We start from the raw sequence: 65,429 nt of genomic DNA, 5'->3' as shown, positions 1-65,429 counted from the left end.
AATCTCACACAGTAAGGGGAGGGCTTATTTTTGGGATAGGTCTTATTATCGGGGAAACACGGTATCTGAGGCCAGAACCAATCCCAGGTCTCCTGACTTTGGGGCCTGTGCTCTTACTCACTGTGCCATGTGGCTGCCCCAGAATGTAAGCTTCTTGAAGACAGTTATCATAATTTTTTCCTTCTATCCCCAGCACAGTCTGACCTACATATGGAGCTATCCTCAGAGTCAGAAACATCTGGTTCAAATTCTGCCTCTGTCTGACCCTGGGCAAGTCACAAAGTATATGTTGATATGCAAGGGTAGAAGTGAACAAAAAAAACAATGAAAATTTTAAAATAATCTCTAGCATTTAGCATAGTACTGACAGGCTCTTGATAAATACTTGGTGATAGATTCTTTAGCTCTCAAATACCTGATGGGATTCTAAGTTAATGCAGCCTAGTCAACATCTTCCTCATAAAATATCTTTAAATACCCAAATGCAATTTCTAGCTTAAATATTTACTTTGCTAATCAATTTAACTGTAATTTTCCCTTATTAGTTTTATTTTTGAAAACTTTAACCAATTTTACAGCTTTTCTCTGGAACTCCTATGATTTTTCCACATTTTGCCTTAAAATGTAAAGTCCTGGACTACATAACGTTTATCTGCTTTAGAACCCCAAGTCTACTATTTTGTACATCTCTGTATTTGGGTTGATAACAAAAGAATATTTCATACTCTGGTTGAATTACTTCCTGTGTCTAACACGTCATTCTTATTAATCTGTCCCTGTTGTACTATACTATTGATGCATATTTTACTAGGGGTCCACCTTGTAATATTTTCCTGGAACATGAACATATACTTTATTTTCACTCCTCAGGTTTACTTCTTTGTAATTCTTGCTAAAGGATATCATCCTATTCAGTATAAGTTTTTCTACTTATTGATCAGGGTCACCTTGAATTCTATTGATCTTCTGAGACATTAACAACCTCACTATGCAATCACACAGCCCACATGTCCTCAATGTCACCATCAGTTACACTTTGAGAGCTAATCAAAAGAAAAGTGAAAAGAAGGCTTAGCATGGTTACTTACTTGTATTCCAAGAGAAGCAGCAAAGCAGGGAGGTGAGCAAGATGTGGACCAGGCACTGTTTGAGTTGACTATTGGGCTTGTTTAAATATCTTGCCTCAAAGGTGACTGACTGTCCAATCATTATTACTTATGATATCTGACTTTAGCCCAAACCAACCACTTTGGGATACTATATTCCACATAGGTGGTTATGATATGAATACTCCAATTAGACATTGTGGTCAGGGTTCACCTATATTCCTAGGCATTCTGGGAAAAGTCACAGTAAATGGTCTTTTAATGTGCTCTGATCCTATTTTCCATGCTGGGAACTGCTCCCCGTATCGGTCCCATTAGGATTTTGATTAATGTGTTTACATTTGATAGTACTGACTACACCTACATGTAGGAATGAAGTTACTATTGGTTAGGATTTGTGAGGCTGTGTGTGTGTGTGAAAGAGAGACAGAGGGATATATAAGTAAACTCAAATGAATTTAAACAACAAATATATTTAGAAGATGATTTAAGAAATGCCAGATGCCAGAAACTGAGTATTTAGGCTAAAGAGTTGCCTTGGTGATGATCCATTAGACTTTGGATTTCTTGAGAGGAAAAACTTTTTGCTTTTTTTTTTTTTTTTGTATCCCCAGAGCTTAGCACAATGCCTAGCAGACAGTAAATACTTAACAAATGCTTGTTGACTTTACTTTTAGTTAAGTTGATGGATTTTTTATGTAAATATTCAACAGCTCCAACATTTCTCATTTGAGTTTATTTAGAAACAGTCCTTAGGGAAGACCTGTGCATGTCAAGGCCAAGTCATATTGTTGGCCAAAATCATATACATTTTTGATGGGAGTGAGGCAGAGATTCTCTAGGTCCCAAGTTATTTCCTTTCTGTAAGTAAGCTGTTTCAACTGGCATAATAATGATTAACACAAGATTACCAGGGAGTGAACTTGACCCAATGTACTTTTCAGTTTTGATCTCCTTTACATTTCCTTCACAATAAAAGATAAGCAAGACATATTTTCTCTTGCATCATTAACATTGTGAAACTCTGAAGGGATGATGATCGATGATGTGAAAATTGAAAAAAATCTTTCCTTTTCTATGATATTGTCATTAACTTTTTGATTAGACATGTGATTTCATTGGTATAGGGAACTCATAATGACTAAACTTCCTCTACCAAAAGAAATTAACACTTACTCTGCATAAATTTAGTCTTAGAGAATTGCCTGCGTCTCTCAAATGTTAAGATGGTACTCAGAATCACATTGCCAATATGTGTCCCAGTTCTTCCTGGCTCCAAGGTCCAATTGATCTATTATGCTATGCTGCCTCTTATATTATTATAGGTAACATATTTTTGTTTCCATAAAATAAAGCACCTTGGTCTTTTAAGATTTTTTTAAATATAAAAGACTAGAAAGGCACAGTCCAATTATTAACTACAAGAACATTATCTGTATTCCTATTGCTTGTGTAGATACATTTGGGATATATTCAATCCAGAAAGGGAAGCTAAGCACATGTTTGTACAGGTTATAAAGGATCAGATAAAGATATTTGTAGAGCAGGAAGTATTTGGTGTGAATGTGTAGGTGGAACATGATAAAAATACCTTTGTTGAGTGATTAGCTTTTTACATAAGATAACTTGACTGATTACTGTTCACTTTGATTGTCACATGTACGATGTCCTAAATCAGTATATTAGTAGTAACCTCTTTAAGATGGTTGTAAGGGAAAATAATAGATATGTGCTTAGGAATAGGGCCATACTAATGACCTTAACTGATTTTTTTCTTTGTTTTTCTTTTTTCTAAAATTTTTTTGCTCTTTATTAATTTGTTCGTTTACTTTTAGTTTACAAGATTCAGTTCCACAGTTCTTTGCGTTTCAAATTTTCTTCCTCTCCCCTCCTCCCCCCATGTCGGCATACAATTAAGTATAGGATCTGCAGATACTTTCACATTAGACATTAGTCAGGTTATAAAGAAGGATTGTATCAGATGGAATGAACAATCAGATGGAAAGAGGAAACAAAACCAAACAAGGAAAAGAAAGAGAGCAGGTAATTTGCTTCAATCTGCATTCAAACTCTGTTCTTTCTAGTTCTTTCTCTGGATGTAGACATCTCTCACTCTCCATCATGAGTTTTTGGGGTTGACTTATAGCCCTGCATTGCTGAGAAGAGTCCAGTCTATCCAAGTTGGTCATCACGCATATGTTGTGTCTGTAATTGTGTACAAATTTCTCCTGGTCCTGCTCTTCTCACTCAGCATCAGTTTGTAAAAGCCTCTCTAGGTAAATATGAAGTCTATCTGCTCTTTGTTTCTTATGGTGCAATAGTATTCCATTACATTCATATACCATAACTTGTTTTTCCCCAATTGATGGGCATCCCCTTAATTTCCAATTCTTTGCCACCCCAAAAAGAGCTGCTATAAATATTTTTGTACATATAGTTCTTCCTCTCACTTCTATGATTTCTTGTTTGACCCACTCATTCGTTAGGATTAAATTGTTTAGTTTCCAATTAGTTTTTAGTCTATCTTTCCAGGGCCCTTTATTGCATATGATTTTTATTGCATCATGATCTGAGAATGATGCATTTAATATTTCTGCCTTTCCACACTGAATTGTGATGTTTTTATGTCCTAGTACATGGTCAATATTTGTGTAATATGCCATGTACCACTGAGAAGGTATATTTCTTTTCATCTCCATTCGGTTTTCTCCAGAGATCTATCATACCTAATCTCTCTAAAATTTTGTTCACCTCCTTAACTTCTTTCTAGTTTATTTTGAGGTTGGATTATCAAGTTCAGAGAAGGGGAGATTAAGGTCCCCCACTAGTATAGTTTTGCTATCTATTTCTTCCTCTAATTCCCTCACCTTTTCCTCTAGGGATCTGGATGCTATACCACTAGGTACATATATATTAAGTAATGATATTGCTTCATTCTTGATGGTGCCTTTTAGCAGGATATAGTTTCCTTCCTTATCTCTTTTAATTAGGTCAATTTTTGCTTTCACTTTATCTGAGATAAAGATTGCTACCCCTGCTTTTTGTACTTTAGCTGAGGCATGATATATTTTACTGCAGCCTTTTACCTTCACCCTGTGTATCCGCCCCCACTTCAGATGTGTTTCTTGTAAACAGCATAATGTAGGATTATGGTTGTTAAACCATTCTGCTATCCACCTCCATTTTATGGGAGAGTTCATTCCATTCACGTTCACAGTTATGATTACTTTATGTCTCTTGCCTTCTATCCTATTACCTCCCCTGTTTATGCTTTTATTTTTCTCCCCTTCTCTTTCCCCTCCTTAAGAGTTTTCCTTTTGAACACCACCTCCCTCAGTGTTCCCTTCTTGTCAGCCGCCCTTCCTTTTCCTCTCCTTCCTCCTTCCTTCTTCCCTTCCTTCTTGCCACCCTCCCGTTTCATAGCTCTTCCCCCTCCTACTGCTCGTAGTATATGATAGATTTTTATACTTAATGTAGTATGTCATTTCTTCTTCAAACCAAGATTGACAAGAACAGATCTCATGCAAAGCTCCTCTCCCTCCCCTCTTTCCCTCTATTATGATAAGTTTTGTGTCTCTTCTTGATAGAGTCCTATACTTAATTGGTTGGTTATTCCCTCCTTGTTCCAGAACCAATGAGGGAAAAGCTCAAGTAATGCTCATCTCCCTTCATTCTTTCCCTCTATTATATTGTTTTTATGCCTCTTTGTGTGGTATAATTTACCCTTTTCCACTTCATTCTTTTCTTTTCTTCCATTGTAATCCCTTTGTAGACCTTAATAAGGGTTTTTAAAAAAATTGTCATTCTGTGTAATTTATACCCATACCATCTATTGTTTATAAACAATTTGCTCTTATTAAATAACAGTGTGTGTGTGTGTGTGTGTGTGTGTGTATGTGTTTTCCTTGTTTACCTTTCTATGACTCTCTTGTGTCTCTTAATTGGAGGTTGAATTTTCCATTGAGCTCTGGCTTTTTCATCAGTAAGTTCTGGAAATCCATTATATCGTTGAGTGACCATCTCCTTGCCTGGAAGAATATGTTCATTTTCACTGGGTAGGTGATCTTTGGTTGTAATCCAAGCTCTTTTGCCTTGCGTAAAATTTTGTTCCAGTTCCTCTGATCTTTCAGTGTAGAGGCTGCCAGATCCTGTGCAATCCTCACTGTGGTTCTTCAATATTTGAATTATTTCTTTCTGGCTGCCTGTAGTATTTTCTCCTTTGCCTGGTAGTTCCGGAGTTTGGCCATAACATTTCATCGACTTTTCAATTTGGGATCTCTTTCAGGAAGTGACGGGTAGATTCTCTCGATTTCTATTTTACCCTCTGGTTCTAGTATCTCAGGATAGTTTTCCTTGATGAGCTCTTGGAACATGTTGTCCAGGCTCATTTTTTCATCATGATTTTCTGATAGGCCTATGATTCTCAGATTATCACTCCTGGATCTGTTTTCCAGGTCAGTTATTTTTCCATTGAGATATTTTACCTCTTTTTCTAATTTTTCATTCTTGCTGTTTTGTTTGACTGATTCTTGGTTCCTCATAGAGTTATTCACTTCAATTTGGTTGATTCTAATTTTTAGCAAATTATTTTCCTCAGTTTTTGGAGGCCCTTTTCCATATTCCATAATTCTGTATTCCATTTTTCTTTTTTTTTTCTTTTTTAGTTTGCATAATTCATTTCCACAAGATTTTGAGTTACAAATTTTCTCCCCAATTTTTCATACATACCACCCCAAAACAGCATTTCCACTGAATATCCATTTCCCCAATATGCTCTCTTCCATATCTTCCCCCATACTCCCTTTGAATTTCCAGTAGGGCCTGGTGGATATCTATGCCCCAGTGCCTGTATATCTCATTTTCCAGTTACATGTAAAATATTATTAATAATATGTATATATATTTAAACATTTGATTTTAAAACATTAGATTCCAGATTCTTTCCCTTCCTCCCTTGTCACCCACCTTCACTGGGAAGATAAGCAATTCAATATAGTTTGTACCTGAGTAGCTACACAAAACATTTACATAGTGAATATATTGTGGAAGACTTACTATATTTCCCTCTATCCTATCCTGCTCCTTCTTGTTCTATTCTCTACTTGGATCCTTTCCCTTTTCAAAAGTGGGTGCTTCCAACTTCGCTCCCCCAAGCCTGCCCTCCCTTCCATCATCCCCCCTCTCTTTCCCTTCACCTCTACTCTCCTATAGAGTGAGATACCCTATTTAGTGTGTATGTCATTCCCTCCCTGAGTCAAATTCAATGAGAATAAGGTTGACCCATTCCCTTTTGCCTTCCTGTTCTTTCCCTCCATTGTAACCATTTCCCTTGCCTCTTCTATATGAGATAATTTACCCCATTCTGTCTCTCCCCATCTCCTCTCATATTCCTCTCTCACCTCTTAATTTCACCTTTTAAGTATCATCCCTTCCTATTCAATTGGTCCTGTGCTCTGTCTATGTATACTTGTACACATATATACACACACTCACATATGTATTCATGCACCCATATACCCACCTATATAAACATATATATGTATGTATACATATACACACATATGTATATATACATACACACATATATACATTTCTATTCCCTTCAACTATTCTCATACTGAGAAAAGTTTCATCAGTTACAATTATCATTTTTTCCATGTAGGAATATGAGCAGTTCAACTTTGATAAGTTCCTTATTATTTCTTTTCCCTGTTTACCTTCTCAAGCTTCTCTTGCTTCTTGTATCTGAATGTCAAATTTTCTATTCAACTCAGGTTTTTTCAGCAAGAATGCTTGAAAGTCCTCTATTCTACTGAATAACCATATTTTCCCCTGAAACATGATACTCAGTTTTGCTGGGCAGGTGATTCTTGGTTTTAGTCCCAGCTCCTTTGACCTCCAGAATATCATATTCCAATCCCTTCGATCCTTCAGTGTAGAAGCTGCCAGGTCCTGAGTTATCCTGATTGTGTTTCCATAATATTCAAATTGTTTCTTCCTGGCTGCTTGTAAAATTTTCTCCTTGATCTGGGAACTCTGGAACCTGGCTATAATATTCCTCTGAGTTTTCTTTTTGGGATCTTTTTCAGGAGGTGATTGGTGGACTTTTTCAACCTCTATTTTGCCCTCTGGTTCTAAAACATCAGGGCAGTTTTCCTAGATAATTTCTTGAAGGATGATTTCTAGGTTCTTCTTTTGATCATGGCTTTCAGGTAGCCCAATAATTTTTAAGTTATGTCTCCTGGATCTATTTTCCAAGTCAGTGGTTTTCCCAATGAGATATTTCACATTGCCTTCTATTGTTTCATTTGTTTGGATCTGTTTAATAGTATCTCAATTTCTCATAAAGTCACTAGCTTCCATTTGCTCCAATGTAATTCTGAAGGAATGATTCTCTTCGGTGATTTTTTGAGATTCTTTTTCCATCTCGCAAATTTGGCTTTTTAAGGCATTCTTCTCCTCATTGCCTTTTTGAGCCTCCTTTGCCATTTGAGTTAGTCTATTTTTTAAGGTGTTATTTCCTTCAATCAGGTTGTTGACTCTCATTTCATAATTTTCTTGCATTATTCTCATTTCTCTTCCCAATTTTTCTTCCACTTCTCTCATTTGAATTTCAAAATCCTTCTTAAGATCCTCTATGGCCTGTAACCAGCTCATATTTTTTTGAAAGCTTTTGGTGAAGGAGTTCTGACTTCATTGCCTTCCTCCTGTTTCATGCTTTGATCCTTTTTGTCCTCAAAATAGGAGTGTAAAGTTGGGTTGCTGTGCTTGTTTTGCTTCCTTTGCCTGCTCATGTTGCCACTCAATTACTTGACTTTTGGGCTTTTTGCCACAGTAGAACTCTGCTACCAGAAATGGGAGCTTTATCCTAAACACTGGAGTTTTCACAGCTGCTGAAGGTATTAGTTGGGTGCCCTCTCTAAAGCCTCCACATGCTCTGGCAAAGTGGTCACACACCCCAGGACCTCTACCCTAGACCGCAATCCAGATCCAAGCAGGTTAAAGCAAGAGTGATGACCCCTGAGACTGGTCATTTGGTCCCCCTATACTCTGCAGACCAGGAGCTAAAGCTGCCACATGGCGGCAGCTGCATGGCTGCAGGGCCTCAGTTGCTTCTTGCCCCAGGGCAAAGGTCAGATCGCAATCTGAATTTCCAGGTTTGAAAGTCCATACTGCACTGACCTCTCACTTTGTCCTTGGCATCTATGGGTTGATAATTCTGGAAACCACCACAGTTGCTGGTGATCTGAAGTCCCTTCAGCCAATGGCTGGTCAGGCTGCCCTGGGGTAAAACATCCGGCTCACACTGAGCTGGGGTCAACTCCCTGAGCATTGTGCTGGCCACTTCCTGCCAGCCTGCTGGGCTGTCCTTAGTGTGAAGTTAGCTTCTCCGTGTCATTTTGTGGGTTCTGTAGCTCCAAAGTGTGTGTAGAGTAATTTTTTTCATGAATTGGGGGTGTGGGAGCCAGAGCTGTGAGGAAGTCCTGTTTCTACTTTGACATCTTTACTCTGCCCCCTCACACATTTTTCTTTTTAAGGAGCTGTTTTCTTCACTGTAATATTTTTCTCATTTTGCAATTTTTATTTTAAAAGAATTATTCATTTTATCTTCTATCTCTCTAATTTGGTTTTCAAAGTTCTTTTTGAGTTCATCTAAGAATATTTTCTGTGCTTGAGACCAGTTCCCTCTTGAGGCTTCAGCTGTGGGTGTGGAGTCAACACTGTCTGCCTCTGAATTTGGTTCCTCTTTGTCTTTGCAGTCTGATTTTTACCCATTTTGAGGCAGGGCCCTAGCCATGCCCTTCTTTTAGGGTTTCCAAGCCTTTACTGTTTAAAGTTTTGCCTGGGGCAATAATTACTATGTTTTCAGGGTCAGAAGGGGGGTTTGGAGCAGCTGGAGTTCACTCTGCCATCCTGGTACCTGGAAATCCAGATAGGGGCTTTTTAAATTTCTAGGCTTTGGATTGGTAGTCCCAGGACCAGCTGCTGCCCCTGCCAAGGGCCCTGCATTTGACTCTTACCCTGCTCTGTCCAGTCCCAGCCCTGCAGTGATAGGCCTGGCAGTGGCCTTGTGGTTGGTGGGTGAGCTTGTCACCACGTTGATCAGGCCTCGTCCGGGCCTCTGCCCCTAACTGATTTTTATGATAGCCAGTGGCGTAGGTATCATCTTAGAAATACAGTTTCAGGGGTTCTCATGACATCTTTCCTTCCTCTTGGATCATGTCTAAAATCCTGCAGTTGGACATTTTTCTTTCCTATTAAGATGTTACCCAGAGAAAGGTAACACTTAAAGCTTTTGTCAGTTGTTTATGCCTTTAGCATAAATGGATTTCTAATTTTTCCCCAAGTATAATTTTTGAAAAAGAGGGATGAGAGAGGCATCACGATAGCATTGACACCCTTGAAGATGTAAAGGGGGTTATGAACAAGGGATAGTGGAGGAGAAGAAGAGAGCTGGTGGCAAGGAAGACAATTTTGTTTTCAGAAGTATTCCTAGAAATGGTCTCATTTACAATCATAATTTTTTTTGTTTAGAAATGTGATATTTCACTTTTTTTTAAAAAATAGCATTTTATTTTTCCTCAATTATGTGTCTTTGAGCCAATTCTTATGCAAGTAAGGTTCAAGGCATGCCCACTGTCTACCTCCCATATTATCCTCCAGTGTAATAGGTCTTTCATGCCTCTTCATGTGAAATAATTTACCCTGTTCTACCGCTCCCTTCCTTCTGCACCTAGTGTACACCTGTTTCTCACCCCTTAATTAATTTTTTTATGTCATTACCTCAAATTCACCCATACCTTCTGTCTATGTATATTCCATCTAGCTGTACTATTAGTGGTAAAAATTCTTAAGAATTGTAAGTATCTTCTTCCCATGCAGGGATATAAATAATTTATTTCTATTGAATCCCTTATATTTTATTTTTCATTTTTATCTTTTTAGGCTTCTCTTGATATTGAAGATAAAAGTTTTGATCAGTTCTGGTCTCCTTATGAAAGTTTGAGATTCTTCACTAAAGGCAATCTTTTTTTCTTTTTCTTTTTTTTTGGAGGGCAATTGTGGTTAAGTGACTTGCCCAAAGTCACATGGCTAGTAATTGTGTCAAGTGTCTGACGCTGGATTTGAACTCAGGTCCTCCTGACTCCAGGGCCGGTGCTCTATTCACTGTGCCACCTAGCTGCCCCTAGTTTGAGATTTTTCTATTTCATTCAATGACACTTTTTTCCCTTGAAGTAGTAGCTCAATTTCGTCGGATAGTTATTCTTGACTGTAGTCCTAGCTCCTTTGTCTTCCAGAATATTGTGTTCCAAGAACTCTGGTCTTTCAATGTTGCAGCTACTGAATCATGTGTAATCCTGATTGTGGCTCCCTGATATTTGAGTTGTTTCTTTCTGAACATTTGCAATATTTTTCCTTGACCTGATAATTTTGAAATTTGACTACAATGTTCCTTGGAGTTTCTATTTTGAGATATCTTTCCTGGAGTGATCAGTGGATTCTTTCAAAGCCTATTTTCCCCTCTGGTTGCAGGACATCAGGGCAGTTTTCCTTGATAACTTTAAAAAGATGTTGTCCAGGTCCTTCTTTTGATTATGTCTTTAAGGTAGTCCAGTGATTCTGTATCTATTTTCCCGGTCAGTTGTTTTTCCAATGAGGTATTTTATATTTTCTTCTACTTTTTTATTCTTTTGATTTTGTGTGATTGATTCTTGGTGTTTCATAGAGTCATTAGCTTCCACTTGCCCAATTCTAACTTTTAGGACATTGTTTTCCCCAGTCAGCTTTTGTTCCTCCTTTTCCATTTGACCAGTTCTACTTTTTAAGGAGTTATTTTCCCCAGTGTGTTTGTGTACCTCCTTTTCCATTTGGTCAAATCCACTTTTTAAGAAGTTTCCTTTTTTCCAAGTTGCTGACTTTTTTTTTTTTCATAACTCTCTTGCATAACTCTCATTTCTTTTCCCAGTTTCTCTTATTGGATTTTAAAGCTCCTTTTTGAGTTCTTCCATGAGTTTTTTTTTCTGGGCACGAGACCATTTTCCTTTGGGGCTCTTCCCATAGTTGTTTTGACATTATTATCCTTTTCTGAGTTTGTTTCTTGATCTTCCCTGTCACTATAATAACTTTCTATGGTCAGATTCTTTTTTTGCTCATCTTTTCTGGCCTTTCCCCTTCCTTTTAAATTTAAGCTCTGTTCCTGTGGTAGAAGGGGCACCACTCTAAGCTTTTTGTGCCAGATGCTGCAGGTGCTGCACAGATGTTGCCCTGAGGCCCACAGGGGACCCTTCTGTCTGGTACTGTGCTGTAAGTGGGGGGTGGTGGTGTGAATGATGCTGCTGGAGCAGCCATAGGGGTCTGTCAGGTTACCTGGTGCTGAACTGGGGTCCCGGGGCTGGTGGGTGTCATGTGCTGAGGCCCATGGAGTGCCCTGGGCTACACTGAAACACGTGGTGGTCCCAGGGCTGTTGGTTGCCTGTTTCCCTAGCTATGCTGGGTTATGTGTGTGTGTCTCCTAGAGCTGATGTCTGTCCATTTACTTAGGTACCTGTGGGGTCCCAGCATTGGCATCTGCCTGTTTGCCAGGGGTAGCTTGAGGCATGTGGCAATTCTTGGAGCTGGCATCTGCCTGTTCCACTGGCTATGCTGAGACATGAGGAATCCTGGTGCTGGCATTTGCCTACTCCACCACATTGGGCTCAGGACCCCCTGCTGGTTTGCTGTGGGATTTTCCAAGTTTATGAAAATATTGTCTGCAAAAACAGAGAGTTTTATTACCTCATTTCCTGTTCTGATTCCTTCTATTTTTTCTTTTCTTTTTGCTATAGCTAGGATTTCCAATACAATATCGAATAATATTGGTAATAGTAGGCCCCTTGCTTCATACCTGATCTTACTGAGAAAGCTTCTAGTTTATCCCCATTATAAATAATGCTTGCTGATGGTCTTATATAAATGCTTTTTAAAGTTAATTTAAGGAAAATCCATTTATACTAGTACTTTTAAGTTTTTTTTAAAATAAAAATGAGTGTTGAACTTTATGAAACGCTTTTTCTGCATCTATTGATATAATGATTTTTAGAAAACTTTCATTATTGGTGTAGTTAATTATGTTAATAGTTCTCTTCATGCTAACCCATCTCTGCATTCCTGGCATAAACTTCTCTTGATTATAATGCATAATCTTTGTAATATATTGTTGTAATCTTTTAGTTAGTATTTTATTTAGCATTTTTTTCCTTCCATGTTCATTAACAAAACTGGCTTGTGATTTTCTTTTTCTGTTCTTTCTTTTTAGGTATGAGTTTCATAAAAGGAATTTGGCAGGAACCCTTAATTTATGACCTGCTCAAGTCTAAAATAGATCATTTTCTAAAATAGATCTATTTAGATATTCTGCTTCCTCTTTTGCCAATCTAAGCAATTTATATTTTTGCACGTATACTTCCATATTACTTAAATTGTTAAATTTGTTAGCATATAATTGCAGTTAAATAACTCCTTATAATTGCATTAATTTTATCTTCATTAGCAGTATATTCACCCTTTTTATTCTTTTTTGAAATCAAATTTATCAATAATTTATCAATTTTATTTTTCATAAAATCAACTCCTAGTTTAATTTACTAATTCAATAGTTCTTTTACTCTCAATTTTAATTGACTTATTTCTGAAATTAATTTATTTTGTTTTCAACATTTACTTCCATAAGATTTTGAGTTTTACATTTTCTCCCTCTTTCTTCCCTGCTCCCTCCACAAGATGGCATGCAATATGTTATAGGCTCTACATTTACATTAATATCAAACATATTTTCACATTACATATGTGGTAAAGAAAATTGGAGCCAATGGGAGGAACCATAAGACAGAAGAAACAAAACAAGCAAAACAACAGCAATAAAGAGAGCAAATAGTCCATTTGCCTTCAGAGTCCAAAGTTCTCTCTCTGTATGTGGATAACATTTTTCATCATGAGCCTTTTGGAGTTTTCTTACATCCTTTTACTGATGAGAAGAATTAAGTCTATCAAAGTTATTCATCGCACAGCGTGGCTGTTCTGTGTACAATGTTCTCCTGGTTCTCCTCACTTCACTCAGCATCAGTTCACAAAAGTGTTTCCAGGTTTTTTGGGGGAATGGCTTGTATTCTTACAAAATTGACTTCGTTCTCTATATATTTTAGAAATGAGGTTTTTTTTTAAATTTTTCAAATGCTTTGTTAACTTCTGATTTACAGCATTCATTTCTGCCAGATTTTGAGTGACAAATTTTCTCCCCGTTTTTCCCCTACCCACCGCCCCAAAATAGCAGTCCCACAGGATATCCCCTCCTCCAATCTGCTCTCTCCCATATCTTCTCCCATACCCCCTTTGACTTTTCCAGTAGGGCATGGTGGATCTCTATGCCCCAGTGCCTGTATATCTTATTTCCCAATTACATGTAAAATAGTATTAATAATAGTATATATATATATATATATATATATATGTATATATATATTTAAACATTTGATTTTAAAACTTTGAATTCCAGATTTATTCCCTTCCTCCCTTGTCACCCACCCTTACTGGGAAGATAAGCAATTGAGTATAGGTTGTATATGTGTAGCTAATGCAAAACATTACCATAGTAGATATATTGTAAAAGACTGACTATATTTCCCCCCCTCCTATCCCACCTCCCACTTGTTCCATTCTCTACTTTGATCCCATCCATTTTTTTTTTTAAGCAATTGGGGTTAAGTAACTTGCTCAAGGTTACACGGCCAGTCATTTCTGGGTGTGGTGCTGAGTGTCTGAGCCCGGGATTCGATCTCCAAGTCGTCCCAACACTGGAGCCGGTACTCTTACTCGCTGAGCCACCTGGCCGCCCGATCCCATCCCTTTTCAAAAGTGGGTGCTTCCAACTTCCCTCCCCCCCAGCCTGCCCTCCCTTCCATCATCCCCCCTCTCATCCCCTTCCCCCTACTCTCCTGTAGAGTGAGATACCCTATTTAGTGTGTATGTCATTCCCTTCCCAAGCCAAATTCAATGAGAATAAGGTTGACCCATTCCCTTTTGCCTTCCTATTCTTCCCCTCCATTTTAAACATTTTCCCTTGCCTCTTCTCTGTGAGATAGTTTACCCCATTCTGTCTCTCCCCATTTCTTCTCATTATATTCCTCTCTCACCTCTTAATTTCACCTTTTAAGTATCATCCCTTCCTATTAAATTGGTCCTGTGCCCTCTATCTATGCATACCTGTAAACATATATACACACATTCACATATGTATTCATATGCCCACATACCCTCCGATATAGACATATATATGTATATACATATATATATATTTCTATTCTCTTCAACTATTTTCATACTGAGAAAAGTTTCATCAGTTACAATTATCATTTTTCCATGTAGGCATGTTAATAGTTCAACTTTGATAAGTTTCTCATGATTTCTTTTCCTTGTTTAGCTTCTCATGCTCCTCTTGCTTCTTGTATCAGAAAGACAAATTTTCTATTCAACTCTGGTTTTTTCAGCAAGAATGCTTGAAAGTCCTCTATTCCACTGAATGACCATATTTTCCCCTGAAACATGATACTCAGTTTTGCTGGGTAAGTGATTCTTGGTTTTAATCCCAGCTCCTTTTCCCTCAGGAATATCATATTTCAAGCCCTTCGATTCCTCAGCGTAGAAGCTGGCAGATCCTGAGTTATCCTGATTGTGTTTGTACAATATTCAAATGGTTTCTTCCTGGTTGCTTATAATATTCTCTCCTTGATCTGGGAATTTTGGAACCTGGCTATAATGTTCCTAGGAGTTTTCTTTTTGGGATCTTTTTCAGGAGGTGATCAGTGGATTCTTTCAATGTCTATTTTGCCCTCTGGTTCTAAAGCATCAGGGCAGTTTTCCTTGAGAATTTCTTGGAGGATGATTTCTAGGTTCTTTTTTTTGATTATGGCTTTCAGGTAGTCCAATAATTTTAAAATTACCTCTCCTGGATCTATTTTCCAGGTCAGTGGTTTTTCCAAAGAGGTATTTCACATTGCCTTCTCTTCTTTCATTTGTTTGTATCTGTTTAACAGCATCTTGATTTCTTATAAAGTCATTAGCTTCCATTTGCTCCAATCTAATTCTGAAGGAACGATTCTCCTCAGTGAGCTTTTGAGATTCTTTTTCCATCTGGCAAATGTGGCTTTTTAAGCCATTCTTCTCATTGCCTTTTTGAGCCTCTTTTGCCATTTGAGTTAGTCTATTTTTAAGGTGTTATTTTCCTCAGTCAGGCTGTTGACTTTCATTTCATAATTTTCTTGCATTGTTCTCATTTCTCTTCCCAATTTTTCCTCCACTTCTCTTATCTGCTTCTTAAGGTCCTCTATGGCCTGTAACTAGCTCGTATTTTTCTTGGAAGCTTTTGGTGCAGGAGTTCTGAATTCACTATCTTCCTCCTGTTCTATGCTTTCATCCTTTTTTGTCCCCAAAAAGGAGTCTAATGTTGGGTTGTTTTGCTTGGTTTGCTTCCTTTGCCTGCTCATTTTGTCACTCAATTACTTGACTTTTGGGCTTTTTGCCACAGTAGGACTCTGCCACAAGATGGGGGAGCTTTCATCCCAAATGCTGGGGTTTTTTCAGCTGCCAGAGGTATTAGTTGGGTGCCCTCTCTGAGGCCTCCATGCTCTGGCAAGCTGGTCACACACCCCAGGTCCTCCACCCTAGACTGCAATCCAGATCCAAGCAGTTTAAAGCAAAGGGCAATTATCCCTCAGACTGGTCACTTGGTCACCCTACACTCTGCAGGCCAGGAGCTGAAGCTGCCACGTGTGGGTGGCTGTGCTGTCCAGGGGCAAAAGCCTATGCACTCCCAACTACTGGGTCCCAAAGTCCAAACTGCATTGACCTCTCACTTTGTCCTTAGCATCTATGTGTTGAAAATTCTGGACCGCCACAGCTGCTGGTGATCTGGAGTCCTTCCATCCTGTGGCTGGTCAGGCCCGACCTGGGGCTAAAACCTCAGCGTGGGGCTGGGCTCAGCTCCCAGAGCTCTGTGCTGGCCACTTCGTGCCAGCCTGCCATGCTTTCCTAAGTGGGAGGTTAGCTTCTCTGTGTCATTTTGTGGATTCTGTAGCTCCAAAGTTTTTTAGAGTTCCCTTTTACATGAATTGGAGGTGGTAGGAGCCGGAGCCATGCAGAGGTCCTGTTTCTACTTCCAGAAATGAGGTTTTTATCAGAGTCACTGGCTGTAAAAATTGTTCCCCAGCTTTCTGCTTCCCTTCTAATCTTTGTTGCATTGGCTTTTTTTGGTGCAAAAACTTTTCAATTTAATGTAATCAAAATAATCTATTTTGCATTTCATAATGTTCTTTCTCTCTTGTTTGGTCATAAATTCTTCCGTTCTCCATAAATCTGACAGGTAAACTATTCCTTGCTCTCCCAATTTGCTTATAGTATCAAACTTTATATCTCAATCATGAACCATTTTGACTTTATCTTGATAGAGGGTATAAGATATTGGTCTATGCCTAGCTTCTGACATACTGTTTTTCAGTTTTCCTAGCAGTATTTGTTAATTAGCAAGTTCTTGGCCAAGAAACTGGTATCTTTGGGTTAATCAAACAGTAGATTACTATAGTCATTGATTATTGTGTCTTGTATACCTAAGGTACACTTATACAAGGTACACTGATCCACCACTGTATTTCTTACAAGTGGTTTTAATGATTGCTGTTTTATAATACAAGATAATACAATTTAGGATCTTGTATGATATTCTGAAACTTTTGTTCTTCCAGATGAATTTTGTTATTATTTTTTCTATTTCTATAAAATAATTTTTGGTAGTTTGATTGGTATGGCAATGAATAAATTAATTAATTTAGGGAAACTTGGTCATTTTTATTATATGAGTTGGCTTATCCCTGAGCAACTGGTATTTTCTCAAGTATTTAGATCTGACCTTATTTGTGTGAATTGTGTTTTGTAGTTGTGTTCATATAGTTCCTGGATTTGTTTTGGTAGACTCCCAAATATTTTATAATGTTTATTTATAATATTTACTTTTAAATGGAATTTCTCTTTTTATCTCTTGCTGTTGGGCTTTATTAGTAATATATAGTCATGTTGATGATTTATGTGAGTTTATTTTATATCCTGCAACTTTGCTAAAGTTATTTATTATTTCAAGTTGTTTTTTACTTGATTCTCTAGGATTCTCTCTCTCTCTCTCTCTTTTTTTTTTTTACTTTTTGGAGGTGGGAAGTTAGGGCAATTGGGGTTAAGTGATTTGCCCAAGATCACATGGCTAGTTTTGTGTTGTGTCTGAGGCTGGATTTGAACTAAGGTCCTCCTGACTCCAGGGTACTCTTTCACTGTGCCACCCAACTGCCCCTAGTATTCTCTAAGTATACCATCATATCATCTGCAAAGAGTTATAGCTTTGTTTTTTCTTTGCCTATTCTAATTCCTTCAAATTCTTTTTCTTCTCTTATTTCTAAAGCTAGCATTTTCTGGTACAATATTGAATAACAGTGGTGATAATGGACATCCTTGTTTCACCCTGATCTTATTGGAAATGCTTCTAGCTTATCCCCATTACATATAATGCTTCCTGATGGTTTTAGGTAGATGCTATTTATCATTTTAAGGAAGACTCCATTTCTTCCTATGCTCTGTAGTGTTTTAAAGATGCCATAGCTGTTGTGTTTTGTCAAAAGCTTTTTCTGCATCTATTGAGATAATCATATAGTTTCTGTTAGTTTTGTTGTTAATATGGTCAATTATGCTGATAGTTTTCCTAATATTGAACTAGCCATACATTCCTGGTATAAATCCTACTTGATCATGGTTTATTATTCTCATGATAAGTTGCTATAATCTTTTTGCTAATAATTTATTTAAACTTTTGCATGTGCATTCATTAGGGAAATTGGTCTTTAATTTTCTTTCTCTGTTTTGGGTCTTTCTGGTTTTAGTATCAATACCATATTTGTATCATAAAAATTTTTTGGTAGGGCTCTTTCTTTGCCTATTTTTCCAAATAGTTTAATTGTTCTTTAAATGTTTGATAGAATTCACTTGTAAATTCACCTGGCCCTGGAAAAAGCGCTTTTTCTGAGATCGGTATTGCTATCCCCTGCTTTTTTTTTCTTTTTTAGTTCAGCTGAAGCATAATATATTCTACTCCAGCCTTTTACCTTTACTCTTTGCATATCTCTCTCTTTCAAATGGTTTTTTTTTTTTTGTAAGCAACATATTGTAGGATCGTGGTTTTCAATCCATTCTACTATGCACTTCCATTTTATGGGAGCTCTTCCAATAAGGCCTTTGGGTCTTGAGACCAGCTCATATTCCCCTTTGAGGTTTTGGATGACAGTATATTGACTATGTTGTCCTCTCTTGAATTTGTGTTTTGATCTTCCCTGTCACTATAATAATTAGATATGGTCATTGCTTTTCTTTGTGACTTTTTCCTCATGGTGTTTGCCTTTTTTTTTGGCTTTTCAAGTCAAGCTCTTCTGTTGGAACAAAGGGGATATTTACCCAAGCTTTTTGGGTCATTCTCTTTAATGAAATTATTTATTGTTCCTATGATTTATTCTGGAACGCACTCATTCTTTTTTTTTGCCTTTTGGAGGGCAATTGCGGTTAAGTAACTTGCCCAAGGTTACATGGCTAGTTTTTTTTTTTTTTTTTTGTGTGTGTGTGTGTGGGTGTTAAGTGTCTGAGGCTGGAGTTTAACTTGGGTCCTCCTGACTCCGGAGCTGGTGCTTTACTCACTGCGCCACCTTGCCGCCAATTCATTCTTTAAGATTAAGTTGTTTAATCTCCAATTTGTTTTTAATCTATGTTTCCTTGGTCCCTTATTAAATGTTATTTTTATTGCAAATTCATTATTTATAGGATTCTTTTTACTATTTCTGCTTTTCAGTATAAAATTTTATGTACTAATATAAGGTCATTCTTTGTAAAAGGACTGCGATCTGTATATGTATTTAGAATGTATTGTGGAATATGGTAAGGTGTTGATTGCAGTCTAATTTTTGCCTGACTGCTTCCCAGTTTCCCAGCAGTTTATGTCATATAAGAAGTTTTTTCCAGGTAATTTATTTTTTCTACTTTACTCAACATTTTGTTATTGAGATATATTGTTTCTGAATCTTCCTTGTTTAGCTTGTTCCATTAATCTATCTTTCTATTGTTTAACCAATACCAGATGTTTTTCAAGACTCCTGTTTTATATAATAGTTTGATTTCTGTTATTGCTATTCCTCTTCATCCCTACTTCTTTTCATCATTTCCATTGATATTATGATTCTTTTATTTTTCAAATACATTTCATTTTTATTTCATCAAGTTCTATAAAGTATCCACTTAGTTATTTAATTGTTATTGTATTTGAATTACATAATAATTTTAGCAGTATCATCATTATCATTTTATTAGTATTGTCTAGCCATAAGCACTGAACATTCTTTTAGCTATTTTTCTTTTTTCCTGTAAGGAGCGATTTCAAATTGATTCTCTGTAAGTCTTTTGTGAGTTTTGGTAGATTAATCACTTGATATTTTAAGTATTTTTGTGCATTTTCTAGTTATTTGAAATGGGATTTCCTTTCTATTACTGCTTCATTTATTTTTACTGTATACAAATCTTATTGATTTTTGTGGATTTATTTTGTTACCTCAAACTTTCTGAAGCTGTTGTTTCCATTTGTATCTTTGTTAATTCCCTGAGATTTTACAAGTAAACCATCATATCATCAAAAAATAAGGACAGTTTTAACTCTTCTTTGCCTATGATTCTGGCTTTAAATTTTTCTCTTCACTTATTGCTATTGCTGTCATTTCCAGAATTACATAAAATATTAGTGCAGAGAAAGGGGATCCTTGCTTTGCTTCCATATTGTTACAAAAGGTTCAAGTTTGTCTCCATTAGAAATAATACTTGATTTTGGCTTTAGATAGATGCTTTCAAAAAATTAAAAACGTATACCTGTGTTTGTTGGGTTTTTATTGTAAAACAATGTTGTAATTTGTCGAAGACTTTTTTGGCATCTGTTGAGATGATCATTTGCATGCCTTTTTTAAAAAATATGAGTAATTATATTGATTGTTTCCTTAACACTGAACCATTTTTGTTTCCTTGGTAAAAAGTTGACTTAGATATAATCAATGATTTCTTGGATAAATCACTGTAATCCGATAGGATTATTTAAAACTTGAATCAGTGTTCATGGTATTGTCCTATAGTTTTCTTTTTGTGTTTTATCTTTTCCTTGATTTTAGGTATTAGGATTATATTTGTCTCATAAAAGGTTTCTAGTAGGGTGCTTTCTTTCTCAATTTTTGAGAATAATTTTTGAGAAACAGGTAATAATGATTCATTACATATTTGACAGAATTCTCCTGTCAATCCATCAAAAAAGGAGTCATCCCTTCTCCTCTCTTTAGTCCCTTTACACCTAGATTATTTTTTTGACATTGGGCTAATTAAAATACATAAATGAAATTATTATAATTTGTATATTTTACATTTTTATGGTATTGTGTTTATTTTCTCAGTTTTGTTAGCCTATATAACTGTGTACCATATGTTCTTTTTATTTTTCCTGGTTTTGCTGTGAACTCACCTTGCTCATTTGCTATTTGATTGATTTAATTTTTGTTTTCTTCTTTTCAATAAGATAAACTAGGGGTTTGTCAATTGTACTGGTCTTTTCAGAAAAACAACTATCATGTTTGTGAAACATTTCTATTATTTTTCTTTGTTTACAATTTATCTATTTCTCCATTTTTTCATATCTCCTTTCTAGTGTTTATTTTAAATTTGCTTATTTGTTGACTCTCTAATATTTTAAGATGCATATTCATCCTTTCTTTTTCTATTTTGCCAATATGTATTTTTAAGAATATGGTCTTTCTCCTGAATAATTTTTTACTTGCATAACAGAAATCTTGTTATGTAGTTTCATCACTCTTATTTTTCTTTTATGTGGTAGTTAAGTGTTTTTTTTGTGATTTGTTTTGACCTCTTAATAATTGAGGATTTGATTATTAAGTTTTCTTTTGGGTCTATATCTTTGGTTTCTGGTCCCTGGACCAATGTCTATTTTTGTTATATTATAGTCTGGAAAGGACATATCAAGTATTTTTGCCATTTATATTTCTTTGTAATATTTCAGAACTTTCAGTACAGTCAGATTTTGTAAAATTTCTATGTGGTGCTGAGATGCACAAAGATACATACACATCTTTCTCCCTCATCCTCCCTCTCCCTTCATCCTTCCCTCCCTCCCTCTCTCTCTTTCTCCATATATATCTTCTTTTATGTATATTTTATATTATATATATTCATACCTATCTTCTTTTGCTGTCACATTTAGAAAACGCCATGATTCTTTTTATTCTTGTCTCTCCAGCAGTAGTTCATTCCATATTTTACTTTTGGTTTTCCTTTTTCATCTAAAGCTAAGAGAGGGCTGTTAAGGTCTCTTTCTCTATTGATGTAGGAGACTGAAAATATCCTATCACTCTTAATGTCTTCTTGTAGTGCAAATAATGTTTCCTTTATGAATTTGGAAGCTAAGACATTCTGGGTATATAAATTGATTGCTAATATTAGTTTTTGTAAATGGTACATTTCAAAATAATATAGTTTTCTGGTTTTATCATTCTATATTTTTCGAATGTTTCTTTTTGCTTGCAAAACTGAAAAAATTGCAGCCTCTGCTTTTTGGGATTCATTTGAGTCATTGTAAATGTATTTCCATTCCCTTAATTTTCTTTTTTGTGTTTTTGTTTTTGAAATGTTTGTCATAATCAACAGATTTTAAGGTTGTGTTGGCTTATCTGGTCTCCTTTTTCATTTTATTGAATTGTTAAATCCATTCACCTTTAAGGGTTTAAGTAAGAGTCAGGTTTAAATTTTCTTCCATCTCTTTCTAATTTTGTTTTATTTTCAAGTTATGAATTTCTTTTTTTTTTGTAAACAGTTATTTTCCTTTATTTACTTTAAACTTAAAAAAAAAAAGCTGGTCCTTTCCCAACTGTTTCCCTGTCCCCTCAACCCTAATCCCTTCTTCTTGCTTGTTACCTCTTTCGCTTTGGATTTTTCTTTATTAGTTCCTTTTTTCCCCTTGGTTTTATCTGATTATATAATTCTTTCCTCACAGTGTCTTAGAACAAATTTTGCTGTTGTTTTCTTAGTGAATTTAATTTGGCTGTACTTCAGAATCACAAGGACAGCTCAGTCTGGGAAACCTACAAGCTTTTAGAATTATCCTTGTACTCTGATCCAGGGCAAGGTCTGATTGTTTCCTCACATTCTCTGATCTGAGATTTGCAAATTGCTAACCTAGATTTGGTTTGAGAAACAAGAGAATGTTGCTTGACTCAGCCATTATTAGCTAACTGGAAATTTCTGCTGCTTCATAGTAAAAGTACCGTAGGATTGCCTTTGGTTTGGGATACTTGCCCTGGTTTTTCCTCTATAGGCTTAAGTTTGAGATAGAAACTGGAATGGAGCTGTGTTCTGTGTCTGGGTTCAGAGCTACACAGGTATTAATTATTCAGAACTTTCTCCTTGATATTTAAATATCCCAGGGCCTGTAATTGTTCTTTAGCCTGGACTGCCACCATTACGGGCTATTCCTGTATCAGGCCTGTATCTGTGACCCACAGCAGGGAAGCGATCAACAAATCTTTCAGATGTCATCGTTTTCTCATTCTGCCAAGGTTAGTTCTATGTTGGAACTGAGACCTTGTTTTGCACTGGTACACAGACACTTCGTGAGCTATGATGCTGAATGCCCATGAACTTTGTAATCTTCTTTTGCTGTCACATTTAGAAAACGCCATGATTCTTTTTATTCTTGTCTCTGCAGCAGTAGTTCATTCTTTAAAAAATCAATCAATGTAAATAATCTACAATATTTCCAAAGGATGGTTGATAAAGAATGCTTTCTAACTCTTCATAGATACATGGTGTGATAAATATACTACATGAAACACATTTTTCAACCTGCCGATGTGTGGATTTGTTTTGCTTAACTATATATGTTTATCATAGGGCATTTGTTTTTGTTTTCTCACAGAGGTTGAAGGTCAGATGGAGAGAAAAGAAATACTTATTAGTTAAAAAATTAAAAATGAAAGAAGGTAGGAAAATTATCCTGTCTTAATTTTGAGGTAGCTTTTTTCTATGTTCTCAAAAGCTTGTTCCACAATCTTCAGTCCTACCTTGGGCAATAGAGAGAGGGTAATAGGAGAGGAATTAACTACCTTTAGAGGTAGGAAGGTGTTGTGAGGGATTTCAGTAGCTCTGGACCTATGAGGTGGGTCTATTTCTTTATCCGTTGTCTTTCTGTGGTTTAAAGATGCTCAGTAATCCGTGTTAGTTCAGGTGTCATGAATTTAATATTATTAATCAAATTTAACTTTAATTATAAATGGTAATAGATACAACCCTTCTTGTATTATTAATATATCCAACCATGGCATCTGAGAGGGGTTAGTTATTCAGTGATATTGGTGAGCAGCTGATTAAGGTCTTTGGGCTAGTCCATGTTTGCTTGCATCCTAATAAGGAAATTTTTTTTTTATATTGAAATCTCATATACATCATATGAAGCCTGTAGGCATCTGTAAGACAGGTGAAGACACTAGTCAGGTCCACTGTTGATCTAGGCAAATAGGAAGACAGGAATGGAGACACAATAAGTGTTTAATAAACTAGCTTACTTTATTCTAGTCTCACAGGGGCCATTGAGAAGGTGGGGGACCAGCTACCCCTCTGTCTTGATGGGGTAAGTTGAGACAAGAACAGCATTCCAGCTTGTGCACTCTCATAAATCCCCTCAAGCCTCAGTGGGGAACAGTTGAGGCATGTGCAGCATTATACTGTCATATTCCCCTGTGGTTTTCCCACTCACTGACCAGTGCCCACTTGCCTCATAGGGCAACAGACAAGGCATATTGCCAGCAATAGCCTCACAGATTAACTTTAGTAACATTATCATTCAGAGCAAGTGCAGTAAAAAATCACATTATATCACTCCCCTATCTTACTGTGCAAGTGTGGTGGAGATGTTTACAAGTCATGAGCCTGGGAAATACTATCTGACACCTGGAAACTAGAGATTATTATGGCCATGGATTTTGAGAAACTAAATTCTACAAAAGAATAGCAAAATTCCTCCTTACTTACGGCGTCATGTTACATGACAAGAATTTAGCCATTATACCTAACATTTCATCAGTTTTCTAAACCTACATCTCCTATCTGAATGTATATATAGATATATATTCACATACATACATACACACATAGACACAAACATAGCATAAACATAATGTATGTATGTATCCTCATATCTATACATGTATACTTACATACATTCATAATTCACATATCCTATATATATGTATATATAAATATGTATGTGTTGTTGCTGTTTTGGTTTGCAAGCTTTTCTCATTCCCTCAGGCACCCCACCCTTTGCTGATTATAATTCACTGCTTGAAATGTCTTCACCTGTTCCTAACCACATCCTATCCACTCTTCAAGTCCAAACTCCAGTCTCACTTCTTCCTGGGTACCTTCCCTGATTGACAGACCTCAGTGACTTCTCCCATCTTCAGACTCTTATAAGAATTGCATTGATCTTTTGTGGAAAATTTATGGGAGGACATGAACAAATATCTCATAGAATGAACACGTACGGCTGAATGGTGTTCTGAATTGTTGGGAGAAACTTATAAATCAATTATTTTAGCTTGAAGGTTGTGTCTTATTTTCCAAAATTGATTTGGAGCCCTCAAAGATACTGGCTATATCTTATGGTTCCTTGAAAGTTCAGTGCATAACAGAGTGCCTAAACCAAACTAGTGCTAAATGCATATCTTTTAGGTGATGATCATGTACATCCTTGCTTTTCAGATTACTAAATTGAAATCTCAGGTCCTTGGTTTGTATACAAAATCTCTACCTGGAGGCGGTTAGGTGGTGTAGTGGATAGAACACTGGCTTTGGAGTCAGGATGACCTGAGTTCAAATTTGGCCTCAGACACTTAAAACTAGCCATGTGACCTTGGACAAGTCACTTAACCCCAGTTGCCCTCCCTTAGGCCCTCCAAAAAGCAAAACAAACAAACAAAACCCAAAGAAAACCTCTCTACCTAAATAATTTTCTGTCCAGTACAGAGAAGGAGAGTGCTCTAGGAGTGATAACATAGGCCAGAGTGGCCCTCAAGGACAAGTTTTGGTAGGGAGACTCTATAATTTATGTGGTCCAGTTCTTCAATTCTCATGAGTGAAAATGCACTGAATTTGGTCATAGCAGCCTTTGGTTTTAACCCTGTGATGAGTCAATGTAACCTCTCTGTGCCTCATTATTCCTATTTTTAAAATGGAAATAAAAGCTGTTCTATCTGCCTGGCATAGTGAATAGAGAGGGAGCTTAAGGACCAAGAAGATCATGGTTCAAGTTTTATTTATGATACCTAATAGCTGTGTGACACACTCAAAATCTCAATGATTTAGGTAAGTAAAATTTACAGGGAAAGTGCCAATCTATATTACTAGCAGGAGTGTCAGGAAAATCCCTTCCTTGTGTTTTGGAAACAGTTCTCCTTGAGAAGAACCTAATGGGTTCAGGACCCTAACTCTAAGTCAATCCAACTTTAGCTGAACAAACTTACCAGAGGGGAACATGCTTAAGAAGGCTGGAAGTGATTTCCACTCAATTAAAGAGTGTTTACTATAGCTGCTAGCTTCGCTGCCACTTCTTTTCATCTCCTTCATTTTGGATCATGTCTATAATCTCCTGTGTCCAGCTTGTGCCTGAAAGAGTTGTGGCCATTCTTTAGTTAGTCTATTTAAAGCATAATCTAACCTCATGTGATCCATTCATTCATTTAGCAAATATATAAGGAACGTTCACTATGTGCAAAGCATAGTGAGAGATGTATGGGATTCAAAGATTTGTTCAATTTGTCGAGTAACATTTATTTAGAGCTTATTATGTGCAGAACAATGTGTTAGGCTCTGGTGGGCATAAAATATTTAGATAAGGAAATCATAACTCTTGAGGCGGATAAGTTATAACCAAATATAAGAAATAATCATCCTGCAAAGTGCCTTAGAAGGCTACAAATAAACTATTAAGTGATTTTTTGAAAGGGAAAGTGATAAGGTATTTGACATAGTTAGGGAAAAGATTGTAGAATAGTTGAGTTGGAGCATTGGCTGTTGGGAGGGAGACGAGTTAGGTGTTCATAGTGATCAAAGAGTTTCCATTCTTTTTTAAGGTGGCTAGAGCCCATTCATGAATAACTAATAAAAACTATTATAAAACAAGGGATTAGAACCAATAGATTGGAGTAGTTAGAGAACTTATGTTGGAAGCTAAAAGACGTGGGTTAGACTTTCTGGCACACACAACACATAAGTATGTGCAAGGCCCTTGATTGTTCATTGCCCTGGGCAAGTCTCAGAGGAGTTGTTTATCTGCATCAAAGAACACAATTTCCTCACTGAGAGACCCCTATACAAATGAAATCACAGGTTTCGATCACAAATAATACATAAGTATGAGAGGAGGCATGTGTAAAGTGAATTGGTTGGACTGAATGATCTTAATGATCTCTACCAAGTCTGTCTTGGATACAGTGGGATAAGCAAATGACTACTGTATCCTTGAGATAGAGATCATACAAGAAACAGCAGAGGTTATGTAGGCCCAGACTGTCTTTTTACATATGAAATGACTGAGGCCCGAAGCAGTTAAGTGACTTGCTCAATGTCATAAGGACCCTATGTAGCTATGATCATGGCAAGCTTCATGGGCATGGTCAGTTTTTCTTGTGGGTTTTTAAAGATTGTATAAACTTTCCAAAGGTGAAGTTTAGGAGGTAGGTGGGTGAGAAAACTTATTGGTCAGGAAGCAGTACAACATGATGATTTTTTGGGAAATGGTAAGTGGTCCAGGTTGATTAGAAATCCGGCACTGACTTCATAGAAAGAGGAGGGGAACAAAACTTTTATATAATGCCTACTCTGTTCCACGCATTGTGCTAAGCATTTCACTTGTTTTAAAACAAATACTCCCTGTAATTGTACATAAATATATGTTTTAGGGAGTAGTGGAAGATAAAATTAGAAAAAGAAATGTTACTGTTTTGTGTGGGAGCTAGACTGTGGAGGGTCTCAAGGTCAATTCCTGAATTCCCCCAAATGAGCTAAAACAGAACTCTGGCCAATGCAATGCAGATTTTGAGTTTGTATTTTTAAAATAGGTTAAGAGAATCTCTGAATTAGGAAAGTTCTGAATCAGTTTGCTATTTAAATATGAACTGGTAAAACCTGAATGAAATTGGTAGGAGGCAAGAGAAGGAGAATTTTGACTTTCGAGAAGGAATAGAAAAGCAAGAAAAAAAGGCTAATGGGCACTGTTCATGTAAAATTCTTTCTTCATTGTTTTGTTCCACACACAACTAAATTTCTGGTTACAAAATCAACTACACATGTGACTTTTTCTTAGACCAACTGTTAGACTCCCAGAGTCATCATGAGGATGGGAGGTGGTGAAATCATTCTGTCATTAGGTCTGAGGGATTGTCCCTGTGGTCCCAGTGAGTCCCTCTTGGTTCCTATGGTGTCGTGTTCTTATCTGTTTCTTGGAATGACTTAACTTTGTGTTCAAATTCATAAAATCCATTTTAGAGCCTGTTTTTCTCAAAGAAAAACTTTGTTTAAAAGCCTCCTTATAGCAGATTGTATTTTTAGTAGAAAAAGTATAATTGTTTATGATTGATCTCCCACTCACCACATATTTTCCTCTCCTCTTCTACCTGAATGTCGGTTATAGCCAACTGAAACACAAAGTCATGGCTTCATCATTTTCTTGGGAGCAGTCATCCAAAATATAGGCACATAACATGAAAGGGTCAATCTGCCAAATAGCCTTTGGGGTACTGGCTTCCCTACCAAAATACATAAAGTTATTACTAGTTTCCTCTTACTCAGTGACTTGAAGATAACTGTGGCAGAGAGTGAAAACTATGGGGTTTTCCTTTTGGTTCTTAAGTCTGTCTTGTCCTAGGTCTGGCCTTATCGGTTATACTTTTAGGTGCCCTTTTGTGGTAGATAGCCTCACAATGGGTTATAGGCTGCAATAACATGCTGATTCATTTTGCAAATATGAGGGGCTATGGCAAAGAAAAATAATTACAAGCCTCTAGCGTCTATTCTTTGTGCCAGAGAGGAAAGATTTTGATTCAAGTAGAAAAAGATGCCTCCAAAATATTTTGTCTTGCTCCTTATTCAAATTTTGTTTTTTTCATGAAGATGAAGATGCTTTCCATGTAGTTTATTGTAATATCAGAGAGCAGCTCTTGAGACTCTTAGTTATAGTAGCATTGGACATTTCTGTCATCATTAGGGACTGTTAAGTGCTTTATATATATGAGTGACAGCTTTGGTGTATTGGATATAGAGATGGCCCCAGCACCACAAGACCTAGTTTGAAGTTACTCCTTGCACATATAGGAGTTGCTGAACGAGTGACTTCACATTTCTATTCCCCAGACAGCTCTCTAAGGCTATAAGTTTCAGAGAAGGTGGTGACTCGCATTGGTAGAGGGAGTTTCTGCATCTGAGATGTTCCTGTATCAGTGAAGTCAAAGATCCAGTCTTTTCATCATCCATTTACATTTGTCATCTCATTGGATCCTCACAAGAACCCTGTGAGATAGCTGCTATTATTGTTTACATTTTATAGAGGAGGAAACAGATGCCGAAGGAGCATGTTTCTCCCTCACAGGAGATTTTTGAGAAAAGGTTGGATGAGCACCTTTCAGGGCCATTGTAATGGGATCCTTGGACTCTCTGACCTGTGAGGTCCCTTTGCACTCTTTGACTCTGAGATTATGCAACAAGGATTGTTGGGTGCATGAACATTCACTCCGTTAACCCACCTCTTTCATGTTTTCACAGAATAGGTAAAGAATGGGGTGTTTGTCCTTTCTATCCCACCATTCCTTCACGCGGTCATACCAGGAACCCCAGAACACTGGAGGTGATTGGAAGGAGAGAGAGCAGTTAACATCTATGATTCAAATTCCACATTTGACAGAATGGATGTTGAGGGTCTGCTGTTTACCTCCTGTCTGTTTGTAAAAGGAGAAGATAAGTATGAAGGTTGGATTATCAAGTTCGAGTAGACAAAGGATCACATAAAGATAATTTTTGTAACCGAAATAAAGATCCATTCAGAAGTGTACACTTACATATATATACATATACATTCGTATGTTTATGTATTCATTTATGCTTAATAGAAAAGTAATATCACACTGAATAGATAGAGATCATGCCTTAGAGTCAGAAAAACCTGGTTGAATCCTGCTGTGTACCTGGGCATAGGTGCTTTAGGCAACTCTCTAAGAGTAATTGTTACAGCAAAGTTGCTGGTCAAAAGTGGTAGAGGGAACTTCCTGTAATGGGAATGTAAATTTAAAGATTTTCCCTGCCCCTAGGCTAAAGTGCACCTGGAGCCTGGGCTGGGAGGGTTGTTTTTCAGTAGATACTTCTTGATTGGCCAGTGAGTCAATAAGGTTGTTACATTCTCTGAGCCAGGAGAAGGCTATATAAGCCCTGATGTGTAGCTTTGTTTTGGGGCTCACTTTGAGAAGTGTTCTGTGATTTGATATGGATTCTGGGAAGCCATTGTCCAGAGTCCCCCGGCTTTGAAAAACCCAGATGTTGAAACCCAGATGTTGATTGGGTATGGATGTAATGGTTGGACAGTTTGGAAATCTGTCTACTTGATCTGTTTCTGTCTTGATAATTCTGTCTGTATATTCTGAAGTTCGGGGTGCTGACCTCTTTCCCCTGAACTAGGTAAACGATACATGTTTGACTGATTAAAGTAAGCTTGTTAACCCATTTTGAGTTGCTTTCCTTTATCAAAGCAGATCCAAGAACTGTGGTGGCAGCGACCCTGGGGACGCTGGGGTGCTTGCTGCTATACTTCCTCACTAAAAGTCCCTATATCAGTGAAATCATTGGTCTAGCCTGAACACACACACACACACATTCTCACTCTCTCTCTCTCTCTCTCACACACACACACACACACACACTACTACTACTACTACTACTACTACTACTACTACTACTACCACCACTACTACTACTACCACTTCTACTACCACCACCACTACTACTACTACCACTACTACTACTACCACCACTACTACTACTACCACCACCACCACCACCACCACCACCACCACCACCACTACTACTACTGCTACTTTTTCAATAGATACTAGAAAACTATTCTTTCAGTTACTATGTATATGAAAGCAATATATTCTACAGTGACTCTTCACCAATATTAATGAATACATTTATACTTTATCCATCCAGAAAAAAATGAGGAGCTGGGAAAAATTTCCTAAACATCTGCTGAATCCAAAAAAGCAGGAGCTGCAATCATGGTATCAGACAAAAGACAAAGAATTATTGAGAACATTAAAAAAGGTAAGTAAGCACACTAAATTTTGCTGGAAAGAGACATAGGCAATAAACCAAGATCCATATTAAACATATGTGCTTTAAATGCTTAAGCATCTAAATTGAGAGGGTAAATATTAACTAAATATAAGAAAACAGACTATAATGGAACATTTCATAGTTCTCTCTTTTGGATAAGTCTAAGAAAAAGATAAAAAAAGGAAAATACAAAACTGAAAAAATTATTGGAGAATGTAGAGCAAAAAAACTTAAAGCATCTTCTAAATTACATTGCAGAATTATCTATCTATGTATATACACATATACACTTATATATACATATAAAAGCATGTATATGTGTGTGCATGCAAAATTAACCATGTATTATGGCACCAAGATATTGCAAATAAACATAAAAAGCAAAAATTGTAAATATATCCTATACAGACTATACCACAATAAAAATAGTAATTAGTTTAGGGACCATGAAAAATAGACACAGTTTAATTTGGGGACTTACCAATGGAATGTTAAGTAATTAAGAGGTTAAAGAACAAATAATAGAAAGACTAACCAGATGAAAGAAAATAATCATGATGAAACAACACACTAAACTTTCTATTATGGAGCTAAAGCAGTTCTCATGGGGAAAGTCATAGTTCTGCTAAAATGCATTAAGGAAATCGAAATAGAAAGGATTAGTCGTATTAATATGCATTTAAAAGGTAGAAAGTGGGGCAGCTAGGTGGCACAGTGAATAGAGCACAGGCCCTGGAGTCAGGAGGAACTGAGTTCAAATCCGGCCTCAGACACTTAACACTTACTATAGCCACAAGTGACTTACTAGGGCAAGTCACTTAACCCCAATTGCCCTGCCTTGCCCCCTCCAAAAAGCAGCAAAAAAAAAAGTTAGAAAGCAAGCAAAATCCCTAATAGTAGCATTAAAAACATTTCTTAAAAACTATAGTGGAAAGAGACAAATTCAACCTCACCCCTCCAAAAAAAAAAAACTATAGAAATTATAAATAAATTTAAAAGCTGCTTCTTTGTAAAACAAAACAGAAACAAAAAACCAAGCCTATCAAAATAGATAAACATTTAACCAATTTCATCATAATAGCAGAGAATAGAAAATTCAGTCAACACAATAGAAAATGGGCAAAGTGAAAGTAAAACAACAATATCAGAAACAAACAAATCCCTGAAATTAGTTTTGTTTGAAAAGAAAGCAAAAACCCCAGAAGAAATAAAAAAGAATAATTGGAACCCATTACATACAATTATATGTTAACAAACCTGAAAACAAAAGAAACTTGAGTGGTTTCACCAACAATATGGAGGTGAACAGTTTAGGATAGATTGAGTAATATTAGAAGAACTAAGTTCTTTTTTCCCAGCCCTTCTGTACGATTTCATACTTCAGTGTTCTGCTGACCATAGGTGCTCAATCATTGTTTCTGATCAGCAGTTTGCTTTGGAAGAGATGGTATATATACATACACACACACACATATATGTTTTACCAGTCTGAATCATTTGGAGAATCTTATTTCCAAGGAATTCTGATTTTATTATTCATATAATTAGACAAGTGAGGAGTGAATTAATTTTTTTCTACTTTATTCAACATTGTGTTATTGAGATATATTGTTTCTGAATCTCTCTTCTCTAGTCTCTTCCATTAATTTATCTCTCTATTCTTTAACCAATACCATACATTTTTCAGGATTTCTTTTATTCAATTTAGTTTGTTTTCTGTTATTGCTATTCCTCTTTCATCCCTACTTATTTTCTTAATTTTTATTAATATTATAGTTCCTTAATTTTTCAAATAAATTTCATTTCATCATCTTCCACAAAGTATCCCTTTAGTTATTTGATTGGTATTGCATTAAAAGCATATAATAATTTTGGAAATGTTGTTATTTTCATTTTATTGGTGTTGTCTAGTCATAAGCACTGAATATTCCTCTAGCTATTTTTTTTCTTTGTTCCTGTAAGGATCATTTTCAAATTGAATCTGTGCAAGTCTTTTGTGAGTATTGGTAGATTGATGACCTGATATTTTATGCATTTTAAGTTACTTGGAATGGGATTTCCCTTTCTATTATTGCTTCATTTATTTTGTTTTTACTGTATAGAAATGTTATTGATTTTGGGGGATTTATTTTATCTCAAGCTTTCTGAAGCTATTGTCCCCATTTGTATTTTTGCTTATTCCCTGAGATTTTGTAAGTAAATCATCATATCTGTAAATATGGATAATTTTAACTCTTTTTTAAATCTATGTTTATGGTTTTAATTTCTTTCTCTTGTCCTCTTGCTGTTGCTGTCATTTCCAGAACCATATAGAACATTAGTGCTGAGAGTGGGGATCCTTGCTTTACTTCTATGTTATTACAAAAGGTTCAAGTGTGTCTCCATTAGATTCGTTGCTTGATTTTGGTTTTATATAGATATTGTTTATAAAATTTGAAAAGAGGTCTCTCTATGCCTATTCTTTGTAGGGTTTTATCATAAAAAATGTTGTAATTCAAAGGTTTTTTCTGCATCTATTGAGATGATCATTTGGATGCTTTGTTTTTGATATGATTAATTATGTTGATTGTTTTCCTTTAAACTGTTTTTGAATCCTTGGTATAAAATTAATTTGGATATAATCAAAGATTTCTTGGAAAAATCACTGTAATCTGTTTGACAAGATTGTTTAAAAAATTTGAATAAGGAGTTCATGGTATTGGCCTATAGTTTCATTTTTGTGTTTTATCTTTTTTTTTTTTTTTTTTACAATTTTAGGTATTAGGACTATATTTGTCTTATAAAAGCTTTGTGCTAGGGTGCTATCTTTGTCAGTTTTTGAGAATAATTTCTGAAAAATGGTTTCTATTTTAAAAAAGTTTGATAAAATTATTTTAAAAACTCATCAGAGCCACGATTCATCCCCTCCCCTTCCCTTTTAGACTCTTTACGCCTAGATCTATTTTTTTGAAATCAGGTTAATTAAAAAGTATAACTGACTTTATGATAATTTGTATGTGTTATATTTTAAAGTAGTGGATTAAAGTTATTTCCTCTTGCTGGATTATGGAAACTCACTGAAGCAGGGATTGTTTCATTTTTGTCTTTGTATCACCAGTGCCTAATTTAGTGCTTAAAATGTGATAAGTGTTGTGGGCGGCTTAGGTGGTGCAGTGAATAGAGCACTGGCCCTAGAGTCAGGATGACCTGAGTTCAAATCCGGCCTCAGACACTTAACACACACACACACACACACACACACACACACACACACACACACACAAACTAGCCATATGACCTTGGGCAAGTCATCTAACCCCAACTGCCCTCCAAAAAGCAAAAAAAAAAAAGTGATAAGTGTTTAATAAAGCTTGTTGATTGATTAATTGATAAGAGACTAGAGTGCTGGTAGAAAGAGCAAGACAGGAAAAGGCCATTTATGGTTTGATGTACATGTGACCATGAGGTTTAATAGGGAAAAAAAAATCCAGGGAAAATTTTTAGGTGAATTTCTATCATTCCTTAGATTTCTGTGCGAAAAGTCAAAGTGGTTCCTGCCATCTTTTTCTTGTAATCTTCATCAAATTTCTCATTCTGGGCAACAGTAAAATGGTTCTTCCAGTCTCCTGGCATTCCTGAAACAGAAAAAAACACATTATTAAGTCATTGAGGTAGAATTTTTAAAATGGGCATATATTCTTTTAGTCATTGCTGAATGGGAGATAGAAATTTTGCTTTTCAAGGAACACATAGGGATGCCATTGACCTGAGTATATGATTTTCAATAATAGCTTAGATTTGTATTAAATTTTACAGTTCACAAAATGATTTTCAGCTATCTTCTCATATTTCATCTTCACAACAATCTGGTTATATAGGTAGGTTAGGAAAAAAATCACATATTTTTAATAGTGGAATAAGCTGAAACTCAAAGACTTGGTCATATCGGTTAGTGGTAGAGTTGGTCTTCTAATTTAATTCTGCTGCTCTTTCTGCGGTGTTATGCTTTCTCTCCAGAATATTCAATGTTAAGGGAATTCTTAGACAAATTACAACTAGCATGCACTGGGGTTTGACTTCTCATAGAAAATGAACTTCATGCACCTTTCCTCATAAATGGGGAAATGGAGTGATCCATTAAAGTTGAAGGTAGGGTAGTATAGTTTGCCATAGGATTTTCCTTCATGATATCAAAAGAGGTGTGATAGATGATCTTGTTGAGGATTTCCTCTGATAAGTCCTTCTCCAGGAACTTTAAAATCTTCTGGATTTCCCGCTTTGGGTTCTAGGTGAGGAGAAGCCAGTAAAAAACATAAAATAAGTAGGATCTTTTAACAGGCACAGAGTCCTACCATTTCTGTAAATATGGTCACAGGATCACAGACTTCGAGCCAGAAGGGACCTCAGAGGTCATTTAATCCCATCCAAGGTAAGTCAATAAGCATTAAAAATGTTTTTGTTTTTATCAGACAAAATTCACATTCTTACCCCTACCTCCCACACTAACTGAGAGCACAAGAAAATTAAACATTTATAATCAATCAAAACAAATGTCCACAATGGCCAAGTCCAAAACATTTTGTCTCATTCTACATTATGAATTCTTCACTTCTGTGTTAGGAAGTGGGTAGCACATTTCATCATTAGTCCTCTGGAATCCTGGTTAGCCATTACTCTAAAAGTTCAGCAGAATGTTCTATACCATTCATATGCTATAACTTGTCCATACATTCCCCAGTTTAGGGCTACCCCCTCAGATTCCTATTCTTTTTCACCTCAAAAGAATGATAAATATTTTTGTATGTCCTTAGAATCTATTTTGATTAGGACTAATCCATCCCTAACTTTACCCTCTCCCCTTTCCCTACTTCTTCACTGAATGAAATATGTTTCTGTACTAAACTGTTTGTGTGTACTTCCTTCTGACCAGAAAGTGAGGTTTAGGTGTTAGTTACTTCTCTCCACCTTGTCTTCCATGTTTGTATTGATGTCTACTTGAGCACTCTGATTATGTAAGATAATTTTCCCTAAACTTCCTTTCCTTCCCCATTCCCCAATGTATTCTGCTCCCCTTCTCTTTCCATTCTTTTCTTAAGATCATCAGAATAGACTGATAGACCTTGTCTAATTGGACTCCCTCTGTGAACTCCGATGATGAAACGGTTCAAAGGGGACGAATGTATCATTTCCCTATATCTGGATATAAGTAGTTTTACCTTGATTAATCCTTCATCATTGTTCATTCATTTTTACCTCTTAATATTTTTCTTCATGTCTATGTTTGAATGTCAAATTTCTCTGTAACTCTTGTCTTTTTATCAGGAATGCTTGGAAGTCTTCTGCTTCATTAAAGATCCATTTTTCCCTCTGTACTATCATATCCATATTTGTTGGGTAAGTTTTTCTTGTTTATAAGTCCATAACTTTTGACTTACAGAAAATTTTTTTCCCAGGTCTTCTACGCCTTTCTAGAAGTGGCTGCTAAATGCTAAGTGTGGCTTACTGGCTCTTCGGTACTTGGATTCTTTCTTTCTGGTATATTGTAGTATTTTTAATTTGCTCTGACTCCTATGGATTTTGGCTTTGATATTTTGGGGGTTTCTTCTAGGAAGTGATGGATAGATTCTATTTCTACTTTGTCCTCTCATTCTAAAAAAATCTGGGAAGTTTAAAAAAATCTTGAAACATGCCTAGGTTCTTTTTTTTGGTCATGATTTTCAGTTAGTCAAATGATTCTTAATTTTTTTCTCCATAATATATTCTCAAGATTATATGTTCTTCTACTTTTTCAGTCTTTTGACTTTTCTGTTTGTTTTGTGAGACAATGACTTGCCCAAGGTTACACAGCTAGTAAGAGTAAAGTATCTGAAACCAGAACTGAACTCAGGTCCTCCTGACTCCAGGGCCTATCTATCCACTCACTGCCTAGCTGACCCTTGACTTTGTTTCAATAGTTTTATTGCTTCATGGAATCATTGGCTTTCATTTGGTCCATTATGATTTTCAGAATTTGTTTCTTAGGCAAGGTTTTTTACCTCTTGAGCTAAACTTTTAATTCCATTTCCAATTCTGTCTTTCATAGCTCTCATTTCTTTTCTAGTTTTTTTGAGTGCTCACATTTCCTTTCTAAAAATATTTTAAAACTCTTAAAAAAACTATTGCTTCATTTTCCCCAGCAATTCTAGTCAAATTTGAGCCCAAGCTATGCTATTCTCTGAGACTTTGCTTTTGGCTGTTTTGGAGTAATTTTCTTCTTCTAGTTTTGTATTTTGGGCTACCTTACCATCATAATAGCTCTTTAAAGTGGGATTTTTTTTTTGTTTGCTCACTCTTCCAGTTTACTTTCTGACTTTGGACTTGATGTGAAGGGCTGGTCTGGGCTGGTCCTATTGCTGCATTCTTGAGGTATTGGGTGCAATGTTATTCTAGGATCTCAGGGACAAGCTGGAGACCTGAACTTTAAATGCTCCCAAAGTGGTCTGATTCAGGACAAAGTTTGATTTCTGTCCCTCTTGTCTGAGGTCTACAGGTTTTTGACCTGGGTTTATATCTGAGAAAGAGCATACTATTACTGGATTCAGTCCTTTTCAGATGTCTGGAAAGCTTCATTGTCAGAGTGTCAGAATTGTAGGATCCCCTTTAGCCCAGAATTCCTGCCTTGCTAATTTTCAGGGTGGGCTACATGCTGCAAATAAGACTGGGCTCTGTGCTTAGTGTCTGGGTCGTATCACTACTGCTGTAGGCCTCTGAACTTCTTCTTTTATTATTACAGTCCAGGCTTTCCCTATGTCCCAGAACCTCCCTTTTAAGAAAAGTGCTCAGGGAGGCTAGGTGGCGCAGTGAATAGAGTACTGGAGTCAGGAGGACCTGAGTTCGAATCGGATCTCAGACACAACACAAAAGCTAGTGTGACCTTGGGCAAGTCCCTTAACCCCAGTTGCCCTCTAAAAAGAAAAAAAAAGAAGAAGAAAAGTGCTCAGGTCAGTCATATCTTCCTTTCTTTCCAGGTTTCATTTCTAATTCTCTTTTCTATCATGCCTTGAGCTTTTTAGCTTCCTTTTATGTGTTGTTTTCCCTCATTAAATTTGAGCTCCTTGAGGACAGGCACTTTATTCCACTAATACTAGAACTCACCCCAAATGTTCACTTGCACTATTTGTGCTGGACCTGTGGTAGAACATTCTGAGCTTGTATTGGTCTGGTCAGCCACAGTTAGACACACTGAATCTTGACTCTAGCATAGTGATGTCATTTCGGTCTTCTGAGAATGAAGAACAATGGCCAACCACCATTATCCCCAGTGCTTAGTACAGTGGCTAGCATAGAGTAATTATTTAATAAATACTTGTTTATTTGCTGGGAATACAAGACAGGCAAATAAATGTTTTCTGCCCTCAAGGAATGTATATTCTAACAGAGGAGAAAGTATATAAATTAATAGGTACATATAAAATATGTACAGACTAGATGGAAAGTAATCTCAGATAATCTGGCAGACCCTTGTAACTGCAGGGGGGAGGATGGAAAAATCTGTTTCTGGATGTCAGATTTATGCTAAATCCTGAATGAGTCCAGAGAGGCCAGAATGTAGAAGTGAGGAGGGAGAACATTTCAGGTATTGGGAAGTCATGGAAAAGGCATGGAATTTAGAGATGTGGCGTTATGTGTGGGGAACATCAAATAATCCATTGTAGCTAGATCGAAGTGTACATAAAGAAGACTATCATGTAAAAAGTCTGGAAAGATAGGAAGAGGCCAGTGTTTTAAATGGCAATTAGAGGACTTGATATTTAATCCTAGAGGTAATAGGGAGCCAAGGATATTAAAGAGTAGGGGGATGAAATGAATCAAAACATCACTTGAGTAGCCAAGTGGAAGATGAATAGAAGCCAATAGGCCAACAAACTTTCATTCAGTACATATTATGTGCCAGGCACTGGGAATAAAAAGAAAGGAAAAAGAAAGCTCCTACCTTCAAGCAACTTACAGTCTAAGGGAAGTGGAAAGAGATTAGAGGGAGACCAATTAGAAGAGTGTTGCAAAGGTCCAGGTGAAAAGTAATGATGGTTGAACCTAGGGTGGCGACAGTGTTGGCTGGATGAAAGGAGGAATGTCAGACCTGAGAAGTGACATGATTTCTTAACGGGCTATATATGGAGGATGAGAGAAGATTTTTTAATTCCAGAGCCAGAATACAGAGAAAGGCGCAAAGAAATGGAGCTGGATTTCTGTGGGTGATAATGGAGGATTTATGTATGAGAATACGGGTAATTCGAGCATACTGGACAACCAATCCACAGAAACAGAGGTACGCAGTCTGGGAAAACCTTCTTCTGGTGCGACTCTGATTGAACTATAAGCAATGAGGTCCCGTTTATGTTTTAATCAGAGCGGTCATTTATTAGCAGAGAGTAGAAGAGGCTAAAACTAAAATGTCTCGTGATATGTAATCCTCTCTGATGTTTTTTTTTTCCTTTCTCCCCAAGATGAGCCCATAGTTAAGGGGGAGGTATAGGTCCATTCCACCTAGACTTGTCTCTCAATAAGTTCTTGCAAGTTCACACAAGTGAGGTATTATATGATCCCCAAACACGTCCACTAAATAAAAGTCAGTTTAGAAAGGAAAAATTATTCAGTGCACATGTTTGTGTTAAATTATATGTGCATGAGCATACGTGTATATGATCTCATTTTAGAAAATTAACATCAGCACAACTCGTTTGATGAATAAACATTTACTGAGCCTCTGTCCAGGATGCCATGGTAGATGTGTATACAGAGATATAGAAGATGCTTACTTGACCTCAAGGAACTTGAAATCAAATTGGGGAAATGGGGTATTTATATATAAAAAAGAAAATGGCAACACAAGGCTACATGAGACAGACAGTGATGCTTCAGGGGCTCAGAGGGAGCTAAAAGGAGGACTAGGCTGGTTTTTATAAGACTGAATATAAGATGTGAGACTTGAGCTAGGCTCTGAAGGTAGAGGAAACTCTCACAGAGCAGCAAGGGAAAGGAAGTAAGTAAACCACAGAAGCGTGCTGTTTTTCAGGGATGTTAAGTAGACTAATTTAGCAAGAAGAATGGATTGGTATGAGATAAAATGAGAAGTAATGCAGAAAATGTAGATTGGGGTCAGATTGTGGCAGCTCTTGAATGCCAAGGTAAAGGATTGGACTGTAAAACATCCTTCCAAATCTAACAACTGTTACAGTCACATAAAATGATATTAATGAAGGTTTAGCCATTTAAAGGCAGCTAGGTGGTCCAGTGGATAGAGTACTGGGTTTGGAGTCAGGAAGACTTAAGTTCAAAGCCAGGTTTAGAAACTTCCTAGCTGTGTGGCTTTGGGCAAGTCACTTTACTTCTGTTTGCCACTGGAGAAGGAAGTGGCAAACCACTCCAGTATCTGCGAAGAAAACCCTAAGTGGGATCACAAAGACTTGGATATGATTGAACAACAACAACAAAATTTGTATTATTTTAGGAAAACCTTCCACCTATCTCTTGTGACTCTCCTATCTTCCACCCCATTTCTATGTTACCTGTGTTTGTTTTATTTTTATTGTTTAACCTCATCAAAACATAAGCTCCTTTAGAGGAGGGATTATTTTTTGTTCTGACTTGGATTCACTAGAGCCCCACATAATTCCAGGCACTTAATAGGCTCTTAATAAATGCATGTTGAATAAGTGAATGATATAGTGTCACTGTGACTTTGAAAGACTTCTACCACTCTGTTTAGGTATCATTAGCACGAATGCAGTTAAATCCCTGGGATTTATGACCAGGATCAAACCCATTCAAGTATGTGTAGACAAAGAAGCCTGTATCATGTGATTCAATTCAATTAAGTCCATTAAGCCTTTATTGTGCTAGGCTCTGGGGAATCGAAGTCAAAATTAAAAACAAAACAAAACAAAACCAAAACAGTCCCCTACTTCAAAGAGCTTCGTGGCCACAATCTCTACCTGCCCAACTTCTTCCCTCTGCTGCACCCTTAGGATTTCTGGACCTTTCTGATGGCTCTGCAGGTGAACTGTCTTTTACATGTTGTCTTCCCACCCCAATTAGAAAGGAGCTATTTGAGAGCAAGGCTGTGTTGATTTTTGTTTGTATTCCCGGTGCTTAGCACAATGCCTAGCACATATTAAGTGCTTACTTAATTTTTATTCATTCATTAATAGTCTGAAAAGAATTAAGTGACATGGAGTGTAAGACAAGGTGACTGTAAGAAATTAGGGATGAGCTGGTAACTGAGTATTAGACCAAGGAAAATCTAACAATGAAAAGCATTTGGTTAACTCACAATTAAGGAGGAAAGGGAATGGATAAGCAAACGAAGCAAAAACTATGGAAATAACAAATTCAACTCATAGGCATTTGGTAAGAAATCTTGCTAATGCCACTCAGAATCCTAAAAGGGAATTATTGTTGAAAGTTTCCTTTTCTGTGAAGACGATGTCATAAAAAACCATTGTAGAAACCTGGAGATAATTAGTTTTTCTTTAGGAAGGTAAATAATAGCTGTGTGTAACTGTTGGAAGGGCTCTCACTGGAAGAAGGGTTACATTTATTCTGTTTGACCTTAGAGGGCAGATCAAAGATCCTTGGGTAGAAATTGAAAAGAGACAGACACAGCCTTAATGTAGCAAAGTCTTCCAAACAGCTGGAACTATTGAAATGTAAAATGGCCCACCTTAGGAAGTTGTGAGCTCCTCCTCATTAGAGGTTTTTAAGAAAAGGTTGGATGAACACCTGCCTGGGACATTGTAATGGCGTTCTTGGCCTCTGAGGATCCTTTTCACTGTGATTCTGTAATTCTACAATAAGACTGGCTGGGTCCATGAGCATTTACTCTGCTACCCACCTCTTTCATGTCTTCATAGAACAGATAAAGAATGGGGTGTTTTTCTTTTGCATCCCACCATCCTTTCACATGATCATACCAGGAACCCCAGAGCACTGGAGGTGAATCAAAGGAAACAGAACAGTTAGCGTCTTTGTGCTAATTGTGGAATGATGATGACTCATTCTACAGCCTGACTAAGTACATAGTCAATCACTGTTGTTGACCTTGCTGACGGCTTATAAAAGGAAAGCATCGCTAGGATGGCTTGATGAGCAGTTTTAGTAAATTCAATTAGGAAGCAGTATCACAAGGATCACAGATTGTTCTTTGTACCAGAAATAACAATACATATGTAAGTGAATGTGTATGTATATTCATGGAATTTGTTGTTGTTGAGTCATTTCAGTCGTGTCTGACTCTTTGTGACCTCATTTGGGCTTTTTTTTTTTCTTTTTGGAGGGGGGAAGGCAGGGCAGTTGGGGTTAAGTGACTTGCCCAAGGTCACATGGCTAGTAAATGTTAAGTGTCTGAGGTCAGATTTGAACTCAGGTCCTCCTGACTCCAAGGCTCGTGCTCTATTCACTGCACGACCTAGCTGCCCCCTTTTGGGCTTTTCTTGGCAAAGATACTGAAGTGGTTTGCCATTTCCTTCTCCAGCTCATTTTATAGGTGAGGAAACTAAGGCAAACAGGGTCACAAAACTAGTAAGTATCTGAAACCAGATTTGAAGTCAGAAAGACTCATCTTCCTGATCCAGGACTGATGTCCTAGCCACGGTACCATGTAGCTTCCCACCGGCAGTATACAGTTTTTTGTTTTTGCTTTTTGGAGGGCAATGGGGTTGTGACTTGCCCAAGGTCACACGGCTAGTTTTTGTGTTAAGTGTCTGAGGCTGGATTTGAACTCAGGTCCTCCTGACTCCAGGACCAGTGCTCTATTCACTGCGCCACCTAGCTGCCCCCAGTATACAGTTTTTAAAAGAATTCACATACTTCACTTGATCTCCAGCATCTTCAGTTTTTTATGTTTGGTCTTTTTTGGTCAGCAATTGGTTGAAAACTTATGTGTACATACCAAAAGAAGGCTGAAGTGAAGGTCACAACCAGTGAAAATTCCTCTATTAAAAATATTCCATTCTCTGCATCATAGTGGTAATAGCAGGAATAATGTTAATTCATCAGTAATTGACTATATAGGAACCTTTCTACTTGTCAGACTACTCTCTTGACAACCCTTCTTGCTCATTCTTACTTTGTGCCCTTGACCATATTATTTATGCTTAGAGTAATATAGGGACATATGATGGAAAGGGAGATATGATGAAAAGATGGATGAGTTGCCATCTGTACTATAGGAAGACCTTTTCAAATCAGTGAGATCATAAACCCATTGGAGTATGTATTCACAGAGGTTGAGCACAAGCTCTTTGCACTATACCAGGCTAATATCTTCCTACTCATTTGATCCTTCCCACAACTGAGAGATAGGTATAAGAGGTATGATGCTAGTTTTATAGATGAAGAACCTGAGCTCCAGAGAGATTAAGTGATTTGCCAAGGCCATATGGTTGTTACTAATTCTAGTAGAAGTAATAAGACTACTATAACTATGAAAATGCTAACTTCATATATTCTAGACAATGTTCTACACACAGTAGGTTCTCAATAATTGTTCTTGACCAGCAAATTATTTTGGAAAAGAAATTATAAATAATTTTGATTCCACTTTGAATGGCTTATAGAATCAGATTTTTGAGGAAGTCTGATTATATTGCTGAAAACAGTATACAAATACAATTAGAAAACTTTCTCCTTTGGTTAATGCTAATGTCAGGTGATTGATGAATCAGGTAACCACAGAGTTAGTTCCACTTACCTCTCCCATTCATGAATTCCTCAATGTATTCTTCCAAGGTACCTGGGTCAGGTAACATTTTATTCATTCTTGAGAAATGGTAATAAGATATCAGACAATCTTTTGCATTTCTTGCCACATAGATTATCTGCAGTGGATGCAGATGTAAGATGAAACCAAAGAAGGATAGTGAAAAAGAAAATAGGAGAGGAACGTTCATTGTTTATTATTAGCAATTATTTTAAAAACAATTTTTAAAATTCAAATTTATTTCAGCTTTGAATTTTCTGCCCTCCCCATTGAGAATGCAAGGAAAAAAAACCTCATTATAAATATTTAAGTTAAGCAAAATAAATTCTTGCATTAGTCAAATCCAAAATGAGGCCTCAGTATTTACTCAGAGTCCATTACTTCTCTATCTGAAGGCAGGTAGTATGTTAAATTGTGGGTCTTCCAGAATTGTGCTCAGTTATTTTGTTGATCAGAGATAAGTCTTTAAGTTATCTTGCCTTACATAAGTTGTTCTCCAGGATCTGCTCCCTTCACTGTGCATCAATTCATAAAAGTCTTCCCAAGTTTCTCTGACACCACTCCCTTCATCATTTCTTACAACACAATAGTATTCTATCACATTCATATACCTGTTTCCCCCTATTCCTCTTCCAGAATTTGTCATTTTTTCCTTTTTTGGTCAACTTTGCCAGTTTCATGGGTGTGAGAATTTATTTTTACTTCTCTGAATATTAGTGACTTAGAACATTTTTTGGGTAAGGTTATTGATGACTTTTAATTCTTCCTTTGAAAACTGCCCTATACATACCCTTTGACTATTAATTGTCAAAATGGCTCTTATTCTTATAAATTTGCCTCAATATTTTATATGTAGCATATAAAAAGACCTTAACTGGAGAAGGTTTCTACAAAGATTTCCCTCCCAATTTCTGGCTTCTAGTTTTATTCATACAAAAAAATTTTAATATATTCATTTTAAATCTCTCTCTCTCTTTCTCTTTTTCTCTTTGTCTTTCCCTCTGTGTCTCTCTGTCTCTCTCATCTTATTTATGATAGCTGCTATTTCTAGCTCTATATTGAACAGTAATGGTGGTAATGGACATCTCCACTTTACCATTGACCTTATTGGAAAGGCTTCAAGGTTATTCCCATTACAGATAATTCTGGCTCTTGGTTTTAGAATATTTTCATACTTTATAGGGAATGGGTATTCTATCTTGTTAAAACCTTTTTCTGTGTGTATTGACATAATTTGATTTTGTTATTCATGTTATTAACATGGTCAATTATGTTTATATTTTCCTAATATTAAACTAGTCCTATATTCCTGGTGTAAGTATATGTAAGCTGACTATAATGTGTAATCTTTGCTGTACGTGTTGCTTATGGATATTTTTAATTATATGTACATATGTTGCTGATATGTTGCTATAGTCTCCTTCTTAATATCATGTTTAAATTTTTGCACAAATATTCATTAAAGAAATTGGTCTATATTATTTTTTTCTCTGTTTTGACTCTCCCTAATTTAGATATCAAGACCACATTTTTGTCACAGAAGGACTCTGGAATTTTTTTTGACATTTTCTCAAATAACTTATATGGTATTGAAATTAGTTGTTCTTTAAATATTTGGTAGAATTTGCTTCTAATTTCACGTGATTCTGGCATTTTCTTCTATTTTTTTCCTGCCTTTTGATTTTGTCTTAATACTTCTTGGAGTCTCACAAATTCATTAGCTTTTCTTTGTCCTATTCTAATGTTCAGGAAGTTATTTTTCTTGGTAAAGTGTTGATAAAGTTTGGTAATGTTTGTACCTCTCTTTTCCCAACCTATCAATTCTTTTTCCATATCTACCATAATTTTAATTTCAATTTAATTTTTCATTCAAGCCATTTCACTTTTCTCTCAGTCTGAGAGGATTCCTGGGATTAGACTAGCTGGTATCTTAAAGCTACAGTATATGATGAGAAAGTTTTAATCCTGACAACCACAAACACATGTATATTTCTAGATGCTTATATCATACTTCTAGGTAGCAAACTAATGATAATAGCTGACATTTACATATTACTTTACATACATTCACTTATTTGGCTTTTATAACAACACTACAAGTTATGTACTAGGAGTATTATAGGTATTGTTATTCCACATTTACTGATGAGAAAATTGAGATTCAGAGTTTAGCACCTTTTTCATAATTATACAGTTAATTAATGTCAGTATTTGCAACCAGGTCTTTTCTGATTCCATGTCCACTACTCTTTCCATTTCCTATTTAGGAGGTAACAATTGGTAAATAGTTAGAGGATATGAACAGGCAGTTCATAAAACAGGAATAAATCTAGGCTATTAATAGCCATATAAAATATTTAAAATCATTAATATTGAGGGAAATAGCAGTTGAAATAACTTTGAGGTTCCTTTTCATGCCCATCAGATTGGTGAGGTTAACAAAAAATGACAATGATTGGAAGGGCTGTGGAAAAAGAGGCATGTTGAAGGAGCTGTAAATTACTGCAATTGTTCTGGAAAAAATCGAAACTATTCCCCCAAAGTTACTCACAATGCATACCTTTTCACTTTGAAATACCAATACTAGACCTATGCCCCAAAGAGATCAAGGAAAGAGAAAAAAAGGCTAATTTGTACAAAAATATTGATGACAGTTCTTTTTTAGTGGACAAGAACTGGAAACTAAAGGTATGTTCATTAATTAGGGAATGGCTGAACAAAGCAACATGGATGAATGCAATGGGATAATAATATTTCCTAAGAAATGATGAAATGGATAGATTGAAGAGAATAGCCATGTTTCAAGAGGGCCAGCGATGAAGAATGTCCTGACCAGGAGGTGATGGCCTAATAATGCAGAATGAGACACACATTTCTGAACATAGCTGATATGAAAATTTGCTTTGTTTGACTCTACATATTTGTTATAAGCGTTTTATTATTTTTTTCTTGCTCAAGAGTGAAAATGTGAGGGAAAGAAAATATAAATTTGGTATTTGAAAAAAAAATAAATTAAATAAAACATTAAAAACTTCTTCATATCTTAATTTTCAAGCAACATTTGCTCACCAAGGACTGATCAGAAGTCAAGAGAGAAGGACTGAACAGTGACTTCATTGATTTAGAATTCTCAGGGGAAGGGATTCTCTCTGCTTCTGCAGGTTAGCACCATCTTTTCAACTAAGAGTTTTACAGAGTTGTCTGGTGTACTGAGAGATTAAGTTACTTGTCCAGGGTCTCATTGCTTGTATATGTCAGAGGCAGGCCTTGAAATCTGGTTTTCCTGACTTTAAGTCTGACTCCCTAATGACTCCACCATGATACCTCTCAATACATGAGCAAATATTTCTAAATTATGTGGCATTTGTCACCAGGTATTCCTTCTTCCTCCACACTCATCCTTTGAATTATTTTCTATATATGAAGTTAGTGAGAATGTTAAGAATAAAACAAAGTGGGAACCTGACCCAAAGACAGTCAATGAGAAATAACTTTTGACCAGAAAACTTCACTCTCAATATACAGAGTGATGAAAATTGGATGCAGACTCTTGGCATGGTGAAGGTATAGCTGTCTATCATGCATAACCACTAGATGCTTCTTTTAAAAAAAGACTTGCTTGCTATTCTTTAGAATACAGGTTAATACTGATCAAGGCAGACTTGAATTACTGGTTGGTCTTACCTTTGAATTTTGTTCCCAGAAGGATGGTGGTAACATCTGGACAGGTAGATGTGTTTTCAGTGTTCTTGGAGAAGGCATTTTAATAGCTAGATCAAGACCTGCAAAATAGTGTATATGTCATTCAGATTCCCTCTACCATATAATTTTTGTGTAACTATTTCACAGATATTCCAAAGAATCTTTTACTGTATATAAAGTGATCATTTTTTGACTGTCTTGTCCTCCTTTCTGAACGTCAATAATAGTAATAACTAGTATTAATATAGTGCATTAAGATTTCTTTTTGGCTTTTTGGAGGAAGGAAAGTAGGGCAATTGGGGTTAAGTGACTTGCCCAAGGTCACACGGCTAGTGCATTAAGATTTGCAAACACTTTACATATACTAACTCCTGTGATCTGAAGATGATTTATCCTCAATGGCTGCAGCAGCACTAGTGGTACAGTTGATATAAACCAACAGATAGCTCTCTTCTCCTTGGCCTAAGCATCAGGTAGTTTGGGGAACCAGGGAAACATATGAGATCTGTGTCTTTACATGTAATTTGAGAAATGCTTGGCTGTTCATTTTGTTAATCCAACCCTAGAATGGGGAATGGAAAGGGCAACAGAAGAGGCCTGTACTTTTCAAATAAAGTACAATTATTCAGTAATTTTGAAACTGACCAGAAATTTATGTGACTGTGGGCTTTATTAATTTAATGATATAATTAAATTTAGCCTCTATTATCATTGCTAATTGATCCAAATCTGCTAGTATGAAGTCAGAAAGGAGTAACTAATACAGTCATTGGAAGTAGTGGGTGACTGATTAGAATCTTTAAGCTAGTTCAAGTATGTTTGCTTCCCAATAGGGGAAATTTTTAACTAAAAATCACAGGTGGGTTATATATGGTTGACAGCATGCTAGATAGTAGGATTTTAATCTTTATTCCTAAGATACTTTCAATTTTCTAAACCTATACTGCCATATGTATATGCATATATACACACACAATCCACATATATGTGTTCACGTATGCATGTGTGTTTACATGTGCAAACATAAATGTACACAATGCATATATACACACACAAACACATACATGTCTTGCTTTCTATGTGACCCATTTAAGTGTAAGTTGTAGAGCCTAAACAGTATGGAGTGTAATGGGATGACCTCACTGTTTTCAGAATCATTATTATTATGTCTTAAGCCCGCATGGTTTTTGTATTCTCAGTGACATGGCAATAGTAAATTCACTCTCATTTTAAAGACGGTGCTTCAGAACCACCACAACTAGTGCATAAACTTTGAGTTACCTTCTTAGAGTAAAAATCTGTGATTGTCTATATATTAAGGGAAAGAGAGGAGCTGCAACAGAATAGACACACTCTGTTTCATTTGTAGATCACAAATGTCAGGCATACACCGTCTGCTCCCCCATTTACTACTTCCTTTTTGTAAAGAGGGGATGAGATAAAAGAAAGGAGAAATGTAAGAGAACTGGATGGATGTACATCAACATTTAACAGTAATACGTCTGAACATAAATGGGATAAACTCACCAACATAATGGAAAAGCATATCTAAGTAGAATAGAAAAGAACCCATTAATGGTCTTTTTAAGAGTAATTTTCTATAGTAAAGAGTAATTAATATGTGACAAAGAGGAGGGTTATACTGATCCATAGGCACATATTCTTAAGACGGAAGGCTGAATTGTGATTTTGGAAAGAGTTTTTTTTTTCTTTCAGAAGAGGCTAATGGCTCCGGGACCCTAATTCTGAGGCCAATCCAGTTTTAGTTGAGCAAACTTACCAGAATTGAGGGGTGGAGGCAGAGTCCACTCAATAAAAGGATGCCTATCAAAGGTGTTAGCTCGTTGGCACTTTGTTACATCCCCATCATTTTGGATCATATCCACAATCTCTTGTGTCCAGGTTGTACCTGAAAGAATTTGGAGTATTCTTTAGTCTACCTCTTTAAAGTATGATATAACCCTGCATAATCCATTGATTCATTTAAAAAATGAAAGTGCTTGCTATCTGTGAGGCATTATATAGTATGAAATAATATTATGAATAATAATATCCATATATTATGAAATAAAAGATTCAATTAATTTACTCAGTAAGCATTTAGTAAGAACCCATTATGTCTAACTTTTTTTTTGCTTTTTTTTGGGGGGGGGAAAGGCAGAGCAATTGGGGTTAAGTGACTTGCCCAAGGTCACACGTCTAGTAAGTGTTAAGTGTCCGAGGCTGAATTTGAACTCAGGTCCTCCTGACTCCAGGGTAGGTGCTCTATTCGCTGCACCACCTAGTGCCCAAACTCATTATGTCTAGTTCTAGACTCAAGGGGAGATGCAATGTTTTAGTAAAAACATCAGTTTATGTTTTTATCAGACTGGAAGGATAAGAAAAAAAATCCACAAAGATAAATAATGCATAATCATCCTGAAAAGTACTTTAGAAAACCGCAGAACAAACTATTGTGTGAAGGGATGGTCATTACCATGGTGGGGGAGGGGGCAGGTGTGTTCAGGGAATGCTTTATAGCACCATTGGACTTTAAAGAAAGGGTAAGAATTCAATAGGTAAAGAAATAAATATGAATACTCTAGGAATGGGGAATAAACAGTTTAAAAAAGTCATAGAAGCAGGAAACTATCTGACACATTTAAGTAAAAGACTGCTGGGGCATTGTTTGTGTAGAAGGAGACAAGAATTAGGCATTTTTGGTCCTCAAGGAGTTTAGGGGGATATCTATTCTCATAAAATAACTGGTAAAAGGGCTCTATAAAATGAGGGATGAAAATTAATATAGTGAAGAGCACTGCTTTTTGGAGGCCAGAGCACCTGGGTTCCAGTCCTGCATCTGACACACACTATGTGACTACAGCCAAGGCACCTGACTGCTCTGTTCCCTGGCCAAGTCTCAGATGTATTGCTGATCAGTACTGATGAAAAGAATTCCCACACTGGACCTTCCCTACAAAAATGAAATCACATTCATTATTTATTTTTTAAAGAAAAATAATAAATAAACAAGAGACAAGGCATCTATAAAATGTAGTGTTTGAACCGAATATCCTTAAAACTCTTTCTAGCTCTAAGTCTTTGACAGCAGTACAACAAAGAACTACAATATTCTTGAGGAAAAGAAAGATCATAGGATCATGGATCTAGATAGCAACTGATACTTAAAGCAATAAAATGACTTCCCAAAGTCACATGGATCATATGTGGCTGTGATTACAGCAGGCTTGAAGAGTATGACCAGCTTTTGGTGTTGGTCTTGAATGATAAATATGTTTTCCTTAGGGGAATTTTAGGAGGTAGGTGGGAGGAAGATATTCCAAGAGAAGGAGGAAACAGTAGGAACAAAGGCTCACAATGACTTTTGGGGAAATGGCCAGTAATCTAGTTTGGTTGGGAAAAGATGGGGGTTGTTTAGGAGGATAGTGGAAAAAGGTTAAATGGTATTTGGGGTGGGGTGTGAGCCAGACTGTGGAGACTCATGAATTCCCCCAAACACATGAAAACTTATTGCAGATCATGAATTTGCAATGCAAATTAGTTTGCACATAAAGTTTTTTAGACCAACAGAAATTCCTCAATAAGAAGATTCTGACTTGATTTACTCTTTTTTTTAATGTGTTAGATTTTTAAAAAAATGGAGCAAAAAAAGTGCCCTCTGTCAAATTTTTAAAAAATTTTTTTATTTATTTGGTTTACTCTTATTTATTTATTTTTAAGCAATTGGGGTTAAGTAACTTGCTCAAGGTTACACGGCCAGTTATTTCTGGGTGTGGTGCTGAGTGTCTGAGCCCGGGATTTGATCTCCAGGTTGTCCCAACACTGGAACTGGTGCTCTTACTCACACTGAGCCACCTGGCCGCCCCTAAGCAATTGGGGTTAAGTAACTTGCTCAAGGTTACACGGCCAGGTGTTTCTGGGTGGGTGCTAAGTGTCTGAGCCCGGGATTCGATCTCCAGGTCTTCTCAACACTGGAGCCGGTGCTCTTACTCGCTGTGCTACCTGGCCGCCCCTGGTTTACTCTTTAAATATAGACTGGAAAGGCTGAATGGAAGTGGTGAGAGGATGGAAAAGGAACATTTTCACTTTCAAGAAGTCAGAAGAAGGAGCGGAAAAGAAAGAAAAAATACCCGAGTGTACTCTGAATGCAAAATTTTTCCTTGTTATCAGCTTTTATATACCTATAACTTTATTCTGAACTTCTGGTCACTATATTGATTTGTGAGAGTGGCTTTGGCTAGCACAGACAGACTCCATCAGGCTACAATAATTATAGGGGTGATAAAGTCAACTCCTAAGAGGACTAATAGCCTAATGGATTGTCCTGGATGGGTTGGTTGGGTCTTAGTGAGTCCTGATCTGTTCTAAGGGCATATCTTGGTTTGTAGGTGGAAAAAATTCTGTTTTCATTTTGTAAATCTGGGAGCTGAGATGGGGAAAAGGGATCATATACCTCATAGAGGAAATTCATTGTTCAGTCATTGGACCAAAGAGGAATGATATACATTTTGTTGCAAGAAGAAAAAAGATACTTCTAACCTATTTTGTCATTTTTCTTGTTCACATTTTGCTATCTTGATTGAGAGGTTTTCCTTTATAGCCAACTGTCATATCAGGTAGCAGCCAGTGGGATCCTTAGTGGTAACACACCATTTATAATTTATATTCTGTGTAGTGTTTTATATGCCTTAGAGGCAGCTGTGGCATTTTAGATATAGAACTGGCCTGGGATCCAGGAAGAGCCCAGTTGAAGTCTTTCCTCTGACACTTAATTTATAGCCATCTAAGAGGACAGAGGGTGAGGGGATGCTGGTTCATTGTAAATAGTCTTTTCCTTTTAGTGATGATAATGAAAACAGGACTGTCATCTGACTTGTACCTAACCTCTTTTCTCTACCCATTTAATTTAGGCCCTCTTCAATTCCTGTCTCCCTGCCTAAAATCCCTCCTTAATACAATCCATCTTCCATACTGCTGCCAAAGTAATTTTGTGTCAGTACTAAGCTGACCATATGATTTCCCTACTCAACCAGCTTCAGTGGCTTCTTGTTTTGGGGCCTTTAAGCCTTATAGAATTTGAACTGAAATTATTTTTTCAGTCTCATTAGACAGTGTACCCTCACTAGTGCTGTGTAAGCCAACCAAACTGGTATTCTTTCAGTTCTGACATTACATTATGCTACACATACCCTCCTAAAATCTACCTCGTAGAGGATTTCTCTGCCTGTAAGATGCAGCTCTAGCACCATCTTGTACAGGAAGTTTTTTTCTTATCCCCTAAATGTTAGTGCCCTCCATCTCCAACGTGAAAGGCTAGATACCATAGCACAAGCACAGCAGTATCCAGCTACCCACATAAAGGTAAACCCTTTGTAATCCCTCCCAGACATTACTTATTAGGAGTAGGATTATGTAAGCTAGACTGATGATGGTCACCTTTATTTTATTTCATTTCATTTTGGAAAATATCGCACAATTATTGTGTACAAAGGATTCATATTAATTCCAAAGTCTAATTTAGGGAAAATTGCAAATAGAGCCCTTCTGCCTTTTACTTCCTCATCTCAACCTCCACTCCACTTCTAAGGAACACAATGTGCTACCTTGTGGTTACTGAGATCTTCTCACATGTGCTTCAGCTATTATCCTAAGTCTCATCCTCTACTGTTTCTTACTCCAAAATTATCTCTCCCTTTCTCTTCTTTGTCTGTGTCCTATTCCCTTAATTAAGAAGAGCTTACCTGGGTGTTAGAAGGAAAACACAGAGTTCTTAGGGTTGGTGGGAGTGAGCAAAGCTAGTAGGGCAGTATTTGCCATTTTGCTCAGGGCCAGCTCTGCAATGAACATGAACTTAATTGGAAGCCTACTTCCTTCTGACTTGATAAAACTAGATTCCTCCCTATTATTTTGATTTCCACATACCTACCTGCTTTTGCATATGTTGCAATAAGAAGATCATCAGACTTGGCTTGAAAGTTCCAAATTTTATCCCAATTATCACTTATCATCTTTGTCATCAGAATTCCATTGATTTCTTTGGTTTCTGGATTTAGGAACTTTTCGTTCAGTTGGAGATCTTTCATCTTCTCAAGGGACATTGTGTGATGAGACTTGCCAATTGCTTAAAGAAAATGTGCACCTTAGTCATTTTTCCATAGTCAATTGCAACAACCCCTTTCTTACTATTTCTTGAGGACACAGGAGGTTTTGTTGTAAGCAATCTTCAACAGTTTTTTTTAAGCAATCGGGGTTAAGTAACTTGCTCAAGGTTACACGGCCAGTTATTTCTGGGTGTGATGCTAAGTATCAGAGCCCGGATTTGATCCCAGGTCATCCCAACTCTGGGGCCGGTGCTCTTACTCACTGAGCCACCTGGCCACCCCTTATTTTTAAAAATGCAAACCTAATTGATAGAAGCTAGGCTTGTCTTAGCTGGAAGCTATTTCTATAATATTTTTGATAGTATTGTTTTAAGAAGAATAGCATAATTCTTGGTTGGTTGAAGGATTTTCTAGTCAGGAGACCAAGGTTTCATCTAGCAGGCTAGACTTAGGACTGGCTTTAATTGGAGGTGAAGCACATAGTGCCCATGCCTTCAAAAATAAACTATTTACTGATAGTTTTAATTTCCTCAGCAGGGAAAAAATTTTTTTCTCTTGCAATTACAGATAAGCCTTAAAAAGAAAAGGAACACAGTGTCTCATATGTGTGTATGTATATTTAGCTATGTGTATATGTGTGTGTGTGTGTGTATACACACATACGCTTTGAGGCATCTATGTGACTTTATACAAGTGTCTCTGGATTTCAATTTCCTCAGACAAATGAAGAAAATTATAAAAAGTAATAATGGAAGCCATGGTAGAAAAAAAATCTAGTCTAATTTCCTTATTTTATAGATATGAAATATATGACCCATAGAGGTTAAGTGAATTGGCTAAGGTCCTACAAGTTGCAGAGGCAGAATTTGAACTCTTCTTTCCTATTTCAGTAATCCATGTGAATTAAAACTAATATGTTAGAAATATAAGAACTGATTCAGGAAACAAATTTTATCCTTGGTGCCCCTTTCTTCACATTTATCACCAGCTCTCCCTTCTTCAACCGTGTCCTTACTTGCACTCAGTAATTTCATGCTACCCTCCCCAACCAGTCTTTCCTCCCCAAATAATATTCCATGTCTTTTTTTTTCTCTGTCCCTCACTTGCAACTTGGATTTCCTTTGTTCTAGCCCTTCAATTCTTCTGGGATATTCAGTTAAGCTGTTAAATGAGTGTGTACTGATTGATTAATCTCCTGTACTCCTTTTTTTCTCTGGTTAGGCAACATATTCAGATTTTAAAAGGGGCCTTTTGGACTTAGAAATACCTCATTGTAAAGAATAGGCTCCAACAGAGGGAATTTTAGGCACTGTTTTGGTCAGTGAGGGAAACCATTTTAGACAAGTGGTTTAGCTCCCCTCAAGTCCTATCACACAGGTGGTCACTCTCTTTCCCATAAGGCCAACTCTGGTTATGTTGATTTTGCAAAATGCCCCTTCCTCCAACTTGGGGTCAAAGTTTGTGTTGTTGAAGGGAAAAATGATCTGCCACACCCTGTTCCTTGTTTTTAGTAGGAAATTCTAATTTTTCCTGTTAGTACTTATAAGGCCCCTATGTGGGGTAGGAGATAGAAGCAGATAGAGTTTTCTTATTTTGAGATAAGTATTTATGTTCATCCTCCAACAAGGCAGCATTTTACTGTTGGTGAGCTTGCCTCACCATTCTACTGCACTCCACTTGCCAATTTGTTAACCTCCCCGCCCCATCTCAACATGTAAGAAATGTCCTTTTCTAATTCATATTCCTATCGTGGTTATATTCACAGTCTCTATCATCAGATGGGTGAGGTTTTAGACCTGGAAGTCTTCTCAGAGCTCATCTAAATCTAGCCTGTTGATTTTATATATGAGAAAACTGAGACCCAGAAAATCTGATGACTTGTCTAAACTCACATAGGGAGGAAGTGACAGAACCAGGATTTGAATTCAGGTCTTTCTAGTCCAGAATAAATCCAGAGTTCTTTTCACTAAACCATGCATCAGCAAACTATGGTTTTCTGTCAAAGCCTGTCTTTAGAAGGCCCACAGTCTAAGAATAGTTTTTACATTATAAATGTTTGAAAGACAATCAAAAGGGGAATGGCATTTTGTGAATTATGAAAATTATATGAAATTCAAATTTCAGTGTTCATTCTACAGCCATTCATTTACTTATTGTCTATGGCTATGTCTGTGCTAACAAAAGCAGTGGTGAGTTGTTTGAATGACATGGTATGTAGCGTTCTCCTCGCTTCTCACTCTTCCTCGGTGCAAGGCAAATCCCAGTGACACAGTCATAACTGGATAGCATTTCAATTCCCATACGTTTTAATGTAATGTGATACTTCTATTATTTTTTGCATGACTGATTCATATCCCTCATGCCAAAACAAGAAGAGAAAAGTGGACTTCTAATGTCATAAGGTACAATGCAGTGTGCTTTATTTTGATTTCAATTAGATGGCAATATACAATCTACATTGACATTAGCAGTCTAAACACTTATCACATTAATATCAACTTACAAGAAAATTATCAGAAAATTTAGAAAATTCAAAATGGAGTCTTATCATAGAAGAGCATTCTTGATAAAAATAAAAATAAAAAAATAAAAAATTTATGAAAGTTGAGTTAATTAAATCATATTTTATTATAAAAGCCACTTAACCCCAATTGCCTTGCCTTCCCTCCTCCAAAAATATATTGTATTAAAGTTATTAAGAAAAGTCTGTGTACCTCCCTAAATGTTAAATTGTACTGCAGGCTTTGCATACCCCATCACTTAGTGATCCTGGTCCAATATTCTTTTTTTTTTTTGCTTTTTGGAGGGCAGTTGGGGTTAAGTAACTTGCCCAAGGTCACACAGCTAGTTTTTTTTGGGTGGGTGTGTTAAGTGACTGAGGCCGGATCCGAACTCAGGTCCTCCTGACTCCAGGGCCGGTGCTCTACTCACTGCACCACCTAGCTGCCCCTTGGTCCAATATTCTGATGCAGAAAGAAATAGTTGGATGCTAATGACTGCATTTTCCTGACAAGCAAATTAAAGTACTAGGAAGTTAAGGTATATATTTATGGACTGGGGTTGGGGATATTTTCTGGGTTTCATAACCTTTTTTGGTGGAGTCAAGGCTCCTTGGCATTTGGTAAAGTCTATGATCCCTTTCTAAGAAAAATATTGCTAAATGCATAAAATAAAACACATAGGATTAGAAAGGAAATTAATTTGTTAAAACATTTATAAAACAAGTTCACAGACCTCAGGGTAAAAACCTTTATACTAGATGATCTCTATCAGTGGCAGGATTTGGACAGTGTGGCACAGTGGCAAATCCAGTGGATCTGAAGAAACAAGTTATATAGCCCTAGCCCTTGAGAAGCTTCCATTCTAGTAGAGTTATGACCAAGGAAGAGCATTTTGGAGAGGAGTGACAGACAGTGATTGGAGTCTTAGGGCAATTGATACTTCATGTGAAATGGAACTTATGTCATCTGACAACTGAGAGGCATGATGGTTTAGAGGAAGAAGTCCTGAATAGAATTGGGTTTAAATCCTTGCTTGGCTCCTTTTTATTTGTTTCCTCTTGGGGAAATCACTTTGTCTCTCTGAATCTCAGTTTCCTCTTTTATGAAATGAGTTAGCTCTAATCATGCAATCTATGATCTTATGGATTAATACTCCCCCTGTTTGATATTCACTGCTTTCTAGGTGGGGCTCAGAAGAATTTAAGATACAGTCTATTATCAAAGAGGTAATAGAGATCTGGTCTTTGAGACCTAGGTTCAAGTCTTGCCTGTAACGTATACTGTCTGTGTGATGCTGGGCAAGTCACTTAACCTTTCAGTGATCTAGGCAACTTTCTAAGACTATAATTCATGGATAAGCTGTTTATCTGCACTGGTGGAGGGGAATGTCTTCCCTGGGAGTTCCCTATACCAAAATGATAGTTTCTGTGTCCTAACCAATTTGCTACAAAGCTTGTGGACTTTGATATTCTGCTAGCTCAGGTTTCTTAACCTGGGGTCTGTGAAATTTTCTTAAACTATTTATGTATTCTGACAGCTATATTCCCTTCATAATCCTATGTATCACATTTGCATCTCAAAATATAATTCAAGAAAAGGTCCATAGGGTTCACCAGATTGCCAGAGGAATACATGACACAAAAACAGTTAAGACCTCCTATTCTATGGGATAACAGACCATTACTCACAATGGCAAGAAACGAAGGTACAGCCATCTCTGTTAGTTATCTTCATAAAATATTTACTTGTATTTGAATGACCCAAACTTACAAATTTTGTTGTATTATTGGTCACTAGGAGGAAAACTGGAGATCACACCAAACTGAATTGGCTCTTTATAATAAATTATTCGATCACATTAGACTAAAGATGCTAAACTTGTTTATATATCATAAAAAGATGTATCCAGCAGGGATTCTTAAACTGAGGTCTGCAAAATTGTTTTAAAATATATTATGATAATTGCATTTCAAAAATTATTTTACTTTGTAGTTGCATATATTTCATTTTATGGATTTAAAAACATTATTCTGAGAAGAGATCCATAGGTTGCACTGGACTCCCAAAGTGATCTATGACACAAAAAAGATGAAGAACCCTTGGGATAGATGATCTTCTAGGTCCCTTATTAAGCTCTAACATTCTATATTACATAATGTCCCCCCCCCAATCATGACTTGATTTTGTGATCAAAGAGGAGAGTTGAATGACTTGCTCAAGGTCACACAGCTAGTAAGTGTCAGGCCAGATTTGAACTCAGGAAAATCTGAACATCAAGAAGGTAATTCTTCCTTCCATTTATGAAAATATAGCATCATCCTTTCAGTCTTATTTCTGAGTTATAAACATAACTATGAAGTTTAATAGTAGATGGATTTAATTATATATATATATATTTTTTTTTTTATCTGCTTCAGACTATGAGCTCAGCAGATAGGATCTCGTCTAATTTAATTAATTAATTAACAGACATTTATGAAGCATCTACTTTATTTTCCAGATACTGCACTGTGTGCTAGGATAGCTAGTATAGCAAGACAAATAGAAAGCCTATGTGCTACATATAGCAAGAAAAAAACAAACCCACCTCTGCCCTGAAGGAGCCTCCAGTCTATCAGATGTCTGGAGTATCCCTATTCTGCATCCCTACTAATAATCCCTATTCTGTATCCCTACTAATTCTTCACTGCTGCTGCTGATGCTATTTTCACTATGGCCCCTGCAAGCTAGAAAATCTTCATGTGTGGTGCCAGGGATGCATTTTTTTTGGAGATGATTGAGGCCCTGCTGAAATCAGAGAAACACATCATTTGAGAGTCTTGGGAGAATTGATCTTGTCTCATTTCATTTCTTACTTCTTCAATATAGTACTTGGTAAAGGTAGGAGAAGGATTATGCTACACTGAATTCACCTGTTCTCATACCAAAAGAAGGCAATGAAGATAACGTCCTTTAATAAGGCTTAAGTAATGAAATTAAGGTCCCTTAATCTGATTTTTTTTGCCCAAAGAAACTCATGAATACATCTCCAAAGGCAGTAATGAACTTATGAACTCTTTTGGAAGATTGAATTCCTACATCAACATAATTTCATTATCTTTTGAAATATTGAAATAATCCTACTGATCACAAGTTTAGGCAGATATTTTTATGTTTTGGGAGGCTTAATGTAATATTTGACGAAGGAACTTGTTAGGCCTGTTTCTTTCCTGTGAGGTAGTAAGCTGGTAGGGTGATCAGAAGGAAGACTCAAACCATAGATTTGTATAGATAAATAATAATAATAATAATAATAATAATAATAATAATAATAACTTTTTTGGGAAGGGGAGAAGGCAAGGCAATTGGGGTCAAGTGACTTGCCCAAGGTCACACAGCTAGTTAAGTGTCAAGTGTCTGAGGTTGGTTTTGAACTCAGGTCCTCCTGATTCCAGGACTGGTGCTCTATTCACTTTGCCACCTAGCCACCTCAATAATAACTTCTATATGCGACTTTAAGGTTTACAAAGTTTTATCTCATTTTATCCTTATAACAACCTGGAATGTTATCTTCATTTTACAAATGAAGAAACAGAAGTTGAAAGTAGTTCAGTGTCTTGCTCACAATCACTCAGCTAGTACTAAGTATCTGAAGAGAGATTCGAACCTAGGTCTTACTTGCTCCATGCACTCTATGATATTTTCTCAGGCTGAAGATGTATTTTCTCTTGCATACATAGGTGATTTAGCTGATTGTATTGCCTGCACTATTACTCAGCCATGTAGCCTATCAACAATGTCTAACACTTATATGGAGTTTTAAATTTTATAAAACACTTTATATATATATATTTTCTTTAATATAGAATGTCATTTATATATAATTTATATTTATAATTTATAAATAATTATTTTTAATAATAATGTAATTCACATATGTTTATTCTCACAGCAACTCTGTGAAGTTGGTGCTATTCTTCACATTTTATAGACGAAGAAACTAAGGCAGAGAGAGGTTAAGTGATTTTTTTCCCAGGGTTACACAGCCAACAAGTGTCTGAAGTGGGATTCGAATCTAGGTCTTCTTGACTCCAAATCTCCTTCTCTATCCTCTTTACCATACCTAGTTCATAGAGGCATCTGTCTGTCTATAGTAACCACTTTTTTTTTTTTTGGAGGGGGGAAGGTAGGGCAATTGGAGTTAAGTGACTTGCCCAATGTTACAGGCTAGTTTTTGTGTTAAATGTCTGAATCCGGATTTGAACTCAGGTCCTCCAGACTCCAGGGCTGGTGCTCTATTCACTGCGCCACTTAGTCGCCCCACTCCCTCATTTTAAAGTGAGGAAAATGAAGCCCAGGGATTTAAGTGACCTGCCCAAGATCATACAGACAGTTAATGTCAGAGATGGGATTTAAATGGGGTGGTAACATAAGCCAGGAAATAGGAGTAATAGAAAAGGGCCAAATGTGATACTAGAGACATTTTTCTGGCTCTATACTTCACGGCGTGTTTTTACTACATGTATTTATGAGTAAAAACCAAACAAACTAAACAGAAATGTCCCTGCTTTAGGCAGAAAAAGATGAGGCCATTATCCACTGGGCAGCTTGCCCAGGAGTGAAGGGTTAAGGGAGTCTTCCATGAAATGTATTGCTGAGGATCCAAGAATTTAGAAGACTGTATTATCCCTTCCATGGAATTTCAGCACTTAAGTTATTTCTCACAACTATCTAACAGTTATTGAAAATCCAGGGGGAAGATATAGGAGGAATAGCCTCCCATTCACAGTTTAGGAAAGTGTTTTCTTCCTAAGATGGAAACAAGGAATTTAGCTCCATGTTCTTCTAAGTCTGTCTTGTTTTCATGTACTAGCCTCCCAGTAGGATAAAACAAACACAATATATACAATACTCACAGACTGGAAAGGTCTCTCTTGAATTCCCTTTGGGTATCCTGACTTCTTTACTTTCTCTTGTGGGGTTTTTGAGTTTTGTGGTCTCAGTGCTGGGAGAGCAGTTTTGAAGACAGAATTTTCCTTTGTTGAAATCACAGGTAGTCTGCTATTATCAAAGTGATGTGTGACTCACAAGAGTCCTAGGGAGAACTGCTTCATCCCATTGCTTGCCGCTTGATATAGATGCTGCTAAGGCTGTAGAAGGATCAGGCTACATGGAATTTTCCCGTGCTCACAACAAAAGAAGGAGGAAGTGAACAACTAATGAAAGACCCCTTAATAGGATAAGTCCACTCTTTTCATGGTGCTCAGAAAGAAACTTGGCACTATTTGCCTTTTTGAGGAGCCCTCTGTTTGTCAGGTCATATAAGGTTTTCCATTAGGGTTATCTTAAATCTCACTGTACTAAGAAGAAGGAACAGAGGTTAATTAATCAATCAGTCACATCAACGAACATTTATTAAATGCTTAATATCTAGCAGGCACTCTATCAGACCCTGGGACTGCAGAGATAAAAATAATAGTCCCTGCCCTCAAGAAACTTACATTTTCTTGGTGGTTGGGTGGGGAACTGATGCACACAGATTCATAAAAGCAAACTATATAGAAAGTAAATGGAATATAGAGGAATGTCCCATAACACTGTAATGGGAAAGGGGCCCTAGCAGATCGGCCTGTGGTCAGGAAAAGCCTTATGTAAGAGGTAGCATTTGAACTGGTAAGAGGAGAGAGAATCTAAGAGGCAGAGGGTAATAAGAGATGGAATGACACACATGAGGAAGAGCAAGAGGGGCCGTTTGTATGAAATGTAGAATTCATAATGGGGAGTAATGTGTAATAAACCTGGAGAGATTGGATGGTGTTCGATTGTGAAGGGCTTTAAATGCCGAACAGCAGAATTCGTATTTTGTCCTAGAGGCAACAAGGAGCCACTGGAACTTTTTGATCAGGGAAGTGTCATGGTCAGACATATGCTTTAAGAATATTGGTTTGAGGGGGTGGCTAGGTGGCACAGTGAATCTGCAGTCAGGAGGACCTGAATTAAAATCCGGCCTCAGACACATAACACTTACTAGCTGTGTGACCTTGGGCAAGTTACTTAACCTCAATTGCCCTCCAAAAAGCAAGAAAAAAAAGAATATTGCTTTGGCAGCTGGCTGGAGAAAGAATTAGGGAGCAAGTATTGAAGAGGGGAGCCTACGTAGGAGATTATTACAACAGCCCAAGTGAGAAGTCATAAAGACCTGACTTAGAGTGGTGGTCTTGAGAGTAGAGGGAAGGGGAGAGATACAAGAGATGTTGTGCAGGTAAACTTTTAAACTCATGGGGGTGAGCAACATGAGGATAATTCTTAAGTTGTGGACTGGAAGGCTGTAGCACCCTGGACAGAAATACATAAGTCAGGAAGAGAATTTCCTTTTTGGGGAAAGATAAAGACTTCTATTTTGGATACACTGAATTAAACTGAGATGCCTATTGGACAATGAATTAGAAATAACCAGTAAGCGATTAATGATTCTGGACTAAAACTGAGGAAAGAAGCTAGGGCAGGGAGTTATCTTCATAGAGATGATACTTGAACCCATGGGAGTTGGTGATGTTAATAAGGGAGATAGTAGATAGCAGAGGACCCAAGACAGAATGTTGGGATATACCCCTAATTAGGAAGTGTGATGCAGATGATGATGCATCAAAGAAGGGGAGTTGCCAAACATATAGGAAGAGAAATAAGAGAAATTGCATCAAAGAATAATAGAAAATAGAAAAATAGAGAGAGAAAGGAAAAAAATATCCCAAAGAGAAGAACATATCCAGAAAGAGAGAGGTGGTCAATAGAGTCAAATGCTATAGTGCTGTCAAGTGTTCAAGAAAGATGAAGACTGAAAAAAGTTAATTGAATCTGGCAATTATCAAAGATTATTAATGACTTTAGAGAGAGCAGTTACAGATGAGCAGTTACCAAGTAATGAAAGCTATGGAAATTAAAGCAGGGAGAAAAAATGACTTGTTTAGTGAGCTTAGTTTTGAAAGGTAGGCAAGATATAGAATAATAGTTTGAGAAATTTTCTGCATTTAGAGTGAGGCATTTTTAAGGTGAAATTAAAAAAAAGAGTTTATGGCTAACAACCATCTGGCTCCTTTAAATCCTGTACCAGTCTTTTAAGTTCTTGTTCAATTCTTGCAACCCTCCCTCCCCATTTAAGGTATGAGACTTTTACCTTGAAGCTGCTCAGGAGAAAGACCACTGTTCCCCAGAAGTTAACAGAAGAATTTTTAATGCCATAGTCTTTCCTGTTGCTGTCATATATGCTGAAGTGAATCAAGATTAGAGCCCTTAGGATAGTCCAGAAAATGAATTCATGCTGTTTGCTAGGACACTGTGGGCTTACACCGTTGTAACTAATTGATTTGGAACCCTGAAATTTCATTTTTTTCCTGTCTTGTTAGCACCCCCACCCACCCTCCATTTGCTTATAAGGACAGGTATGCCCCAAATAGATTCCTTCAGTTATATAAAATTCTGTTTGTGAAATGATATCATTGCCCCATTCATAATTATTGTCTTGTTAGGGTTTCTCCAGTTGGTAGACTGAACTTTCAGTGCTCTTGCTTTTGAAAAGTGGAAGGGTCTCAATTTTGGATATTGTCATGTTTTCATCATTTTATCTTATTTTGTTTTTTTGTCTTTTAAAAAAATAAAGGTATGTAAAGTTTGTGGATTAAATAGAATAATTTCTATTTTTTTTAAAAGAAAGGTAGGTGAGATAGAGAATAATAGTTTGAGGGTATGCAAAAGTTGAATGGATTTTTTTTAAAAGATTAAGGGAAACCTGGGAATATTTTTAGACATCAAAAGTATCCAGTTAAAGAGAAATAAAAAATTAGAGTGAAAGGTGCATCTAGGTGGTGCAGAGAATAAAGCAGTGGCCCTGGAGTCAGGAGGACTTGAGTTCAAATCTGGCCTCAGATACTTAACACTTATTAGCTGTGTGACCTTGGGCTAGTCACTTAACCCCAATTGCCTTTTTAATTGCCCAATTATCCCTTTCCCCCTCCAAAAAAAAAAAGAAGGGAGGAAAGTGATGTTAGAACAAGGCTGATGGTCTGGGATAGCCCTGGGGAATAGAGGGACTGGAGGTCACAGTGAAGACAAATGAAAAGTTTAGGAGTGAGGGATAAGAAAAGATGGCAGAATAGGAGGATATGGTCAGAGAGAGGAATTTCTGATAATGAAAGTTGTACATTTGTGAGTGATGGCAGTGTAAATGTCTCTATATATGATGGCAATGGAGTGAAGGAAAAAGCTAGATGAACTGAGGAAGCTGATGAACCTGGGTTTGAGGGAACATCAATATCTATTTATATTTATCTATATCTGTGTCTACATACATATCTTCTCTCTATATGTGCACATATACACACATATAGACACACACATAAAGTTGGGAATTATTTCACTTTTCATCACTGTATTTTTGGCACTTAGTACAGTACTTTTCATGAAGCAAGCACAAAATAAATGGCTTATTGACCTATATTGAAAATAGATATACAGATGATCAAAAACTTTATGAGAAAGTAGTTTCTTTGGTAAAAGAATGTAAATAAAAAAACTCAGAGATAATAACTGACGTGTATATAATGCCTTCTCATTTTCAAAGTGTCTTCTATTTGATATTTCATTTGAACCACAATCCTGTAGGGGTATTTCCTACAGGCATATTTCTCTCTGTACTACAGATAAGAAAACTAACTTGCCTTTGGTCACACATTTGTATGTATCAAGATTGAGATTTGGACCCAGATGTTCCCAACTCTAGATCTACCAGTCTATCTGTTCAACCGCTGCCTTTACATCTTCTACAAATTACATAAGAAAAGATAATTTCAAGTGATAAATTTCAGTGTTCACAAGGCCATGTAAAAACAGGCATGCTAAGGCATTGCTGGATAAATTGTGAAATATCATGCATCTTTTTGGAAAGCAATATGTGTATGTCTATTTCTGACTTCCTCCTACCTCTCCTCCTCCTCCTCCGTCTCTGTCCCTCCCTATCTCTCTAAGAATTAAAACAGAACTCAGCTATTTATTCCCTTTAATCCAGCAATTCTATTGTTGGAAGAGGTATGCTATTGTAAAGAAAAAGTAATTTGTACAAAATACTTTTGTCAGCATTTTTGTAAATGCAAAAGTATGAAAATGACTATACTGTCTAATGAGTAGGCAGTGTTTGAACAAATTGTGATAAAGAGTAATATTTTTGTTCCATGAAGATAACAAATATCCATATAAAGAAATATGGAAAAATTTTCTTGAAGTGATGCAGAGTAAAGAAAGTAGAACCAAAAAGAGAATATATGCACTCACTAAAATTATGTAAATAAAAAAACTGAAGTAAATCTGAAGAATACACAGAAACAGTGAGTAATGAAAGGGGAACATAAATAAAGACTTGATGGAAGAAAAAATAATACTAATCATATGCTCTAAGTTTTAGACTCAAATCTGCCAGAAACCATTTTATTTAATATATCTCTCAGAGAGAGACAGAGACAGAGATACACAGAGAGACAGACAGAGATACACACACAGAGGTGGAGAGACAGAGAGATACACACACACACAGAGGCAGAGAGACAGAGACACAGAGAGAGAGAGAGGGGGAGGGAGGGGCAGAGAGAGATAGAGACAGAAAGAGAGAAAGGGAGAGAGACAGAGAGACAGAGAGAGAGAGAAAGAGAGAGAGAAAGGGAGAGAGACACAGAGAGAGAGACAGAGAAAGGGAGACAGAAAGAGAGAGAGAGAGAGAGAGAGAGAGAGAGAGAGAGAG

At 36.7% G+C, this 65,429-nt stretch overlaps 1 protein-coding gene across 1 annotated transcript; it reads right to left on the bottom strand.

The window, feature by feature from the left end:
* Positions 1–33,899: 33,899 nt before the first annotated feature.
* On the bottom strand, positions 33,900–52,912 carry LOC138165723 (sulfotransferase 1C1). The gene is made up of 7 exons (XM_069094001.1): positions 52,803–52,912; positions 48,842–48,970; positions 47,044–47,141; positions 43,351–43,477; positions 41,494–41,588; positions 34,725–34,905; positions 33,900–34,255 (listed from the first exon to the last, which is right to left on the bottom strand). Exons 2-7 carry the CDS (start codon positions 48,939–48,941, stop codon positions 34,143–34,145), a joined length of 714 nt encoding a protein of 237 aa, XP_068950102.1. The 5' UTR covers positions 48,942–48,970; positions 52,803–52,912; the 3' UTR covers positions 33,900–34,142.
* Positions 52,913–65,429: the final 12,517 nt, after the last annotated feature.

This window comes from Petaurus breviceps, unplaced genomic scaffold (assembly GCF_028583685.1).
Source record: "Petaurus breviceps papuanus isolate PSGF00001 unplaced genomic scaffold, PetGlider_PUasm1.0 214, whole genome shotgun sequence".
Taxonomy (NCBI): domain Eukaryota; kingdom Metazoa; phylum Chordata; class Mammalia; order Diprotodontia; family Petauridae; genus Petaurus; species Petaurus breviceps.
The sequence above is the reverse complement of the archived record's forward strand: the minus strand, read 5'-3'. Positions and strand labels throughout refer to the sequence as shown.

Bases quoted from the DNA above. Each gene is read 5' to 3' on its own strand.
- LOC138165723 (XM_069094001.1), bottom strand. From the start codon at position 48,941: ATGATCCAAAATGATGGGGATGTAACAAAGTGCCAACGAGCTAACACC. The intron at 41,589-43,350 runs GTAAGTGGAACT...ATTCACCTCCAG, and splicing joins GGAATTCATGAATGGGAGAG to TGCTCTGGGGTTCCTGGTAT. The intron at 34,906-41,493 runs GTGGGTAGCAGA...CTCCTCACCTAG, and splicing joins TCTATGAAGACATGAAAGAG to AACCCAAAGCGGGAAATCCA.